Below are 72,089 nucleotides of genomic sequence, written 5' to 3'. Positions count from 1 at the left end.
ACTTTTTTGCATTTTCTCATTTAATCTTAATAACTATGCTATGAGGTAGGTACAATTATTATTTCTATTTTAGAGATAAGGAAACTCAGATATAGTGAGGGCAAGATATTTGCCCAAAGTCACATAGTAAGTGAATGGTAGAACCGAGTTTCCAATACAGGCAGTCTTACTACAGAATTTCTCCTCCATGCCCCTTTACCTAATAAGGAGTTTTCCTGCACTTGCTGAAATTGTAAAAAAAGGTAAAAAAAGGACTTTTGGGGACCAAAAATAGGAAAGAAGTTTAAATACAAATGGAACATGTAGAGAGCATACCAGTTGGAAACAGTTTTTTTTTTTTTAATGTACACAGATAAAGGAAATTGCCAATGCCTGTGGGAGGAAAAAATCTCCCCAACTAGAAATTGTGCCATTCATAAGTTATTTTGCTGGCTTGAATCATGTGCCTCTGGAAAAATGTAAATCCATCCTGGAAGAAATAACCCAGGAAGATTTTTCCCTTAGTTAAATCTCAGTGTACATCCTCTTAATTAGATTTTTACAAAATGTCCATCTTGATAGTGGAGAAAGAGAATGTAGAGAGTATGAGATCACTGTAGAACTGAAAGTGCAGGCTGGACTGAATTCCAACTGCTTTTAAAAGTTGGCTAAAAGCCCACTCTGGATAAAGTGAAGAGGTAGAACCCAGTGCATTATAGTTCAGCTATAAGCGTCAGTCTTTGTTAAAATAGAAAGTTTTCTGAAAGAATAAAAAAACAGGAAGCTAACAAAGGACATTGAGAGAGATTTAGACATATACTAGGTCAATTGTATTTATATAAGGAGAAACAGAGTACCAACTACAGCTGCCCCAAAACCCAAGAGGAGGGGAAGGGAATAAATTCATAGCTATAAAAAGAGAGGGCTATTATAGAAAGACATGTAACCAGATTGCAAGTCTTTTTGGGGCATGTGTCTACATTATTCTATCCTTTATTTTCCTCCCTGAAGAAGAAAATATAGGCCAACACATAAATGGAAAAATCTAGGTTAACTACCAAGTCATTTGCTTGTTCCCCCAAATCCAGGGCAGCAATATTACAGGAAGGCTATCCTAGCCTCATTTGGATCAGCATTCTTGGTTTAGATACATGAATGGTTACTACAGTTGGAACACATAAGTGTTGTCCAAATCAACAATTTTCCATAAGCCAGACAGAAAATAATTTCCAATATTTGTTATGACACATGAAAACTGTAGTCTTAAATCATGCTTAAAATTAAAGTGACTTAAGATGAGAAGAGACGAGAAGAAAAAAATGTCAATGTGTTATACAAGCATAATCACTGCTGTACCACGTTGGAAATGGAATCAGAGAATCATTTTAGATTCATGGGTCACTTGCTGTAAAAGAATATTGGAAAGGCTAATAGGTTTTAAATTAAACCTAAAATTTGGGTTTTGTTTGGAGAGCACATGTCATTATATCTGTTGCTTCACTGCTGCCTGTCCTTCTATTCAGATGCTCACATGCAATGTCAGTGCAATTTCTCTACTCATGGTTGCCCTCTGACAGCTGTGGAAGTCAGCCAAGATTTTGTCAACACTCTTGGTTTTCCTTTCTGGGCTTCTGTTCCTTTTCAACTCTCCCCCATTTGCACTTTCTTCCACCCTACACCACCCAGGCATGGTACTTGTTCCTGTGAAGCATTACATGCTAAATGCATTGATTCATTAGTTATCTGTGCCTTAAAGGAATAAGACTCAGCACCAGGTTCTGAAGAGAGGGAAATAATCAATACCTGGATTCTACCCTTAAGGAGATTATAGCCAATGACATCTGTGTTTCCTTGCATCTATCTCTACATGCTGAAAAGTAAGTATCTATTCCCAGAGGAAAACAAGAAACCATAAATACTACCTCCTGCATCTTCTTCAATTTGTGCAGTCTTTAGAGAATTCTGATCTTTTTTTTAAATGTTTTTGTTATAGAAGTTGTAGGTTTACAGAACAGCTGTATAATTGGTAGTGTTGGTGGTGTGATGGTGTATGGGAATCCTGTATTTTATGCATGAAAGTTCTATTTTGATAGTTATATTAAGACACAAGGTTAATATCTTTTATTAAAATGCACTTTTATTGACATATATTCACACACCATATAATCCATCCAAAATATACAATCAATGGCTCACAGTATCATCACATAGTTGTACATTCATTGCCACAATTTTAGAACATTTTCATTGCTCCAAAATGAAGAAAAAATAAAAATAAAAAAGAACACCCCAAAACATCCCATACCCCTTTTCCCCTCCTATTATTTATTTATTTTTCTTTATTTTATTACTCATCTGCTTATACACTGGATAAAGGGAGTATCAGTCACAAGGCTTTAATAATCACACAGTCATATGATAAAACTATATAATTATACAATCATCATCAAAAAATCAAGTCTACTGGATTACAGTTCAACCAATTCAGGTATTACCTTCTAGATATTTGAAAACACTAGAAACTAAAAATGAATATCTATATCGCAATAAAAATAACCTCTAGCATGACCTCTCATCTCCATTTGAAATCTCTCAGCCACTGAAACTTTACCTCAATCCCATGATATCAGGACCAGGATCATCCCTGGGACTCATATCCCATGTTGCCAGGGAGACTTACACCCCTGAGAGTTATGCCCACATAGGGGGGAAGGTAGTGAGTTTATTTGTAGAGTTGGCTGAAAGAGGTCACATCTGAGCAACAAAGAGTTTCTCTGGGGGTGACTCAGGCATAATTATAAGTAGGCTTAGTTTTTCCCTTTAGGGAGTAAGTTTTATAAGGGCAAGCCCCAAGATCAAGGGCTTGACTTATAAAAATGAGAGTCCTTAATGCTTGCAAGAATATCAGGAATTCCTCAGGTGGGGAAGTTTAATATTTCTACATTTTTCTCCAGTCCCTCAAGGGGAATTTGCAAATATATATATATATGTTTTTTTCTGCCCAAAATACTCTGGGATGTATCAGGGTATTACGTTAAACTGTACAGATTAACAAGATATCATTCCCTATTCTGGGTCCCATGTAATTATTAAAGATTCTTTTAAAAATGCAAAATTTAAATGGACATACTGGAGCTAGGTGTTGGTATGGTCATCTATAATAAGGAATGACTGAATAATTGATGGAAATCTGGTGTTTTTGGTATGATCTCAATGTTTCATCATAATAAATGAACAAGATGGAAATCTAAAAGTCAAACTTAAATGATCCATTCTTTGAACATCTCTTTTCAGATGGAAAAGCAGAAACATCAAATTAGACATTTTAATTTTATGATTTTTCATGTCCTTTTCAAAGATTCACTGAGGTATGATTCTTGAAAGAATGAGGAATGATGTTATCTATTAATTCTTTAATCATCCCCTATGCCATGGCTGATAAATAGGCCATTGATTGCCAGTCCTTATGGCTAGGCTCCATACTATACCCAGCTGTGGTACACAAAAGGGAATTCACTTAGGGAGTGCTTGGGTCTTTCTGCAGCTCAAATAAACTGAATTTGGAAAATTTCCATCTAAGGTAATGGAGAGTTGCCTTCTGTGTGGTTTCTGCAGAAGTAGAGCTGTATGACATGTGGTGGAGTATAATGCTAACAGTAGGTGTTTCAACTTTATCCTTTACAATGTTCTTTTGTGCCTTGTGTTTGTAGAACAAGTTTTCATCTTTAACTTTGCTGACATGGAGAAAAGCCACAAGATGCCAAATTTTAGCATGTCCATTACACTCTTTAATTTTGTCCATATAATCACTCAAACTCATGGAAGCATGCAAACAATTCAAGCAATTATTTGTTTATGATCTGTACCTTGTCAAATAGACTAACTTAAAGCAAAGCAATGACATAACCAATGACTTGTAGTTTTAATAAGGCACAGACAATCATTATAACAAGAATTAGATATTAGATGTCATGTTACAAAATATATTTATTTTTTCTATCTTTAATTATGATGCAATTTGTTGGATATAACTACTTGATTTTCTCTGTGTGTGAAATACTTTCATACTTCAAACTAAAGTGAATTATCTCTCCCAAGTATTGGTGATTTTGTTTTAAAAATAACCCTTCCCATTATACTTAGGGAGAAACGGTGAAATTGTTGCCCAACTTATGAATTTAAAACCCTACAATAACATTTGCACACATTAAGTAAATTTTGATTCAAAGGAAATTTAGATCAGTATGGTAAAAACAAAATATCAGATGAAATGAAGTTAGGAGAAATAAATACATTCTATGGAACAATCAGGATCAAAAATTTCTAGACAGGCAGGACAACTGGGTAAAATCTAATGTGAAAGAATGTAATCAGGTTCAATGTGAAATCCTGCACAGAGGTACAAAGAGCCAACCATACAAGAACAGGATCAAGGAAGGCTTGGCTTAGAAGTCATGGGTATAAAAACAGACTTGATGTCTCAGTGGCTATAAAACCAATATGATTCAACAGGATCTGCCAAAAATAAATAAGTGGAAGCTTAGCCTGCATTAATAAAAGTTTCCACAAATGGAACTTTGTGTTCAATTTCTGCAATCTGCAATTTCTCCTTCCCCCCCCACACACACTCACACACACACACACACTGTGAGGAAACCTGAAAATCCACTGTGATCTTGTTCTACTTTTTCAGTGTTGCTTACTATGTATCCACAAAGACCATTCATTCCAGCCATACTGAACAACTAGCAATTTCTCCAAATATTCCTTGGTTTTCTGCACTTCCAGCCTTGATTTCAGTACTCAGCACATCATCTTTTATGATAAGGCTGGATTGTTGGTTCCTGTCAATACCCTATGCTTACCTTTATCACAGCACTTACTTCACTTTTATTGACTGTTTCCTTGTCTCCATACCAAGAGCTTTTTGAGGTCAGGGATTATGCCTTATTCATCTTAATATTCCCAGCAATCAACAGAGTACCTGATACATAGCAGGTCCTGAACAAACTACTTTAAAATAATAAATAAATTTTATAAATGGATAGCTAAAGAAAATTGAGTTGATTTGTCTGGAGAATGGAAGACTCAGAACCTCAAATGTTTCAGTGCCTGACATGGGAAGAGGAATTGAATTTATTTCATTCATCCTCAGAGGACAAAAGAAGAATCAATATGTAGAGGTTATAAAAATATAGCTTACACCTCCATATAAATATTCCCTCACAAAAATAGAAGGCTTCCTTAGATAGTAAATTTGCCATTCATAGAAGTGATTAAGCAGAGAGTGGACTTTTCAAGGGTATGATAGAAGCTATTCAGGGATTACAGAGAGAGTTAAGAGTTTAAGTTTCTCTAGCTTTTATAACCCTGAATTCTTAGTGTCCTATTATAGGGAGCAAATAAAATGAGTTCTAGTACTGGTTCTGTAACTTACTAGCTGGGCGATCTTGCTAAGATATTTAACCTCTCTGAGTTGCAAATTCTTTGTGAAATGACAACATTGAATTTGGGTTTTTGCTTCCAACTTAAAAGAGTAGATGATAAATAATATTTTACAGTTTTATAGAATGCATACTTTACAAAATGTGTTCCCATTTTCTCTCATTTGATCCTTTAAAAATGGGTTTCCTGGGAAGGTATTTTTCCTCCACTTGCAAATTAGAAAACTGTAGCCCAGAGAAATTTGCCCAAGATGGGATGTGATATTCTTTCCACTACAACACATTGAATTTTAAACTGAGGCTTTATGACTGGTTTAATCATTTTCCTTTTGAAACCCAGGCATCCAGGCTAACATCTGTAGAAGGAAACAAAATCCACCATGGCATGTTTTCATTTACCATTAGCAAAATAACTTTGAAATTCCTGAACAAAATTGGGTATGACTTCTGAAGCCAGTGGAAAAGTTTCACCCAAACCACACAGTCCCAGCTTGTTATATCATCAAGCAAATAGGAACTTGAATAAAAGGAGGTTAAAAACATAAATGAAAGCAAAAAATTTTTAAAATAAGGTTAAGCTTGTAGCCAAAATGAGGTTAATACCTGGCCAAGAATCAATATTAGGACTAGTATTTACAAGTTGCAGTCTAAATCGTACATACACTGACAGAATTCACCATTTTATTGACAACCTATGTAAAAACACTTGGCTACAGAGAATTCTCTGTATTATAATGGAAATACAGATTTCCATTAAACTGGTCATAAAGCCTCAGTTTAAAATTCAATGTGTTGTAGTGGAAAGAATTGTACTACCTCTTAACCATGATGAATTAAAGTCTAATGAGGCTCACCAGTGCACCTATAAAAATTCCCATTGTTTTCAGTGTATTGAGAACTCAGGGTAAAGTATAGTGATAACTGTGAGTACAGAGCAAAGAAAAGCATTATCTCAAGTCATATGTTGTCCAGATGAATAGCTGAATCAATTCATTTTCCTCCAAAATCATCTGAGAAGTTTTTGGTCTTCTTTATTGAAAATCATAGTTGCTATCAAAACCAATGTGGGTCAGGTTCTGGAAGATGGTGGATTAGGAGAGACAGGGCAAAAAAAATGTCTCCATGAAAAATACTAGTTAAAGACAGAAAGTGATCCAGAGCACAAGTTCCAGCAAGTCACCAGCTGGACAAAGTCTGCTAGATCCACAGGGACTGTGCACTTGGTGAAACTGTGACTCTGCATTCTGAAAAGAGTGAGTGAGCCTGATGGAGAACTGGTGACCACACCACAGTCTAGGGAAACTGGGGCTTGGCATTTGGAGTCAGATTAGTTTTAAAAACCCCAAAGCAGCTGTGAATGTGCAGTGAGAGCTGCACAGTGAAGCACAGTGGGAGCTGCTTCCCCACAACCAATGGGCATGCCTCAATATCCAGCATGGATGATAGCTTTTTGGACAGCTAATTGTCTCAGAGATAGGAAGGCAGAGGTCAGCAAAAAAGGGGAAAATAACCATGCCCCATACAGCCATCTTCCCGGAGGGCTGGGAATTCTCCTGCCCAGTGTCGATGCTGCAGCCCAGAGCTGTGCAACACAACCCAGTATGGTGGGAAGTGTTTTCAGCAATACACACACACATCCCAATAGCTGACATGGGCAATAGGCTTTTGAACACCTGCAGCTAATTTTCTCAGAGCTAGGAAGGTGGAGGTGTGCAAAAAGGAGGAAATTAACACAACCCATATAGCCATCATTTCAGTGGGCTGGGAAGGCCACTACATGGCCCTGCAGCCCAGAACTTCACTTGGGGGGCTGCACTCACTTGTGATGTAGCACAGTATTCTCTCAGCAGAGGCCCTAGGAGGGCATGGCTTGGAAGATGGGCCCACTTGGAAGTCCCAGGGATCATACACCAATACCAAGGACTTGTTGGTCAGTGGCAGAGACAAACTGTGGCAAGCATGAAATGAAGGTTTAGATTACTACAATAGCTTTAAATCTCCAGGAACACCTGGGAGATTTGATTATTAAAGCCGACCTCCCTTCCTAACCACTCAGATACACCCCTTGTATTCAGGATGGGGGCAGCACCAACTACAAATGGAAACTTGGTGCACCAATTGGACTACCACAAGATTCAGAGCCCCACTCAGCACAAAGAAAAAGTTGGGCAGAACTGGCTTGAGGGGTATAGGTGGCTCTCAGATGCCACCAGCTGGTTAGTTAGAGAAAGTGCACTCCACCAAGTTGTAGATTTGACAAATTAGAGATAATTGTTCTAATAAGCTTACATATCCTAAAAGAACCCTATCAAGATAATCAGATGCCAAGAGGACAAAAAAAAAAAACAGAAAATTTTAAAGCATATGAAGAAACCAGATGATATGGATAACCCAAACGCAAACACCCAAATCCAAAGATCAGAGAAGACACAGTACTTGGAACAATTAATCAAAGAACTAAAGACAAACAATGAGAGCATGGCCCAGGATATAAAGGACATAAGATGACCCTAGAAGAGCATGAAGAAGAAATTGCAAAAGTAAATAAAAAAATAGATGATCTTATGGGAAAACAGAGACCGTCAACAAAATTAAAAAGATTCTGAATACTTACAGTACTAGATTAGAGGAAGCTGAACAATGAATCAGCAACCTTGAAGAGGAGAGAATGGAAAGGGAAAGAACAAAAAAAAGAATGGAGAAAAATAAAAAATGGACCTCAGGGACAAGTGGACAATACAAAATGACCAAATACAAGAGTCATTGGTGTTCCAGAAGTGGAAGAGAACTGTAAAGGTATAGGAAGAGTATTCAAAAAATTGTCTGGGAAAACTTCCCAAACCTCCTAGAAAACATATATACAAATCGTAAATACCCAGTGAACTCCAAACAGAATGAATCCAAATAAACCCACTCTCAGATATATTCTGATCAGATTGTCAAATACTTAAGAGAAGGAGCAAGTTCTGAAAGCAGCAAGACCAAAGCAATTCACCAGTTACAAAGGAAAGAGCATAAGACCAAGTAGTGACTACTCAGCTGCTACCAAGGAGGTGAGGAGGCAGTGGAATGACAAATTTAAAATTCTGAAGAAGAAAAATTGCCAAACAGGAATTCTTTATCCAGCAAAGCCCTCCTTCAAATTTGAGGGAGAGCTTAAACTTTTCACAGACAAACAAATGCTGAGAGAATAAGCTAACAAGGGACCTGCCCTACTTGAGATACTAAAGGAGACCTACTGACAGAGAAACAAAGAAAGGAGAGAGAGAGATGGAGAAAGGTTCAGTACTAAAGAGATTCAGTATGGGTACATAAAAGGACATTAAGAGAGAGAGGGAAAAAATATATCTGATGAACATATATCAAAGGATAAGATGGCTGATTCAAAACTGCATTCACAGTAATAACATTGAATCTAAATGCATTAAACTCCCCAATTAAAAGATATAAATTGGCAGAATGGATCAAAAAATATGAATCATTATTGTGTTGTGTACAAGAGACTCATCTTAGACACAGGGACACAAAGAAATTGAAAGTGAAAGGATGGAAAAATATTTCATGCAAGCTACAGCCAAAAGAAAGCAGGAGTAGCAATATTAATCTAAACATAAAATAGACTTTGAATGCAAGGATGCTATGAGAGACAAAGAAGGCCACTACATACTAATAAAAGGCACAATTCAAAAATAAGAAATAACAATCATAAATGTTTGTGCACCCAGTCCATGTGCCCCAAAATACATGAGACAAACATTGGCAAAACTAAAGGCAGCAATTGATGTTTCCACAAAAATTGTAGGAGACTTAAACACATCACTCTCTTCTATAGATAGCTCAAGCAGACAGAAGACCAACATGGAAATTGAAAACCGAAGCAATCTTATAAATGAATTTGAATTAACAGACATATATAGAATATTACAACCCAAATCACCAGGATACACATTCTTCTCTAGTGTTCACAGAACTTTCTCAAGAATAGACCATATGCTGGGACATAAAAGAAACCTCAATAAATTTTAAAAAAATGAAATTATTCAAATCCCATTGTCTGATCACAATGGAATACAGTTAGAAATCAATAACCATCAAAGACTTAGAAAATTCAAAAATAACTAGAGGCTAAACAACACACTCCTAAACAGTCAGTGGGCTAAAGAAGAAATAGCAAGAGAAATTGCTAAATATATAGAGATGAATGAAAGTGAGAACACAACATATTAAAACCTGTGGGATGCAGCAAAAGCAGTACTGAGGGGGAAATTCATAGTGCTAAATGCATACATTAAAAAGGAAGAAAGAGCTAAAATCAAAAAACTAATGGAGCAACTGAAGAAACTAGAAAATGAACAGCAAACTAATCCTAAACCAAGTAGAAGAAAAGAAATAACAAGGATTAAAGTAGAAATAAATGACATAGAAAACAAAATAAAAAACAGTAGAGAGAATAAATAACAACAAAAGTTGGTTCTTTGAGAAGATCAACAAGATTGACAAGCCCCTAGCTAGACTGACAAAATCAGGAAGAGAGAAGACCCAAATAAACAAAATAATGAATGAAAGAGGCAAAATTACTGCAGATCTTGAAGAAAATAAAAAACATTATAAGAGACTATTATGAACAACTGTATGGCAACAAACTAGATAATGTAGGAGAAATGGACAATTTCCTGGAAACACACGAACAACCTAGACTGACCAGAGAAGAAACAGAAGACATCAACTAACCAATCACAAGTGAAGAGATCCAATCAGTCATCAAAAAGCTTCCTACAAATAAATGCCCTGGGCCAGATGGCTTCACAGGGGAATTCTACCAAGCTTTCCAAAAAGAACTGACACCAATCTTACTTAAACACTTTCAAAACATCGAAGAAAATGGAACAAAACTTACTTCATTTTATGACACTAACATCACTTTAATACCAAAACCAGGGAAAGATGCTACAAGAAAGGAAAACTGCAGGCAAATGGCCCTAATGAATATAAATGCAAAAATTCTCAACAAAATAATTGCAAATTGAATCCAAAGACACATTAAAAAATCATACAGCATGACCAAGTGGGGTTCGTTCCAGGTATGCCAGGATGGTTCAACATAAGAAAATCAATGTATTACAATACATTAACAAATCAAAAAAGAAAAATCAAAAGATCATCTCAATGGATGCTGAAAAAGGGTTCCACAAAATCCAAAATACTTTCTTGATAAAAACACTTCAAAAGGTAGGAATTGAAGGAAACTTCCCTAATATGATAAAGGGCATACATGAAAAAAACCACACCCAGCATTGTACTCAACGGTGGGAGACTGAAAGCCTTCCCTCTAAGATCAGGAATGAGACAAGGATTCCTGTTGTCACCACTGCTCTTCAACATTGTGCTAGAAGTGCTTGCTAGCCAGGACAATCCAGCAAAACAAAGAAATAAAAGGCATCCAAATTAGAAAGGAAGAAGTAAAACTGTCATTATTTGCAGATGCTATGATCTTACATCTGGAAACCCCTGAGAAATCTATGACACAGCTACTAGAGCTAATACACAAATTTAGCAAAGTAGCAGGATACAAGATTAATGCACAGAGTCAGTAATGTTTCTACACATTAGAAATGACCAAAATGGAGAAACACTCAAGGAAAAGATATGATTTTCAATAGCAACTTAAAAAATCAAGTACCTAGGAATAAACTTAACCAAAGATGTAAAAGACCTATACAAAGAAGACTACATAACTCTACTAAAAGAAATAGGAAGGGAACTTAAAAGATGGAAAAATATTTCATGTTCATGGATAAGAAGGGTAAATGTCGGAGGAACCTAAGATGGCGACTAGGTGAGACAAAGAAAAAAACACCTCCATGGAAAACACTAGATAAAAAACCAGAAAGGACCCAGAACACCACTTCCAAAGTAGCACCAGCTGGACAAGTTCTGCTAAAGCCACAGGGAACGTGCTTTTGGCGAAACCAGGAGTCTGCATTCTGTAACGAGTGAGTGAGTAGGCTGAATCCCTCGGCCACGCTGCATTGGGAGGAAACGGTGGGCTGGACTTTTAAAAAATATATATATATATATATATATATGCAGATAAGACGGGAGTGGTCTGGACTAATGCCTCGGTATCTGGGGTGGAGGGTACCCCTTCCCACACCCACTGCTGATCATCTCGGGTCCAGGGAAACAAAGGGGGGACACGCGGCTTGCAGCAGTCTCCCCAGCGGGCGGGGCTGCTCCTGCCCAGGGCGAGCGCATGGCGTAGAGCCCAGCCGAGAAACCCAGCCTCGCGGCCATCTCCCCGGCGGGCGGGGCTGCTCCTGCCCAGGGCGAGCACACGGCATAGAGCCCAGCCGAGAAGCCCAGCCTCACGGCCGTTGCCCCAGCAGGCAGGGCTGCTCCTGCCCAGGGCGAGCGCACGGCATAGAGCCCAGCCGAGAAACCCAGCCTTGCGGCCGTCTCCCTGGTGGGTGGGGCTGCTCCTGCCTGGGGTGAGCACATGGCACAGTGCCCAGCTGAGAAGCCCACCCTCGCGGCCGTCACCCTGGTGGCTGGGGCTGCTCTTGCCCAGGGCCGAGCACACAGCACAAAGCCCAGCCAAGAAACCCAGCCTCACAGCTGTTGCCCCAGCGGGTGGGGCTGCTCCTGCCTGGCTGAACACACAGCACAGAGCCCAGCCAAGAAACCCAGCCTGGCAGGGAGTCTTTCCTGCAGCATCACTCACACGACACAATATCGGCCATGGACAGTGGCCTTGAATACACCCACGGCTGATTGTCCCGGAGCTGGGAGAGCGGAGTTGTGCGGAAAGGAGGAAGTTAACATGTCCCATTCAACCATCTTTGAAACAGGCTGGGAACGCCCCTACACGGCCCGGTGGCCCAGGGCTTCCCTGGAGGCCGGCACTCACTTGTGACGTGGCATGGCCCGCCCCCCCCCCCCCAACAGAGGTCCTGGAAAAACACAGCAGGGAGGGGGGAACTGCTCGGAAATCACAGGGAACCTACGCCAATACCAAGGACTTTCATGTCAGCGGCAGAGAACAGCCTTAAATCTCCGGGAACACCTGGGAGATTTGATTGTTAAACCCGCCCTTTCTCCCTAACCACTCAGGCACACGCCCCTCATTGGTGGCAGACAGCACCAACAACACACCCAAATTAAGTGCACCAATTGGACCCCAAAAGAATCAGATCCCCACATACCACAAAGTTGCAGAGAACTGACTTGAGGGGAATAAGTGACTCACGGATGCCATCTGCTGGTTAATTAGAGAAAGTGTATGTCATCAAGCTGCAAATCTAACAAATTAAAGACTCACAGATGCCATCTGCTGGTTAGTAAGAGAAAGTGTACGTCACCAAACTGTGTCTCTGAAAAATTAGATCGATATCCCCCCTTTTTTTTTTTGATACAAATTGAAAGAACCCTATCAAGCAAAACAAATGCCAAGAGGCCAAAAACAACAGAAAATCTTAACGCATATGATAAAACCAGATGATATGGAGAATCCAGCTCCAAACACACAAATCAAGATTTCGGAAGAAACGTTATACCTCGCAAAATTAATTAAAGACCTACACTCAAAGAACGAAAACATGGCAAAGGATTTAAAGGACATCAAGAGGACCATGGCCCAGGATATAAGTGCCATAAAGAAGACCCTAGAAGAGCATAAAGAAGACATTGCAAGAGGAAATAAAAAAATAGAAGATCTTATGGAAATAAAAGAAACTGTTGGCCAAATTAAAAAGACTCTGGATATTCACAATACAAGACTAGAGGAAGCTGAACAACATCTCAGTGTCCTAGAAATCCACAGAACAGAAAATGAAAGAACAAAAGAAAGAATGGAGAAAGAAATAAAAAAAATCACAATGTATCTCAGGGATACAATAGATAAAATAAAACATCCAAACTTAAGACTCATTGGTGTCCCAGAAGGGGAAGAGAAGGGTAAAGGTCTAGAAAGAGTATTCAAAGAAATTATTGGGGAAAACTTCCCCAACCTTCTACACAATATAAACACACAAAGCATAAATGCCCAGAGAACTCCAAATAGAATAAATTCAAATAAACCCAAGCCAAGACATATTCTGATCAGACTCTCAAATACTGAAGAGAAGGAGCAAGTTCTGAAAGCAGCAAGAGCAAAGCAATTCACCACATACAAAGGAAACAATATAAGACTAAGTAGTGACTACTCAGCGGCCACTATGGAGGCAAGAAGGCAGTGGCATGACATATTTAAAATTCTGAGAGAGAAAAATTTCCAGCCAAGAATACTTTATCCAGCAAAACTCTCCTTCAAATTTGAGGGAGAGCTTAAATTTTTCACAGACAAACAAATGCTGAGAGACTTTGCCAATAAAAGACCTGCCCTACTTCAGATTCTAAAGGAAGCCCTACCAACAGAGAGACAAATAAAGGAGAAAGAGATATAGAGAATTGTAACAGACATATATAGTACCTTACATCCCAAATCACCAGGACACTCATTTTTCTCTAGTGATCACAGATCTTTCTCCAGAAGGTACCATAAACTGGGACATAAAACAAGCCTCAAGAAATTAAAAAAAAAAATTGAATATACTCAAAGGACATTCTCCAACCACAATGGAATATAAATAGAAGTCAATAATTTTTGAACTGTAACTCCACTATTTACTTCCTACATGATAAAAAATACACAAACTCTAAGGACAAATCAGTGGTTTTGAACTCAATGTAAAATATGTAATTTTAGACAACTATATAAAGGTGGGGGAATGAAGGAGTATAGGAACATAGTTTATGTGCCCTATTGAAGTGAAGGTGGTATCAAAGAAAAATAAGATTGATAGGGATTTAAGAGGTTAATTTTAAGCCCCACAGTAAACACAAAGAAATTATCAGAGAATATAATCATAGAGATGAAAAGTAGAGTATGGGTTAAGAGAAATGGGGGAAGGGGCAATGGGGAGTTAAGAAATGAGTGTAGGGTTGCTGTTTGAGGTGAAGGGAAATTTCTAGTAATGGATGGTGGGAAAGAGCATAACATCATTCTAAATGTGATTAATCCCACTAATGTCTAGGGAGGGGGTGGAATGGGAAGATTTAGGCTGTATATGTTTCCACAATTGAAAAAAGAAAAAAAAAGAAAAAGAAAAGACAGTCTAACTAGATGACAATTGAATGCTAAGGATGAACTTGGATGGGATTGGAGGGTGGAGGACAGGTGGCTCGAAGGGACACAGTTGAGACATAATGAAAAGGAAATATAGAATGTAAGCATTGTATCATTGTTGAATCTCTTATACTTAGCTGTGCTTAATGGAATTACATAAAAGAATATTCTTGTTCATGGGAAGTACATACGTGAATTATAGTGTATGTTCAAGGATGTGTGCAGCTAACTCTCATATGTTCAGAAAACAGAGAAATAGATGATGGATGATAGGGGGGGAAAGAAATAGTGATGTGACAGCATGTTAAAGTTGGTGGATTGAGCTATCGGGGGTGGGGGGTCAGGGTATGATGGAATTCTGTGTATGGGGCTAGTATTGTTTTTGCAACTATTCGTGTAACTTTGAATTTATCTCAAAATAAAAAAAATAAAAAAAGAAGGGTAAATGTCATTAAGATGTCAATTCTACCCACACTCATCTACAGATTCAATGCAATCTCAATCAAAATTCCAACTACCTACTTTGCAGACTAGGAAAAGTTAGTTACCAAATTTATTTGGAAAGGGAAGATGCCTTGAATTGCTAAAAAACTCTAAAAAAGAAAAACAAAGTGAGAGGACTTACACTCCCTGACTTTGAAGCATATTATAAAGCCACAGTAGTCAAAGCAGCATGGTACTGGCACAAAGATAGACATATTGATCAATGGAATTGAACTGAGAATTCAGAGATAGACCCCCAGATCTACAGTTGACTGATCCTCGATAAGGGCCCCAAAGCCACTGAACTGGGGCATAACAGTCTTTTCAACAAATTGGGCTGGGAGAGTTGGATTTCTATGTTGAAAAGAATGAAAAAGGACCACTACCACACACCCTACACAAAAATTAACTCAAAATGGGCTAAAGAACCCAACATAAAAGACAGTACCATAAAACTCCTAGAAGATAATGTAGGGAAACATCTTCAAGATCTTCTATTAGATGGTCACTTTCTAGACCTTACACCAAAAACACATGCAAAAAAAGAAAAAAATAGATAAATGGGGACTCCACAAACTTGGAAGTTTGTATACCTGAAAGGAATTTGTCAAAAAGGTGAAGAGGCAGCCAACTCAATGGGAAAAAATTTTTGGAAACCATGTATCTGACAAAAGACTGATATCTTGCATATGTAAAGAAATCCTACAATTCAATGACAATAGTACAGACAGACCAATTATAAAATGGGCAAAAGATATGAAAAGACAGTTCTCTGAAGAGAAAATACAAATGGCCAAAAAACACATGAAAAAAAAATGTTCAGCTTCTCTAGCTATAAGAGAGATGCAAATTAACACAATGAGATACCATCTCACACCAATTAGAATGGCTGCCATTAGACAAACAGGCAACTACCAATGCTGGAGAGGAGGTGGAGAAATTGGAACTTTTATTCATTGTTGGTGGGACTGTATAATGGTTCAGCCACTCTGGAAGACAGTCTGGCAGCTCCTTAAAAAACTAGATATAGAGTTACCCTTTGATCCAGCAATCGCACTTCTCAATATATATCTGGAAGATCTAAAAGCAGTGACATGAACAGACATCTGCATGCCAATGTTCATAGCAGCAATATTCACAATTGCCAAGAGATGGAAACAACCCAAATGTCCTTCAACAGATGAGTGGATAAATAAAATGTGGTATATACACAATAGAATACTATTTGGCAGTAAGAAGGAATGATGTTGTGAAACATATGACAACATGGATGAGCCTTGAAGACATAATGCTGAGTGAAATAAGCCAGGCACAAAAAGAGAAATATTATATGCTACCACTAATGTGAAGATTGAAAAATGTAAAATAAATGGTTTATAATGTAGAATGTAGGGGACCTAGTGATAGCAATTAGTGAAGGGGGAAATGATAATCTAAGAAGAACAGATAAGTTGCGGTGGGTAAATTTAAGGTTCTGGGAATGCCCAGGAATGACCAAGGTTTGTTCATTTCTGGTGGGTATGGTAGGAACAAGTTCACAGAAATGTTGTTATCTTAGGTTATCTGACTTTCTTATTCCTTTGCTGGGTTATAATCGATATATTTTCTTGGGGTAGAGGAGGAACATGTTGGAAGTAATGTTATTTTAGGTTAGGTGTCTTTTTCTTATTCCCTTGTTTTGGTTTGCTTGAAATGTTCTTTTATTGTATGCTTTTAAAATTTTTTGGTACAGTTAATAGATAATTAAAAAATAATAATAATATGCAGATCCTCCCTGAGGAGCTGGGGGAAAATGCAGAGGTATTGGGCTTCCCCACCTGGATGCTTGCTGATGTGCTCACAAATATTGAGGACTGGCAGTTTGATGTGCAGAACCCTCTATCACAGGACCTGCCCTTGGGAAGCCTGTTTGCCATGAAGGAGAGGCTAGGCCTGCTTATAATTGTGCCTAAGTGTCTCCCCCTGAATGCCTCTTTGTTGATCAGATGTGGCCCTCTCTCTCTAGCTAAGCCAACTTGGCAGGAGAAATCACTGCCCTCCCCGCTACATAGGATCTGACAGCCAGGGGTGTAAATCTCCCTGGTGATGTGGAATATGACTCCAGGGAGGAATCTAGACCTGGCATTGTGTGAAGGAGAACATCTTCTTGACCAAAGGGGGATGTGAAATGAAATGAAATAAAGTTTCAGTGGCTGAGAGATTCCAAAAAGAGTCAAAAGGTCACTCTGGTGGGTACTCTTATGCACAATATAGATAACTCTTTTTAGGTTTTAATGAATTGGAATAGCTAGTAGTAAATACCTGAAACTTTCAGACTACAACCCAGTAGCCTTGAATCTTGAAGACAATTGTATAACAATGGAGCTTACAAGCGGTGACAATGTGATTGTGAAAGCCATGGGTATCACACACCCCTTTATCCAGTGTATGGATGGATGAGTAGAAAAACAGGGGCAAAAAAAAAAAACTACAGGTAAAATAAGGTGTGGGGGGAGAATTTGGGTTTTCTGTTTTTACTCGTAACTTTTTATTCTTTCACTTTTTCCGGTACAAGGAAAATGTTAAAAAAATAGATTGGGGTGATGAATGAACAACATGATGGTAATGGATCAATGGATTTTATACTTTGGATAATTTGTATGGTATGTGAATCAACCTTAAAAAAAACAATGTGGGACATGATGTTTTTTCAATGGTTTTATTTCACAAAGAGTATTGAGTGTGCTGCCAAATTTTCCCTTTGAAGGTCAGTGCAAATTTGTTCTCTTATTGCTTCCTCTGAATATTGAAAAGTAAGCTCCAATGTTATAGGATTTTTCTTGGGTCTATGCTGTTGTGATAAGGGTCTGGGCATTGTCTCATAAGGAATACATTTTATAAGGAAAGCAAAAATGAATTTCTCCTGAAAAAAGAAATAGTATTTGGGGCATGTTGTTAACTGATGATAACAACCCATCTCTGGAAATGCCTTGTTAACATTCTTTTAAAAGTGTAAGGTATCTCCAACGATCTAACAAGTTCTAAAACTTCAGATAGTGTCTGTTTCTTATGACAACTCTTATATCAGAGTCAAAACACAATTGGAACTCATTTTCTGGTCATGTTCCTTATTTTCTGTAGTGAGATTACTTCTATGTAACACTTCAGGTTTACTTTGTTCCTTCTTTGGCAGTGTCATCATTGGGGAAGAGCTACTAGAAAAGAGGAAAGATAATTCACAAACTTATTCAAGTAACTCTTGCTCTGGAAATGCCTCAGATAATGAATCTCCTTCTTCATACATGTCAAATGTAATACAAAAGATGGTTTCCAACAGGGGCCTCTTTAGCTGACTAGCATTGTAGTTTTCATAAACATTTTTGCTTTCATTGAGTACAGAATCTTTTCAAGTCCAAAGAAAGTCCAAAGTTCTAAATTCTGAACTAATTTAGATTAGTAAATCTTTGAAGTTCCACAGCATGAGCTAGAGACAAAGATAAGGTTAAAAAAAAAAAACCCTATTGATTTCATTGCTAAACCCAGCTCAAAACACAAAGTCTGTATTAGGAATTAGGTCATTCCATGTTGCAACTCAATCCCAGATAAATCTGGCATCCACTTGCAAAATTTTACTATCTATTTTTGGCTTTTTACAATCCCCACTCACATGGTTTCATTTTTGTTGGTTTTTTCTTGTGGTGGTGGTGGGTTGTTTTTGTTGGGTTTTTTTTTTTGGCCTACAGTCCTCTTAGAAGTTTTTTAAAACTGCACAAAACAGAAAGAAACAGATTGGAACAAAAGAGATTTTTGCAGATCAAATGAAAAGTTCTTTTCATAAAGAAAAAAGGGAACGTTACTCAGTTTATCCTGAGAAACTGAAATTTGAAGTCTTTTATGTTCTAAGTGTTCACAAAGTCTGCATTTGGTTGTAACCACTTCTTAAATATAAACCACTTGCTGTGTTAGTATTCTTGAACTTGTTGCCATCAAGTAAATTGCCCTTTTTATAAATTTGTTATTCATATTTTCACGAAATATTAAAAAATTGCTTTGCTACAATTACCACTGCCTTCAACTCTGTCCCAATTTTAATTAACAAATGCAGTACTAACAGAATGATGTGCTTTTCATATGCAAGTTGCTCTCCATAACCATGCAGGGATTTTCCTCTGAGTTCATTTTTATGAGAGGCAACTTACTTGATTTGCCTGCAAAGAGCTTCAAAGTTTTATTGCTGAAGAAAGAGCAGCTTGGGCATCCTCTGGCTTTAATGAATGAAAAAGACCTTAGAAGTCATCTAGTCCAACCTCTTCATTGTACACATGAGGAAAATGAAGCCTAAAGAAGGGAACATATTTGCACATAATCACATAATGAGTGGCAGAAACACTATGAATGCTCAAGAAATGTTTTATGAATGAGCAAATGGATAGATGAATTGATTGATGGATGATAGATGAATGGATGGGTCAGTTAGGGAAAGTTAGTTAAACTTGCTGACTTTCATTTTTTCATTTGATAAATGGGGATAATATCACTTATCTTATAGGGTGTTATAAGGTAAAAATGAAATTAAATAAAATATCTGTGTAAAGCACTTAGCAAGTGCATTACACATAGTAGATGATCAATAATGATAGTACCTCTCCTTGCCTGTGACTTTTAAAGTTTAATTTACAGCCTATGAAAATGTTGATGTTATCTCTTCTGATTACGATGGAGCCTCTTCACCATATGTGGCTCTAATCCAATGTTTCTCAAAGTGATTTCCCTCAGACCAGCAATATCAGCAGCACTTGGGAACTTGTTAGAAATGCCAATTCTCAGGCCATACACCAGACCTACAAAGTCATAAAATCTGGGGGTGTGTACAATAAATATCTGTTTTAATAAACCCTTCAGGTGATTCTGAGGGACATGAACATTTGAAAACCACTAATTTATACCATTGGTACCAACTCTAGATTCACTGTTCAGTTGACTTGAGTCAACTAAAGGCTTGAAGACTTTTGTTGGCTTGTTTGTTTTTGTTTTACAGTCTCTAGTTTATTAGGAAAGGATTCTACCATCATGTGCAAAAGAACCAAAAATATCAGTATCTTGGTCCACTCACTGCCAGCCCTGCCCCTAGCCCCACCCCCAAAGTTAATACCAGCAACAGCAGTACTCCTTAGTGTTACCTGGAAAAACTATCTTTCCCCCAGGCAAATGGCTATTTGCAAGATTGCTGAGGTAAGAATATCTTAAGTTTATATATTTTAAGCCAGCATGATAAAGCTAATCCAACAGCAGTCTATTAACTTAAAGTCATATGCCCAAATACCTTCTTTTTCCATGGTTAAGAGAGAATATCAATCATTCTCCACTTTACAGATGAGGATATTAGGACCAAAAACCAAAAAGCCAGGGCTAGAATCCAGGTCAGCAGTCCCTCCACTACACTGGTGATACATAGCAGTTATTGGAGAGGTTCTAAATACTATTCTTGCAGGGACTGCCATGAGTCACAAGGTCATGTGCAACCTGGGCATGTGTGTCTAAGAGATTCCAGGTGACCCTGCTCTGTGACCTAATTTCAAGGAAGTTGAATTTCTCAGATAGCAAAAAGCAAGTGATCAAATCATTCTTTTTCTTCCCATTTTCATGGTTCTTACAACCAGATACATACAAAAACATAGTTTACTCCTTTTTTTTGCTTAAACACTGTGAATTTATTGGCTCACAGCTTTTTTATGAACATTTTCATTACTCCAAGAAATAAAAATGAAAATAAGAATAAAAATTAAAATAAAAGTACAAAAGAACATCCAAAAACATCTCATATCCCCCCCATTATTCATTTAATTTTTTTCCTCTTTTTTCTACTCATCTGTCCATACACTGGATAAAGGGAGTGTGAGCCACAATGCTTTCACAATCATACAGTGACACTGTATAAGCTATAAAGTTATACAATCTTCAAGAATCAATGATACCAGATGGCATTTTAACAGTTTAAGGTATTTCCTTCTAGCTATTCTAATACACTAATAACTAAAAAGATATATCTATAAAATTCATAAGAATCATCTCCAAAATGACCTCTTGACTCCATTTGAAATCTCTCAGCCATTGAAACTTTATATTGTCTCATTTCTCTTCCCCCTTTTGGTCCAACAAGGCTTTCTCAATCCTACAATCAGGGCTAAGCTCATCCCTACAAGGCATGTTGTACTTTGCCAGGGAGATTTACACCCCTGTGAGTCAGGTCCCACATAAGGAGGATGGCAGTGAGTTTACCTGCAGAGTTTGCTTAGAATGAGAGGCCACATCTGTGCAACAAAAGGTTCTCTGGGGGTGACTTTTAGGCAGAATTTTATGTAGGTTTAGCCTCTCCTTTGCGTAACAAATATCACAAGCCAAGATCAATGGCTCAACCTTCTAGAGTGGTAGCCCCTAATGCTTGTGAGAATATCATTAATTCACCAGGTAGGGATGTTTAATATTTCCACATTTCCCCCCTGTCCGTCAAGGGAGCTTTGCAAATACATTTTTACTCTCTGCCCAAGTTAATCTGTGATGTATGGGACTTCATGGTAAGCTGTGCAAACTAACAAGATCTCACCCTGTATTCAAGGTTCCATGTAATTATGGTGTTTGAATAAACTGACCATATAAGTTAAAATATATAGCATACTACAGAAAATATAGACTTTCCACCAAATAAACATCTCTTCCTTTGGTCTCACATAGAAGTTGAAGTTTTAAAACACAGTCAATATCATCCTGTTCCCTTTAGTCTAGTTTATCTTAGTCCTAACCAAGTCCATTTTGTTCATATCTCTAATTAAAGTCTGATCTCATTTTCAGCTTCTTTAACATTTCCTGTAAGGGGTAATGCTGATATTCATAGCAACTGAACTCTGGCTCTGAGTCTCAGGTGTCTCACAGATACTCAAAGTTCCAGGTACTCACCAGGTTATACACAAAGAGCTCATCATCTCAGAATTTAGAAATAACCATTACAGCTCATGAATAGATATGACTACTGTAAGAGCTTATAATCTAGGAACCTACTATAAGCCTTCTCCTGATAACCTATGCTCTCAGATTCAATTCTCAGAGTTTGCACATTATATTAGTCCATATTAGTAAAGTGTTATAATGCTTATCTTTTCAGTTCCTGCTTATTTCACTAAACATACTGTCCTCAAGTTCCATTCACCTAATTGCATATCTCACAACTTAATTTCTTCTTGTCACTGCTCAGTATTCCATTGAATGTATGCATCACAGTTCACCATTCCATTTATTGGTGGAGGTACCCTTAGGTCACCTCCAACCATTGTGAATTATGAATACCACTGCCATAAACACCAGTGTGCAATATCCACTCACATCCCTGATCACAGTTCTTCCAAGAATATACCCAATATATGGTTGCATGATCATATGGCAACCACAAAGATAGCTTCCTCTGGAATGACCACACTGCCCTCCAGATGTGCTGCACCATTCTACTTCCCTACCAACAGGTAATAGGCAATCCCTCTCTCCACATTTTCTCCAGCACTTATAACACTGTTTATTTTTTCAAACAGTTTTATTCAGTCACTATACAATCCATTGTAAGTAAACAATCAATGATTCCAGGTATAGTCACATAGTTATGCATTCAGCTCTACAGCCTATGTGAGAACATTTCCATTTCTTCTGTAAAGAAAAGGGAAAAGGAGAAAAAAATGAAGAGCAAAATTATAAAAGATAAAAGAAAAATAAAAATAAAGTAAAATACAATGAAAAGGTCAGACAACACCATCACCAAGAATCCCATATAACTCCCTTACTTACTCCTCTTATAGACATTTAGCTTTGGTATATTGCCTTTGTTACAATTAATGGATGCAGCTTACAATGCTACCATTAACTATAGACTCCAGTTTGTATTGATTGCATTTTTCCCTTGTACCATCCAATTTTCAACACCTTGCAGTGTTGACATTCATTTGTTCTACCTCTTTTAAAAGCATTCTTATATTTGTGCATTTAATCACCATCATTGACCACTCTAGGCTTCACTAAGTTATACAATCCCAGTCTTTACCTTCTATCTTTTCTTCTGGTGTCATACATGCCCCTAGCCTTCCTCTTTCAACCATACTCTCACTCATCTTTTTTCAGAGTACTTACAATATTTTGCTACTCTCACACAGCATTATGCTATCCATTTCTGGATCTTTACAATCAATTCTATTTACCTTTATGTACCCCTCAGCATCAAATCTTCAATTTCTAACCTCTTTCTCTCTCCTAATAACCTGTGTTTTCAACTTTAACTCTCAAATTTTGCTCATCAATGTTAGTTCATGTTAGTGAGTCCATAGAGCACCCATCCTTTTGTTTCTGGCTAATTTCACTCAATGTAATGTTTATTGTCTATCTACTATTTTGTCTTTTGGAATTTATATGTCATATTTTATTTTATTATACTTTATTTTATTTTATTCTATTTTCCCTTTCTTGTTTTACTCTCAGTGATAGTCTTCATTTCTATACTCTTCTCCAAGCCTCTCTCTCTCCTGTCTTTTCCTACCTGCCTGTAGTGCTCTCTTTACTATTTCTTGTAAAGCAGTCTCTTGTTCACAAACTCTGTCAATGTCTGTTTGTCTGAAGATATTTTAAACTCTGCCCCATTTTTGAAGGAGAATTTTGCTGGATATAGAATTCTTAGTTGGCAGATTTCCTCTTTCAGTATCCTAATTATATCATGCCACTGCCTTCTCACTTCCATGGTTTCTACTGAGAAAACTGCACGTAGACTTATCAATCTTCCTTTTTATGTGATGGATTGCTTTTCTCTTGCTGCTTTCAGGATTCTTTGTCTTTGACATTTGATAATCTGATTATTAAGTGTCTTGGAGTAGATCTATTCAGATCTTTTCTGTTTGGGGTATGCTGCACTTCTTGGATCTGCAATTTTATGTCTTTCATAAGAGATGGGAAGTTTTCAGTGATTATTTCCTCCATTATTGTTTCTGCCCCTTTTTCCTTCTCTTCTCCTTCTGAGACAATCTTGACTCATATATACATGAGCTTCATGTTGTCATTCAATTACCTGAGACCCTGCTCATACTTTTCCATTCTTTTCCCTGTCTGTTCCTTTGTGTAGGATTTCAGATTTCCTGTACTCTAGTTCCTAAATCCTTTTTCATGCCTCTTCATGTCTGCTATTGTGTGTCTCCATTGTGTTTTTGTCTCTTCTATTGTGCCTTTCATTCCCTTAAGTTCTGCCAATTGTTTTTTCAAACTTTCAAGTTCTTCCTAATGTTCCTCCAGTATCTTCTTTATGTCCTTTATCTCTTTTGACATATATTCTCTCAACTCATTGATTTGATTTTTGAATTCATTTAGCATATTCATTTGAAGATCTTTAATTAGTTGTTTCAACTCCTGTATCTCATTTGAAGTGTAAGTTTGTTCTTTTGACTGGGCCATATTTTTTGTTTGTTTTTTTTTTCTAGTATTGTTCATAATTTTTGTTTTCTAGGCATTGACAATTGAAAATCCTGAGGCTTTCTCTAATTAGCTACTTAGAATGAGAGAATAAAAAAAGAAAAAAAGGAAAGAAATCTCCTTTTCAGACCCAGTAGCCACCCCCTCCCCCCAGTTACCAGTCAAGAACAAGAGTTGTTGCTTGGTTCTATGTACCCCTTTTCTTGAAGCCCTTTTTCAGTATTCTGAGCTCAACTGATCCCAAAATCCTCTGTTTTTATTTATTTATGCATTTTTTTCCATCAGCCCCACCTGTTCTCTGCCACCAGAAACCTCCAGGTTCCTTTTCTGCTTGCTCGGGGTTTATCTGTGCTCATAGCTTATATTCAGTAGTCCAAATTCATTAACTAAAACTGCAGTTGTAGCTTGGTTGAGCTACCTTCCCTTCCTCCTAGTAAACTGCTTCTTTTTCCCACAGGAAAGTGTTTCATCTCAGCCTGCCATGCTGGTGGGAGAGTGGCTCCAGCTCAGCAGTTTGGGGAGCTTTACTTACAGTTCTTGTGCTTTGATCTCAGCTGTTCCACCCACTCCAGACTGGTGTATGATGTGTGTCCTGTCAGAGATGCCCCCAACAGTTGTTCCAGACTATTTACTAGTTGTTCCTGGCTATATGCTATTTGTTGCAGAGGACTAACTAAATTCCACACCTTCCAATGCCACTATCTTGCCCCACCTCCATAGTTTACTTTTTAAAATAACTGTACAATACTATAGCTTCAAGGGCCTAACTTTCACTTTAAAACTTCATTCTGGATGCAAACTAAACATGTCAATTTTCCTCCTTTATGCATTAAAATCCCACCCTGGGATTCCTTAATAAAATAAGCAGATTATAAGAAAAACAACTAAACATAATCCCCTTTTGCCATGAGACAGGTAGCTCTGGTCTGCCAGATATTGATAAAGTAAGAGAAGAGAGGGCAGCAAATCAGTGGGCCAAATCTTATGGTATAGATGTCAGGCTGGATCATCCCACAGGAACACTCCCCCCAAGAGGAGAGCTTAGCCCATCTGAATCTCATTACATCTAGATCACCATGGACTGCACTCAGCCAGATATTATAACTGAAAGCATCATTTCACATCCATCATCAGGTCAAAAATCAGTTGGGGGTCAGATGGTGAAAGTTGTTTTTCCTTAAAAAAGAAGAGTGGTAGAGACTATACAAGTTGTCCTGTACTGAGGATAAGTTGAGGAAATGTCAATATCATGAACACAGGACTTAAAGTTATTGATTTTGGTTTCATTGAAGATGGCATAATAGCTGTTCCTCTGGGTTACTGGAAATTACTCTCCTTAAAAATGCATTTAGGGTGTAATAAAATTAAATCAAAGGTCTACTTTTTTTGACAGCTCATCCTACTTTTCCCTGATGGGTTGTATAGAAACCTCATCTCTTTTCAGCTTCACTTGCTTCACTGCTCCCTGGAAGATCTCTTTTGCTCATGTGTATTGTCCTTTATGTATAAAAATTGCAGCTAGATTGCTGAGCACCATGCATAGCTTGGGGTGTTTTACCTGCCTTGCCATGTCCAATGCCCTTTGTACATAACAGCATGCCTCATCTAAGTGACCCTGGGCATCCAGGCTTGTGGCCAAGTCACTCATCAGCATGATGGTCTAGGGCTGTTATTCTCCTTGTATTTCTTCAGAAATCTATAAAGCTTTTTCTTACATCTTTTGTGCCTGTAATGGTCGCTTGGAGAATAGAAGGTAGCAGGCATAGGCATTCAAGCACATGCCCAGGAGGAGGTGGGTATTGGCTTTCTCTTTCACTGACATAATGTTCTGCTAATTCCTTTTCTCTTTCATTTTTTTCCTCTACAGTTGAAATGCAAAATTCATAACCAGCAAGAACAAATTCCTGTCTACTCTGAGCAGCATAGATGCTGGCCAGCTTAAGGGAGATTTCAATGATTGTGTTATCTTCCTGCTTCATGCCCCCTCCAAGTAGGTAACTCATTGTTGCTTTAAAAAGTTTTTCTGCATTTTCAAGCTGACCTTGTATAAATGGTAAGTTGGTCATCAAATCATAAGTGTAGGTGATGGACCTCTTGTTATCGCTCTGATAGGCAAGATGAAGAGCATCATGAATAATCTGCTCAGCCTCTTTGGGCTCATCTTTCATCATGCTCAACTTGGTGTGCTTCAGCAATTGGATGATCTCAGCCTCTGCCTCATCTGCCTGGTCCGGGCATCCTGGTCAGTGGCCCTGCCTGCTCCCTGCTACTGTTGCTGCTCCTCCTCCTCATCTGCAGTGGGCCTGGAGAACCAGGTTAGCACTGTCAGCAGTGGCAGCTGGCCTGAGCCAGGCCTCTGGGGCACAACTCAGGATGGCAGCAGTCCACTGCAGATGGTGGGTCTCCTGCAGGCACTGGGGACACAAGAGCCAAGCAACCCAGGCATCACTGGCCCACAACCCACAGAAGGCCCCCACCCAGACCCTGGCTCAGCACAGGCTACATGCTACCACCATGTCCTCTGCTGCATGAAGACTTTTGATTGTATATTTCCAAAGGTCTCCTCTGAGGTAGGCCATCATATCTACATATCATGTGATATCAATCCATATTCCAGGAGGTGACATTAAGTGACTCTGGAGCTCTGGTGACAGCATCTTAATAAAATATAATAAACTCACCTGGTCAGTGCATTGTGAGGATGCCCTTGGTTTGTAGTGACCCCTTTAAACTGTCTCAATGATTTTGTGAGGAAGCCACTGTACAACTTTGTTAAAACCCAAAACCTTTGTATTTCTTGAAATATTACTTTAAATTACTCAGACTGGTAATTCAGTGAAGAGTACTTTGTTGTTTTCTTGACTTGGTTTGGCTTAGAAATAGCAGACTTCAGCATGGACATATGTACTCTAGGTTGCTTGATTCAGCAGGACATGCTTGGAAAAAAAAGCCTAATAAGTTGGCCTGTAGAGCCCTAGCCAGACAATTCTATGACTTATGGACATAATAACTGAGGAAACATAAATTTTTGATGGGTGGAACTGCCTTTGCAAACTTAAACCTCTGGAGTAATAACAGTGCCATTCTTCCATTTTGTCAAGTTTTACACAGTTGTTAGAGGATCAAAGTATACAGTGATCATTGTAAAAAGAGATGGCTACCCTCTTTGGAGGGTCACATAACATCCTTAGGCCAATTAAAATTTAAAATTTAATCATCTGTACTATAGGCATGAGAGACTCTGAACTTACACTACAGTTTAGGACAATCCCAATGGTACCCTTAGTATTCTAATTTCAGCTGGGATAGCATGCTAAAATCACTGCCATGTACCAGGTCATCTGGGACCTGAAGTTAAACAACTGAAGTTTCATATTAACTTTGAGAAGAAAATTCATTTTGCCCTTCAATGCTATTTTTAGAATGTTTCTATCATACCTCAAATCTAACCTCTTCAAGTACAAAAGGTAAAATCCAATAAATTTCTCAAAGACTTCTTAACTAAGTATAGACTATATGGCTCAGGATTGAAGAAAGTATAAAACTGGCACTACAGGAGATTGGGAGGAATAAGGGTAATGAGGAGACACAAATCCCTACTACATCTGATCTTAGCACCAGTTCTCTCACCCCTCTGTGTATCCTACACATAGTTGTGACACTGGTGAGTGCTGATGGAATTCCTGGCACCTACATTGTAATGAACTTTTGATCCTGAATAAACATAAGTAAAATTTATAGGCAGTTGAGTCAAGATTGAAAAATCATTTCAGAAGGTAGAACGTGTTATTAGATACATATACTACTGGTTATCTCCAGATAATTTTCAGTGGTACATAAATTTTATTTTTTATCTTATTTAGTACATCAAGCACATCATGTCAACATACCTGTTGTTTAGTATAAGGATAAAATGGGTATTTAAGTTTTAAAAGGGAATCATATTTTAAAAACTGTAAGCAATTAATAACAAAAATGATGAACATAGCAGATATTAGGAAAGTGGTATGCAAATGAAGAAAATTTAAGTTTAAGGAAAACTGACTCTAAGTTCCTTCAGTGAAATTCAAGCCTCAAGAGAGAAGAGTATATATTTGTAACTTGAACTCAGTAAATCCTTATAGTGAAATAATGAAATATTGATTATGCTTTACCTTTATTCAATGAATCTGAGTTTTTAAGCTGGCAGGGACTTGGAAAGATTTTAATTTGGAGCAAACTCTGGAGACTTCTTTTAAAGAGAGAGAAAAATAGAAGAGTGAAAGAAGGATGGATGAAAGAAGCGAGAGAGAGGGAGAGAGAATGAGAGGGGAGAGGCACTTGAAATTTTTGCAGTTTCTAAAAGCATTTGCTTTTACTCAGTACAAATGTTTAATTAATTTCACATGTCCCTTTATGTGTCCTAGGTATTAGGTGAGGGTTAGATGCCTAATTAATCTAAGCCTCATTTTATCTGTCCCTATCTCAGAGACATAGAAATATCCAAAGTGAATTTGTACAGTGTGGTTTTATTCACTCACACAAAGAAAATAATGTACTGTTTCCTGGAACAATAGAAATTTGGGGGTCAAGGATCCTGGGGATACAAGGTCTTACTAGAGATTTCCTGCAGCCTACATTCTCTTGGATATGTTTCACTGGGGAGGGAAAAAAGGAGAAAGAAAAAAAGTGCCTTTTACCCTTGTTGAAAAAAAAAAATTCCAACTAGAACCAGATGTACTGTTACATCTTTGACTCTGTGTCCTGACATGATGATGTAATAGATCAAGGGGAGTTTGCATTTCTTCTACTCATCTAATTATAAGAAGTCTAATTATAAGGATTTATAATCAACACTGACAATATTAATTATTTGCACACTGATTCTTCTGCCGGAAACATAGAGAACACACATACACAAACCTCACAGTCCATATGTGTTTTTTTAGTGTATACCTGAAAATTCAGAACAGTTCCAATGATATTTTTAAATTCTTGAGTGCTTTTGATATTTTTTTTCTTTTTCAAATATGTTTTCATGTGTTGGCTCAAATAGATAGTTTATGATTATTCAAAAGAGGGCAAGGGGAGCTGGTGTTTGGAGCCTCACGGGCATTGCAGCCAGGATTTTGGTGATGGCTTCACCTCCTCAGACACTAGGCCTAGAGTTTGCAGGTTTTTGAAAGGAATGGAAGAAAAGAATTCATCCATCAGGTCAATAGCATCTGTGACTCACAAGCAAAATTCAGAAAACATGCTCCTGTTGCAACAAAAATTTGAGAATTTGCTCCTGCCGCAGCAAAAGCATCACTATCAGCTGGTTCCAGCAGAAGATATCCAAACATCAATCTAACAATGCTAAAACTTAGTTCAAAGCAACTCTTCCCCAATCTGTCCACACCCAGCTGGAAGTAGCTAAGAGAATAGTGTGACACCACTATTCCCTACAAAAGTTGCTTTGAGCTAAGTTAAAGTATTAACTCAAAATTCAACCCAAACCCATGCCAATTTTTTATTAAAAATAAAAGGCAGGAATGTCAGATTCCAGAAAAAGAATCTAGTATATAGAAGGAATTTATGACCTAGGGACCCTGCAGCTTATCTCAGAAAAACCAGGTGCACCATAAACTAAAGGATGAAGGCTGTTCAAGGCTGTTCCAGCCATGGTGGTGCCTTGACCCCCAGGGGGTGGATAAGGCAAGATCAGATATGCCCATAAGATGAACAACCAGAAAGGCCTGCTCTCCCTAGATAGATAGCACAGCTACATTTCAAAGAAGAATACTGCATCAGAACCCTAGCAACCAATCAGCCCAGAAATTGATAGGCATGCACCCAATCAAGGCAAAGGACACACTCAGCAGGCACCCTTCCCCCCCAACACCCTCCCATCCCAATGTGGGTTTTTTCTTTAAAAAATGCTGCTCTCAGAGAACTGGAGCCATTTTCTTTCTTTCTTTTTTTCGGCTCCCACCTGCCTTCTTCCTCTAATAAACCTTAAACTCTCTACTTAAACCATGAAAAAGGGGGGGGGGGGAGCAAGGAAGGATCAAGATACAGTTTTGCCTCACTAAGCAGATTAACCTCATTTCATTTTTTGATGGGGTTACTATACTGGCAGATGAATGGAATGGAATAGACCTAATATATCTGGTTTTTAGCAAGTCATTTTACAAACTTTCTCATTATGTCTTGTGCACCAAATAGTGAATTGTGGGATGAATTATAAGACAGTTAGATGCAGAACATGTTGAACAGCTATACCCATGAATTGCTGATGAATGGATTTCTACCAAACAAGGAGAGGCTAGTTCTACATTGTGCACTTGCTAGATCATAGTACTAGGACAGAAATAAGAGGTCACCGAAGCATGTCAGGATGATGAAAGGATTCAAAAGCATATCATATGAGAAATAGCTAAAGAAACTGAGGCTGTTTCACCTGGAGAAGATTTAACAGGAGCATCAGTACAGTCTTCACAAAGTTGAAGGCCCATTGTATTGAAAATTAGAACTTGTTCAGTGTGGCTGCAAAGGGCAGGATAAAGACTAGAAGGTGAAAATTTCAGTGAGATAATTGAACTCAACATAGGGAAGAAATTTCTGTCAATAGTATAATGAACTGTCTGAGGAGATGGTGATTTCTCTGTCCCTGGAAGGACTTGAGCCTGTACTAGATGACTGTCAGTTGTGTTGGAGAGGATGTTGTGGAGGAAGAGACTGAACTAGATGGCTTTAAAGCTTCCCAACTTTAAGTGTCTATGAGTCATTCACTTAGTCATTCACTAACTTCACAAATATTAAGTTCTTAATATATTCTTGGCACCATTTTAGACACTAGAGAGACTGTGGAGAATAAGACAAGTTTCCTGTCCTAATGAGATTACATTCTTTTGGGAAAAAAAACAAACAATAAATACGAAAACAAATGAACATTTAATTTAATGTCAGATAGCAAAAACATTAGAAAGAAATTTCTGATTTGTATTACTTGCTCCTTACAACCACTGGAACTGAGATCTTCTGAAATTAAACTTATTTATCCAAAGATTCCAAACCTGGACTTTTTCATACCAGATTGGGAAAAAGAGACTTAAATTGTGATACCCTCAAAAGTATACTACAGAATTTTCATAAAAAGCTCAATTAACAGTGGGTAAATTATAGTCAAGTGAAAACCATGTTTCTTGATAACTATCCCAACAAATTCCTCACTCTTCCCTCCAGAAGAACCTGGTTTTAGGAATTATAATGTACATAAGGAAAGTGGTGTATGCTACTTCATGCTCTTCAAACACAATTATAAAAGATTGTTTCACTGTCAATGTGCAGAACACAGAACAAAAACAGTCTGCCTAAGCATACAACTGAGTGCTATGACCAAATTAATCATAAGCAAAATCATGAACTAAGAAGTTTTTTTTTTTTTGCTTTAGTGCACAGATAGGAAAGGGGATCATTTCTAAACCCTTCATATCACACCATTAGCTTTCTTATGTGGCATTCTCTGCATTTTAAAACTATGTCTACTTCAGAAACCATGCTCCAGGTCAGCAAATTTCACAATGAAGACAAGGGTATCAAAAGGTGACCTAGAAAACTGGATTTAATAAGTCAGTTATATCTTCTACATCTGATAACCACCTACCCAACTCAATACTCAGTTAAGATAGAGGCATTTGAGACATGAAAGACAAATAAATGGAAGGACTTTCTCAGGGAGGTATATGAGACCAAAAGCAAACTCTAAAATGAATAAGAAATAGCTACCCTACTCTGGCCCAGTCACCAAAATGCAAAGCAGGGCCTAAACACCCTGGTCACCCCCAACTCCAATGGGTGGTGAGTCAAAATGAAACAGCACCTGATGCATAAAACAAAGCCAAGTTTAGTCAAGCCTAGAGAGGAGTTGCCAAAAATCAGGGTAAAACAAAAATCCAGATGAATTTTCAAAAAGGCAAACCACTAAAACAACTAAACAAATACAAAGATAATTTTAAAGGATAATAGCAAATTTCCCAATTCTGTTTGAGATAGAATAGTGGCCACATGGGGAGCATTGCCCTCCCTGGCAAACTCTAGTGCTCTTGTAAATCACCCTGAGACCGAGACACTTACAAGTGATGATTTCTGATGAGGGGAAAGACAGCAGTTTTCATGTCTCCGGAGTGTGGAAATTGTTTTCAACTCATGGTTCCTGAGAACTTAGCTAGGCAACAGCTGCTCATTATTCAATCCATTTTGGTATAGGACAGAAAGCTGGCCTGAGTGGGGTCATTGAAGGAATCTTTGGAGATTACCCTCCACAGGGCTGGTCCTTGATTGTGCAATCAGCAAAATGTGGCTTTCTTTCCTCTTCTCTCCCTTCTTCCCACGTCTTTTACCCCTTCTAGTGACTCCTACCCCTCAACCTAGTGTTATCCCACTGAAGTGTTGGTGACTTCATAGAATGCCCCACCCAAAAGTCTCTCTTGAGGACTTAGTAAAAGAGGCAATGTTTAATGAACATGAATAAAATATTTCTATTAGTGGAAAAGGGATGTTAAATGCAAAGTGGCAAATTTTCAGAAATGGAACTGGGGTAAAAGAGACAGTTTGTGGGGGGAAGATAGCCATTTCTTGGCCCTCAGATCCCTTCCCAAGCAGGCAAATATATACCTGAGTTGAATTTTGGGTTGGAAATAAAACTGCAAACTGTATGTTTTAGTTACTCTGTAAATGTTAGGATTTTGGATATATGAGAATCATGTCATGCATCTTCATTTGTACCTTAGTGTACATCTAAGGGTCTGGTACCCCAAGAGGACAGGCCCTGCTCTTAAGCATGTTAGTATTATGTATATACATGGAGTGATATCAAGGCCTGGGTGTTTAGGTCCCATTTTTTAAATGTAATTTTATTGAGATATAATCACACACCGTACAATCCATCCAAAGTATAAAATCAATGATTCAGAGTAACACTACATAGCTGTGCAATTATCAACATGATCAATTTTAGAACATTTGCTTTACTCCAGAAAAATAAATAAATAAAAAGAGAAAACCCCAAATATCCCATGCCCCTTATCCTCTGCCCCTCCTTTATTGACACCTAGTATTGCACTATACCCAATTTTAAGACTTACAATAAAGGTAAGTTAACTAAGACAATGTAGTATTGTCAGAGGTAGATATATAGATCAGTGGAATGGAATAAAACTTCCAGAAGTAGATCCATAAAGCCACAGGCAACCAACTTTTTTGCCATATAGCTATACAATCATTATCAAAAATCAGTGTTACTGGATTACAGCTCAACAATTTCCAGTATTTCCTTCTAGCTATTCAAATACACTAGAAGCTAAAAATAAACATCTATGTAATGAGTCCATAGTCATAATCATTTGCTAAATCCTAATTTCTCAGTTACACCTCCTCCCTCTTATTTAATCATTCTATCAATCATCAGGGGTATTTGGGCAAAGACCATTCTAACTCCTTCATGCTGGAAAGGGGTGTTGATATTATGGGGTAAAGGATGGAAACTGGTTGATATTCTTGGAGAGGCTGTTACCTCTGGGTTTCAGGGTTTACCTGTCATAGGAACAATCTGGAGGCCTTAAGTTTCTGAGAAAAATAAACTTAATAGGTAAAACTTTTATAGAGTCTTAGACAGAGCCCAGGGGATTTGTCAGGGTTTCAAGGAATACTGCTGGTTGGGGCTTGGCATACTGTGGCAACTTGTAATATCTGACTGAAGCTTGCATAAGATTAACCTCCAGAATAGCCTCTTGATGCTATTTCAAATATCTTAGCCACTGAAACTTTATTTTGTTCCATTTCTTTTGCTTAAGAAGGCATTCTCAATCCCAAGATGCCAAGGCCAGGTCATAGCTGGCAGTCAAGTCTCATATTGCCAGGGAGACTTAAACCTTGGCAGTCATGTCCCAAATACTGGGGAGGGTAATGAGTTTGTTTGCCAAGTTGTGCTTAGAGAGAGAGAGAGACCACATCTGAGCAACAAAAGAAGTTCTCTGGAAGTGACTCTTTTTTTTTTTTTTTTTTTTTTTTTGAACTTGCTCCTACTATATCCATCAGAAATTTGGAAGTGACTCTTAAGCATAATTATAGGTAGGCTTAGCTTCCCCATTAGAGAAATAAGTTCCATAATAGCAAGCCTCATGATCAAGGGCTTGACTTATTAAATTAGAGGACCCCAATGCTTGAGAAAGTATCAGGAATTTCCCAGGTTGGGAAGTTTAAAAGTTTCATCTTTTTTCTCCAGCCCCTGAAGGGACTTTGCAAGTAATTTTTATTATCTGCCCAACATACTCTAGAATGTCCCAGGGTATTACATTAAGTGATACAGAATTACAAGGTCCCATTCCCTATTCTAGCATCCATGTGTTTAGGTTGTTTAAATGAATGGGTTACACAGGGTAAATTAGATTGTGTGCTACAGAAAACTTAAATATTGGACAAAATAAATAGCTCTTCCTTTGGTCTCACACAAAAGGTGAAGTTTTAAAACATACAGTATCATCCTTTACCTTGTATTCTGATTTACCTTAGTTCCAACCAGATCAGCTCTGTTTTTATTTCTAGTTGAAGTCTGATCTCTTTTTTGGCTTCTTTAACAGTTACTCTATGGAACAATGATGGCTTTCAGAGCTGCAAAACTCTATCTCTGAGTCTCAAGTCATCACACAGAAAGTCAAAGTTCCAGGGACCTACAAGGTTATACACAAAAAGCACAGCATCTCAGAATTTAGAAATAACAGTTAAAACACAGAAACAGATGTGACTGCTTTAAGAGCTTACGATCTAGGAAGCATTACAATGAGCCCTTATTGAACATTCTGTACTCCTTAATCTTTGATTGACCAATCTCTGCCCACTTTCTATCACCTGATACCTATGCTCTCGAATTCAATTCTCAGAGTTTGCTCATAATAATTAGTTTATATCAGTGAGACCATATTGTATTTGTCCTTTGGTTTCTGGCTTATTTCACTCAACATAATGTCCTCAAGATTTGTTCACCTAATTGCATGCCATACAACTTCATTCCTTCTGCAGTCACTCAACATTCCATCGCATGTATACATCACAGTGTGCCCTTCCATTTATCAGTCAATGTACCCTTAGGCCACCTCCACCCTTTGCAAATCTTGAATACTGCTACCATAAACACCAGTGTGCAAATGCCAATTCATGTCCCTGCTTTCAGTTTTTCCAAGTACATACCAAATAACAGGGTTGCAGGATCATATTACAACCCTATACTTAGCCTCCTGTGGAACCAACACATGCTCTCCAGAGGAGCTGTGCCATTCTACTTCCCTACCAACAGTGAATAGTTATATTTATCTCTCCACATCTTCTCCAGCACTTGTATCTTTCTATTATTTTTAAGCAGTTGTATTCACACACCATACAATCCATCCTAAGTGAACAATCAATAGCTCTGGGTATAATCACATAGTTATGCATTCATCACCACAATCTATATGAGAACATTTCTATTTCTTCCACAAAGAAATAATAATAAGAAAATTTGAAAAGTGGAACAACAGCAACAACAAAAGAATCCAATACTCCTCCCTTATATCCCCCTCTTATTAAAATTTAGTTTGGTATATTGCCTTTGCTACAATTAATGAAAGATGAATACAATGATATTGTTAACCATAGACCCTAGTTTGCAGTAAATATATTTATTTAATATACCATCACATTTTTAACACCTTGCAATGGTGACATTGATTTGTTCTCCCTCATGTAAAAACTATCTTATATTTGTACATTTAATCACCATCATTGGCCATTCTAGGTTTTTTTTAAGTTTTACAGTCCCATTTTTATCCCCTATCTTTCCTTCTGGCATCATTCATGCCCCTAGCCATCCTCTTTCAACCAAACTCTCGCTCAGCATTGTTCAGTTTACTTAAATTTTGTGCTACCATCAGATAATATTGTGCTATCTATTTCTGGATCTTTACAATTAATTCTGCTGAACATTCTGTACTCCTTCAGCATTAAATGCCCAATTTCTACCTTTTTCTATCTCCTTATAACCTGTGTTCTCAACTTTAGTTCTCAGTTTTATCTTTATAGCTAGTTCATGTTAGTGAGACCATACAGTCTTTGTCCTTATTTTTCTCACTTGTTTCACTCAACATAATGTCCTCAAGGTTCATTCACATTTTTGCATGCATCATGACTTTATTCCATCTTAAAGCTTCATAAAATTCCATTATATGTTTATACCAGAATTTGTATATACACTTGTCCTTTGATGGACATTCGGGCTGTTTCCATTTCTTGGCAATCATGAATAATGCCACTATAAACACTGGTGTGGAATGTCTGCTTGTGTCTCTGCTTTCAGTTCTTCTGAGTACATATATACCTAGTCATTGGATTGCTTGATCATAAAGTAATTCTATACTTAGCTTCCTGAGAAAGTGCCAAACTCACTTCCAGAGTGACTGCATCATTCTACATTCCCACCAACAGTGAATAAGTGTACCCATTTCTCCACATCCTTTTCAGCACTTGTAGTTTTCTGTTTTTTTTTTTGATAATGGCTCTTCCAGTAGTTGTGAGATGAAGTGTCATCATGGTTTTGATTTCATTTCCCTAATAAATACTGAATTTGAGTATCTTTTCATATGCTTTTGAGCCATTTGTATTTCACTTTGGAAAAGGGTCTATCCATGTCTTTTGTCCATTTTTTAAATTGGGTTGTCTTTTTGTTGCTGAGTTGTAGGATCTCTTTATATATTCTGGATATTAAACCCCTTATATGAGATGTGGTTTCCGTATATTGTCTCCCATTGTGTAGGCAGCCTTTTGACTTTACTGACAAAGTCCTTTGATATGCAGAATTATTCAATTTTGAGAAGATCCCCTTTATTTACTTCTTCTTTAGTTGCTCATGCTTTGGGTATAAGGTCTAGGATAACACCTCCTACAACAAGATCTTTAAGATATTTCCCTACATTTTCTTCTAAAAGTTTTATGATCTTAGCTCTAATGATTAGGTCTTTGGCTCATTTTGAGTTAATTTTTGCATAAAGTGTGAGACAGAGGTCCTGTTTCATTCTTTTGGATATGGATATCTTATTCTCCAAGCACCATTTCTTGAATAGGCTGCTCTGTCCCAGTTGAGTCGACTTGACTGCTTCATCAAAAATCAATTTTCTGTAGATGAGGAGGTCCACTTTTGAACACTCAGCTTGATACTATTGGTCAGTATACCTATCTTTATGCCAGTACCATGATGTTTTGACCACTGTAGCTTTGTAATATGTTTTAAAGTCAGTTAGTGTTGAGACACCCCCCCACTTCATTTTTCTTTCTCAATATATTATTTAGCTATTCAGGGCACCCTGCCCTTCCAAATACATTTGATTTTTTTTTTTTTTTTGTATTTCTGCAAAGTAAGTTGGGATTTTAATTGGTATTGCATTGAATCTATATATCAATTTTGGTAGAATTGACATCTTAACTATATTTAATTTTCCAATCCATGAACATGGAAAACCTTCTATTTATGTAGGTCATTTATTTAGGTCTTCCTTGATTCCTTTTAGCAATGGTTTATAGTTTTCTGTGTATAGGTCTTTTATGTCCTAAGTTAAATTTGTTCCTAAATATTTTATTTGTTGGATTGCTAATGTAAATGGAAATTATTTTATTTCCTCTTCAGATAGCTCAATATTAATATATATAAATACTACTGACTCTTGTGTGTTGATCTTGTATCCTGCCACTTTGCTGTACTCATTTATCAGCTCTAGTAACTTTGCTGTAGATTTTTTTGGGATTTTCTGCATGTAGGATCATGTCATCTGCAAACAGTGCAAGTTTTACTTCTTCCTTTCCAAACTGGATGCCATTTATTTCTTTTTCTTGCCTAATTGCTAACTTCCAGCACAATGTTGAATAACAGTGGTGATAGTGGGCACCCTTTTATTTTTCTTTTATTTCCTTAGAGGAAAAGCTTTCAGTCTTTCACCATTGACTATGATGTTAACTGTGAGTTTTTCATATATTTCCTTCCTCATGTTGACAACATTTCCTTCTATTCTTATCCTTTGAAGTGTTTTCATCTAGAAAGGATTTTGAATTTTGTCAGATGACTTTTCTGCACCAATTGAGATGATCATGTGGTTTTTCCCTTTGATTTATTGATGTGGTGTATTACATTCATTGATTTTCTTGTGTTGAACCAGCCTTGCATACCAGGAATAAAACCCATGTTGTCATGGTGTAAAATTCTTTTAATGTGCTGCTGGAATCAATTTGAATGTATTTTGTGAGGATTTTTGCATCTATATTCATTACAGAGTTTGGTGTATAATTTTCTTTTCTTGTAGCATCTTTGTCTGGCTTTGGTATAAGGGTGATGTTGACTTCATAGAGTGAGTTAGGTAACTTTCCCTCTTACTCATTTTTTTGATTAATTTGAGCAGGATTGGTACTAACTCTTTCTTGAACACTTGGTAGAAGTCACAGATAGAGCTCTCTGTTCCTGGAATTTTCTGTCTTCAGAGGATTCTCATGACTGATTCAATCTTTCTTGTGATTGGCTTGTTGATGTCTTCTATTTCTTCTTGAGTCAAAGTTGGCTGCTCATGCTTTTCTAGGAAGCTTTCCATTTCATCTAAGTTGTCTAGTTTGTTAGCATATAGTGATGTTCCAGTTTGTTAGAGCTGTCATTATGCAAAATACCAGAAATGGATTTGCTTTTATAGAGGGGATTTATTTGGTTACAAATTTACAGTTCTAAGGCCATAAAAGTATCCAAACTAAGGTATCAACAAGAGGATACTTTCACTGAAGGAAAGCCAATGGGGTTTGGAACACCTCTATCATTTTGTAAGGCATGTGGCTGGCATCTACTTGTACTTTGCTCCCAGGTTGTGTTTAAAAATGACTTTCTCCAAAATGTCTCTGAGCTCCCCTCTCTCAGCTCCTATATGTCCTTTGTTCTTTCTCCCATGGCATTTCTCTGTTAGTGACTGGGGGTCTTCTCTTGGCTTCTCTGGGGCAAATTCTGGGCTTCATCTCTTGGCTTAATAGCCAAATGTCTCCAAGCATCAGCAAGCATCTGTGTTGGTTCTTGAGTTGTCTTAAGTACTCCAGTGAACCATCAAGACCCACCCTGAATTGTTGTGGTTCTCACCTCCATGGAAATAATTGAAACAAAAGTTTCTACCATAATCAAAAGACTAATAAGTCTGCCACCACAAGATTACATTAAAGAACATGGCTTTTCTGGGGGACATAATATATCCAAACCAGCATAAGTGGATCATAGTATCCTCTCATTACCTTCTTTATTTCTATGGGATCAGTAGTTATAACTCAACTTTCATTTCTGATTTTATTTATTTGAATTCTCTCATTTTTATTCCTTGCCAGCCTACCTAAAGGTTCATCAATTTTATTGGTTTTCTGAAAGAACCAACTTCTGGTTTCATTGATTCTCTATATTGTTTCATGTTCTCAATTTCAGTTATTCTGCCCTAATCTTGTTTTTTTATTTCCTTCTGTTTGGCTTGAGGTTAGGTTTTTTTGCTTTGTTTCTTTTTTTTTTTTTAGGCTCTTATTTCTCTACCTCCTCCAGGTGAGTAATTAATTCCTCAATTTTTGCTGTTTATTTTTTAATATACATGTTTAGGGCAATATATTTCCCTCTTAGCACCGACTTATCTGCATTCATGTTTTTTTATTGCAATTTTATTGAGTTATATTCACATACCATACAATCATCCAAAGTGTACAATCAACTGTTCTCAGTATATCATATAGTTGTGCATTCATCCCACAATCAATTTTTGAACATTTTCATTACTCCAAAAAATAAGAATAAAAATAAAAGTAAAAAAGAACACTCTAAACATCTCATACCCCACCATCCCCCTATTATTCATTTACTTTTTGTCACCATCTTTTTACTCATCTGTCCATAAACTGGATAAATTGTGTGTGAACCACAAGGTTTACACAACCACAAGGTAACACCATGTAAGCTATATAGTTATATGATCATCTCCAAGAATCAAGGATAATGGTTTGCAGTTCAACAGTTTCAGGTATTTCTTTCCAGCTATTTGAATACACTAAAAACTAAAAAGGTATATCTACATAATGCAAAAGAATAACCTCCAAAATGAAGTCTTGACTCCATTTGTAATTTCTCAGCACTGAAACTTTATGTTGTTTCATTTCTCTTCCCCTATTTGTTCTAGAAGATTTTCTCAATCCTGAGATACCAGGTCCAGGCTCATGCCCAGGAGTCATGTCTGACATTTGCCAGTGAGATTTGCATCCCCTGGAGTCATGTCCCACACAGAGGGGAGGGCAGTGAGTTTTACCTGCAAAGTTGGCTTATAGAGAAGCCAAACCCAGGCATCAGAAGAGGTTCTCTGTGGATGGCTGTTAGTCACAATTATAAATAGGCTCAGCCTCTCCTTTGAAATAAGAAGTTTCATAAGGGCAAGCCCCATGATCAAGGGCTCAGCCTATTAAACTGGTAGTCACCAATGCTTGTGAGAATGTCAAGAATTCTCCAGGTGGGGATGTTTAATATTTCCACTTTTTCCCAGTCCCTCAAGGGGGCTTTGCAAATACATTTTATTCTCTGCCCAAATTACTCTGGGATATATCAGAGCTTCATGCTAACCTGTACAAACCAGATCTCACCCTCTTTTCAAGGTTCCATGTAAATATGGTGTTTGAACAAACTGACAATAAAAGTTAAATAATATAGCGTTCTACAGAAAATACGTATTTCCCACCAAATAAACATCTCTTCCTTTGGTCTCACATAGAAGTTGAAGTTTTAAAACACGGATTATATAATCCTTTACCCTTTAGTCTGATTTACCTTAGTCCCAATCAAGTTCATTTTGTTTATTTCTCTAATTGAAGTCTGATCTCTTTTTCAGCTTTTTTAACATTTGCTGTATTGGGTAATGCTGACATTCATAGCTGCCAAACTTTGGCTCTGAGTATCATGCCACACAAATACCTGAAGTTCCAGGGACTCACCAGGTTATACACAAACAGCTCAGCATCTGAGAATTTAGAAATAACTGTTACAACTCATGAATGGATGTTGACTTCTGTAAGAGCTTACAGTCTAGGAAACTTTTCAATAAGCCTTACCCTAATAAACTATGCTCACAGATTCAACTCTCAGGGCTTGCACATTATAGTCAATCCATATAAGTGAGGCATTATAATGTTTGTCTTTTCATTTCTGGCTTAACTCAACATACTCTCCTCAAGTCCATTCATCTGGTTGCATAACTCACAACTTCATTCCTTGCAGCTACTCAATAATCAATTGTATGTATACACCACAGTTCACATTACATTTATTAGTCAATGTACCCTTTGGCCACCTCCAACCATTGAAAATCATGAATACTGCTTCCACAAGCACCACCACGCAAATGTCCATTCTTATCACTGTTCTCACTTCTTCCAAGTATACACTGAATAACAGGATTGCAGGAATATATGGCAACCACATTCATAGCTTCCTCTGGCACCACCATACTTCTTTCCATATGGGCTGCACCATTCTACTTCCCCACCAACAGGGAAAAAGTACAAAACTCCCTCCACATTTTCTCCAGCACTTGTATCCGTTTATTTTTTAAACAGTTTTACTTATGCACCATAAAATCCATCCTAAGTATCAATCAATGATTCCCAGTAAAATCACATAGTTATGCATTCACCACCACAATCTATATGAGGATATTTCTATTTCTTCTGCAAAGAAAGAGGAAGAGGAGAAACAATGAAGAATAAATAAAATGAAAGATAGAAGGAAAATAAAACTAAACTAAAATAAAATGAAAATGTCAGACAACAACACCAAGAATCCCATACCACTTCCTTATAGCCCCCTTGTATGCACATTTAGCTTTCGTATATTGCCTTAGTTACAATTAATGGAAGCATATTACAATGTTACTGTTAATGATAGACTTTAGTTTGCATGGATTACACTTTTCCCCTATACTGTCCAATTTTCAACACCTTGCAATGGTGACATTCATTTCATCTCTCTTGTGTAAAACCATTCTTATATTTCTACATTTAATCAGCATCAGTGATCAATTTAGGTTTTTCTAAGTTATACAATCCCAGTCTTTATTGTCTATCTTTCTTTCTGGTGTCATACATGCCCCTATATTTCCTGTTTCAACCATACTCCTGTTCAGAGCACTAACGATATTGTGCTAACATCAAACAATATTGTGCTATCCATTTCTGGATCTATAAAATCAGTCCTGTTGAAACTTATGTACTCCTTCAGTATCAAATGACTGATCTGTAACCTCTTTCTATCTCCTTGTACCTGTGTTCTCAATTTTAACTGTCAAAGATTGCTCATCAATGTTAGTTCATATTAGTGAGAACATACAGTATCTGTCCTTCTGTTCTGGCTAATTTCACACAACAAAATGTCTACTGTCTACCATTTTGTCTTCTGGATTTTATATGTCATTTTTTTTCCTCCCTCTCTCATTCTACCCTTATAATAGTCTTGTGTTCTGTACTCCTCTCCAAACCTCTCTCCTTGCTTTTCCTATGTGCCTCTAGTGCTCCCTTTAGTTTTTCTTTCAGAGAAGGTATCTTCTTCACAAACTCTCTCAGTGTCTCTTTGTCTGAAAATATTTTAAACTCTCTCTCATTTTTGAAGGGCAGTTTTATTGGATATAGAATTCCTGGTTGGCAGTTTTTCTCTTTCAGTGTTTTATATATATCCTACCACTGCTTTCTCAACTCCATGATTTCTATTGAGAAATCTGGACATAGTCTTATTAAGCTTCCCTTGAATGTGATGGATCACTTTTCTCTTGCTGCTTTCAGAATTCTCTTTGTCTTTGACATTTGATAATCTGATTAAGTGTCTTGGTGTAGGTGTATTCAGATCCATTCTTTTGGGGTATGCTGCACTTCTTGGATCTGTAACTTTATTTCTTTCATAAGAGATGGGAAATTTTCATTATTTCCTCCATTATCCTTTCTGTCTCCTTTCCCTTCTCTTCTCCTTCTGGGACACCCATGACACATATATTCTTGCCCTTCATGTTGTCCTTAAATTCCCTGATACCCTACTCATATGTTAAGATTCTTTTCCCTTTCTGTTTCTTTATGTGTAGGATTTTAGAGGTTCTGTCCTGTAATTCATGAATCCTTTCTTCTGCCTCTTCAAATCTGCTGTTGTATGCCTGCATTTTGTTTTTCATCTCTTTTATTGTGCCTTTCATTTCCAAAGTTCTGCCAACTGCTTTTTCAAACTTTTGAGTTCTTCTTCATGTTTGCCTAATATCTTCTTTATATCCTTCACCTCTTTTTCCATATCTTCCCTCAATTCATTGATTTGATTTTTGAATTGATTTAGCATGTTTGACCATATTTAATTAGTTGTTTCAACTTCTGTATCTCATTTGAAGTGTTAGGTTGCTCCTTTGACTGGGCCATATCTTTGCTTTTCCTACTGTGAAACATAATCTTTTGTTGTCTAGGCATCTGGTTTCCTTAATTATCCCAATCAGATTTTCCCAGACCAGAGGGGCCTAGGTCTCAGGATGAGGGTGTATTTAGTTTCAAAGTCCCTGAGTGTGAGACACAGAAGATCATCAGACATTCTTGTGAGGACTCTAGACTCTGTTATTTTCCTATCCTTCCCAGCAAGTGCACTTATCATCCCACAGCTCCCCACTGGCATAAAGATTTCCAGTACCTTTAATTCTCAGCAGGCCCTGTATGTGCCAGGGGGCATGGATGAGTCAGAAGCCTAGATTAACCTGTTTCTGATTTTTTCCCAGGCTCAGAGGTCTTAAATCTCTGAAGGAGGGCAACCACTTGAACTGGGCCCTGCCCCCCATTTCATAGAGAAGATAAGACCTTTATCCTTTGTCTATCTAACTATCTTAATTCACCCTTCCCTGGGTTAGCACTGACAATTTAAAATGCCTGAAGCTTTCTCTAATGAGCTACTTTAATAGGAGAAAAAACAATAAAAAGAAATAATTCCCCTTTTCAGAGCCACTACCAAGACCCCAATTTCACCAGTCAGCTGGAGTTGGTACCAGGTTCTTTGTGCCTCTTTGCTTTAGACACAGCCCTTTTCCAGTATTTTCAGCTCAGCTGACTCCAAAAGCATTTGTTTCTATTTATTTATTCATTTTTTTCCATCAGCCCTGCCACCTCTCTTTTGGTAGAGACCTCAGGGTTTCTTTCCTGCTTGCTTTGTGTTTATCTGTGCTGATAAATTGTATTCAATAGTCCAAATTCATTAATTAAAACTGCAGTTGGTAGCTTGCTTGACCTACTTTCCCTTGCTCCCAGCAGAGATCACTTCTTTTCCCACAAGGGAGTGTTCCAACTCAGCCTGCCATGCCAGTGGGGGAGGGGTGCCAGCTCCTCAGTTTGGGGAGCTTTACTTGCAGTTGTATGCTGCCTTCTCAGCCTTTCCACCCATTCCAGATGGAGTATGATGTGCTTCTTGTCACAGCTGTCCCCCAAAATGTTGTTCCAGAGTATTTACTAGTTATTCCTGGCTATTTACCTTTTGCTCTAGGGGATTAATTAAATTCCACACCTCCCTAAGCCACCATCTTGCCCTGTCTCAATTCCATAAGTTTTGATTTGTTGTGTTCTCATTTTCATGTGCCTCAAGATATTTACTGGTTTCTCTTGTAATTCCTTCCTTGACCCAATGGTTGTTTAAGAGTGTGTTGTTTAGCCTCCATATAGTTGTGAATTTCCCAGCCTTTCACCTGTTATTGATTTCCAGCTTCATTCCATTGTGATCCAAGAAAGTGTTTTGTATAATTCCAATCTTTTTAAATTCATTGAGCCCTGATTTGTGACCCAACACGTGGTCTATCCTGGATAATGATCTATGAGCACTTGAGAAAAATGTATATCCTGCTGTTGTAGGATGCAATGTTCTATAAATATCTGTCAAATCTAGTTCCTTTATCCTTTTATTCAAGATCTCTGCTTCCTTATTGTGCTTCTGTCTAGATGTTCTATCCATTGATGAGAGTGCTGTATTGAAGTCTCCATCTATTATTGTAGTGATGTCTACTTCTCCTTTCATTGTTATTTGTGTTTGCCTTATGTATTTTGGGGCACTTTTTCTAGGTACTAAATATTTATGATTGTTAACTCTTGATGAATTGTTCTTTCTATTAATACATAGTGTCCTTCTTTGTCACTTTTATTGTTTTTTACAGTTGAAATCTAATTGGTCTGACATTAGTATAGCTACCCCAGCTCTTTTCTAGTCTTTCCATGAAATATCTTTCTCCAACCTTTCACTTTCAACCTATTTTTGTCCATGGGTCTAATGTGAGTGTCTTGAATACAGCATATAGTTGGATACTGTTTTTTAAATCTATTATGTCAGTCTATGTCTTTTTACTGGGGAGTGTGCTGGTTTGAAACTCATATGTGCTCCATAAAGACTATGTTTTTCTAATCCATTCTTGTGGGGAAAGACTTATCATAGGTGAGATATTTTGACTAGATTTTATACATGGAGATGTGTCCCACCCAACTGTGGTCATAACAGTTTGATTATATTATCCCCATGGAGATATGATCCTGCTCATTCAAGGTGGGACTTAATCTGTTTACTGGAGACCTTAAGGGAGCTCAGGGATAGAGAGAGAGAGAGATCTCAGAGCTGACACAGACCCAAATGCTTGAAGTTGCAGATACAAAGACATTTGGAGATGCTAAGCTAAGAGATGAAGCCCAGTGTTTCCACAGAGAAGCTAAGTGAGAACCCACAAATGCTTACAGTGAAAGCCACTGGAATAAGAAGCTGAAAGCAAAGCAACCAGGAGCAAAGGACTGGCAGACACCAGCCACATGCTACCCAGCTGACAGAGGTGATCTGGAAATCATCATTCTTTCTTCACTGTAGGTATCTTTTTGTCAATGCCTTAGTTTGAACACTCTTATGGCCTTAGAACTGTAAATTTGTAACCTAATAAACCACCTTTATAAAAGCCAATCTATTTTTTGTATTTTGCATTCTGGCAGCTCTAGCAAGCCAAAACAGGGATTTTAATTCATTAACATTTAATGTTATTACTGTAAAGGCAGTAATTTCTTTTAACCATTTTGTCTTTTGGATTTTATATGTCATTACTTATTTTTCCTTGGTTTTTGCCCTTACTAATACTCTTCATTTCTACACTCTTCTCCATACCTCTCTCTCCTGTATTTTCCTATCTGCCTGTAGCCCTCCCTTTAAAATTTCTTGTAGAACATGTCTCTTGTTCACAAACTCAGTGTCTATTTATCTGTAAACATTTTAAGCTCTCATATTTAAGGGCAGTTTTGTTGGCTATAGAATTCTTGGTTGGCTGTTTTAACTTTCAGTTTCATAAATATATCTTTGCAGGTTTGAATATGTTATGTACCCCAGAAAAGCCTTTGCTTTTTTATTCCATTCTTGTGAAATGAAAGAATTGGTTGTTTTATGTGGTTCTTTGCTGGTTTTAGGCATCTAATTTTCTTGATTAGTTTATTTTGGAGGGCATTTTCTCTCATTTGCACAGGGTTTTCTTGTTGGTTGGCTTTGTCCTCTATCTGTTCTTTGCCATTCAGTCCAATTTATTCTATACCTCTAGCATAGTTTTGTTCAATTTATCAGAATTGATAAACAAGAACAGCTCTTGTTTTTCTGGATCTTTTATCTGGAGGTATGTCTCTGGGAGGAGGGTCTTCTCAACTAGGATTGACCCCAATCAGATATTCTCACACAGGGCAGGCCTAGTATTCATGAAGAGGGTTTAATATGTATCAGGGTTCCCTGGGGGATGAGACCTGGCAGGGTGCCAGTCTTTCCTTTGAAGCCTCTTAATTTTGTGCTTTTCATGTGCTGCCCAGCAGATGGTGCTTGTCAGCATGCTGCTCAGAAGCAATATAAAGTGTTACAGTACCTTTAATTCTCAGAAGACCTTGTCCCTTTCAGGGGGAGACAGAGGGTGAGCCTGAAGGAAGGTTTAAACTGTTTCTGTTTTCCAGCTCCTGATATCTGAATTCTCTAAATAACAGTCACTGCCTGTGCTGGGCTTTGCCCCCAACTCTTTTTATTTGGGGGTGGGAGTTGCTCTTTAGCCTCCTGTTCCCTGCAGGCTGGAAAGGTTGTGGGTTTCTTAAGTGCTCCTCCTTTAACCATTGCCAGGGATGTATTTGAGACAGTCTGGGTTCCACTTTTTGTAGGCTGAAACTGTTGTGTGTTTGAGACATGCTTGTCTCCACTTTTGGTAGGGTTAAACTGCTGCTGATATTCCAGTCCCTGGGGTCTTAATTCTCTGAATGATAACCACCACTTGTGCTGGGCCATAACCCCATTTTTCTTGGGGATAATATGCCATTTAGGGAATTATCTCCTTCACCTGATGAGTTACTTTGTCTCTCAGGCATTCCTTAGGTCTACCCTTGCCTCAGACATGGGTGAAAACTGAGAATGCCTCCTGATTTCTTTAATGGGATGCTAAAAATTTAATAAAAAGAAGAACAAGAGAAAAAAACCCGTTTTGAGATCCAACAGTGTCCCCTGAGTTCACCAATCAAGAGCCAAAATTGGTACCCAGCTCTATGTTCTCCTTTTCTTGGGGCACAGCCTTTTTCCAGTATTCTGAGCTCAGCCAACTCCAAAAGCCTATGATTTTTTTTTCATCAGACATACTTCCTTGTTGCTGGGGAGAGAGCTTCCTGGTTTCCCTTGTGTTTGCCCTGTAGATTAATCTGTGCTCAGGGTTTGTATTCAGCCATCCAAATTTGTTAATCACATCTACAATTGGAAATTTGTTGAGCTCAACTTCTCTTGCTGCTAGTAGAGAGGTCTTATGTTTCCCATTTGGGAGAGACTCTGATATAGGCTGTTGTGCCCATGGGGAATGGCACCAGCCTCCACAGTGTGAAAGAATATAACCATTCTGCTGTGATCTTGACCCTTCCACCCATTCTAGGCTGGTGCACAGTGTGTGTATGGTCATGAAAATCTCCCAAAAAACTGTTGCTCCAGAGAGTTCCTGGCTATTTACCTGCTGCTATAGAGGAAAAACTAAATCCTACACCTGCTTATGCTATCATCTTGCCCCACCTCCTGTAGGTTCCATTTATGCCACTATTAGTGGGTCCTTGTGCAACCCAGTAACTTCCCAGGACATCAGTTTCTTCATCTGTAAACTAGATTTCATAAGAGTATGTTCCTCATAAATTTGTTGTGAAGATTAAATGAAATAATTCATGTAAAGCACCCAGTGCCTAACACAAAATCAACACTCAACAAAAGGTAAGTGCTGCCATTATTACTAATTCATTGTTATTCTTACTTTAGGAGTTGGAACAAGGTACAAAATAATCTAAATATAGACATAAATCTCTCTCTTAAAACACAACTGATAGTAAGCACTCCTTAATTAAATATTTACCTTATTTTAAACTACCAGAACAATCTTTAACTTCCTAATACTCACAGGAGTTCTTCTGGTCTTTTTCTCAGTTTTATATCCTCTGTTGCATCTCAAAGTCCAGGTTAAGAACACAAGATCTTAGACTACCTGGGCTCAAGTCCTAGTTCCCCAATTCCAAACTATGCAACTTTGAACACATTATTACATTCTCTGATCCTCAATTCCCACAACTGCAAAAATGAATTTAGTAATATATATCTCATAGATATGTTGTTATTATTAAATGAAATAATGAATGTGAATGACTGAGCACAGTGCCTGGCTTATAGTGAGTTCTTAATGAATTGTTACATCATTGCTCTAATTAACATAACAATTAACCTTCTACCATCAAGCTCCATGATTTTACTTTTAGTATTCTAAGTAAGGTACCTTTATAATGATTTAACTTAATCCTAAAAACAATCCATGTGATAGGTATCATTATCCCCATTTTACATAGAAGTAAACCAAGGCTTAGGGCAAAAAAGAAACTGTTCAAAGTGATACAGCTAGTAAATGGTGGATCCAGACTTAGGAAAAAACCCCACCTGAACTTCAAAACTAAGGTGTTTATATCCTTCTCCACCCCCTTCTAAAAATGGTCCTTGTGGGATAGTGCTATTAATTACACTTTATAATTATAGATGCTTATGGTTAGAGTCTAGAAAAGATAACTTCAAAGTAATGTGGCTACTACCAAAGTTTGAACTCAGATCTGTTAACATATCTGGGGCTTTTTCCCCTGCTAAGTCCCTCACTTTGTTTACTTCGCCCAAAAGAAAGAATTGATGTTTTAGAAAAGATGTTCTGCTTGAGACCTGCTTGCAAAATATTTTAGAGCTCTATTGAACAAAACACAACAATTTTAAGGGCTCAACAAGGAAAATTTCTTCCTTGCATTTTTTTTTGACTTGAAATCCCTGTGAGCCATCAGGGAATGCCCATAGTACCCCTAACAATCAGGTAATCATCCTTTGGTAGCAGCTTTACCATTTTAAAAGCATACATAGAAAGGCAGGGTAACAAAAGTAATGATAGTGGCTACCAAGGGCCTCTTATGTTCCAGTCACTGTGCTAAGTGTTGTATATACATTAGCTCATATAATGACTACTATAGGGTACTAAATATAAAATAGGTTTTTTTTATTATCCCCATTTTACAGATGGGAAAACTAAGGCTCAGATAATGAAGTCATTTAACCAAGAAAACAAAGCTAACTGATACTGGAATGCTGTGGTCTCTGACAATCTGGCCATGGGTTCATTTTTTTAAATTAGATTCAGTTTTATTGAGATATATTCACATACCATACAATCATCCATGGTTTACAATCAACTGTTAATAGTACCATCATATAGTTATGCATTCATCACCCCAATCTATTTTTGAACATCCTCCTCATACCAGAAAAAATAAGAAAAAGAATAAAAAATAAAAGCAAAAAGGAACACTGAAATAATCCCCCATCCCACCCTATTTTTCATTTCATTTTTGTCCCCATTTTTCTACTCATCCATCCATACAGTGGTTAAAGGAAGTGTGATCCACAAGGTTTTCACAATCACACTGTCGCCCACTGTAAGCTATGTTGTTATACAATCATCTTCAAGAGTCAAGGCTACTGGGTTGGAGTTTGATAGCTTCAGGTATTTACTTTTAGCCATTTAAATACATTAAAACCTAAAAAGGGTTATCTATATAGTGTGTATGAATGTCCACCAGAGTGACCTCTTGACTCCATTTGAAATCTCTCAGCCAGTGAAACTTTATTTCACTTCATTTCACATCCCCCTTTTTTTCAATAGGATGCTCTCAATCCCATGATACCAGGTCCAGATTCATCCCTGGGAGTCATATTTTGCACTGCCATGGAGATTTACACCCCTGGGAGTCAGATCCCACATAGGGGGCTGGGCAGTTAGTTCACCTGCTGAGTTTGGCCATGGGTTCTTAACTACTAAGTTATACTGCCTCCTGTGATGGAAAAGCTTACCTGGCTTTGAATCCCACCAGCACTATGGCTGATACATGGTAGACATTCAAATAATATGACTGCTATAACTTTTATATATTATCAAAGAAAAAAGTGGAGGGAAGAGGCAAGATACTTCATCTATTCTAACTTGAATTAATCCAGCAGGTATGTTTTGAGTTAATTCAACTGCTGAAATGAGATACAAGAAGAGAGGGTTCAAGTGTTAATTTCTCCATTTCCATTCTGGGCACAGGTGTTCCCATAGAGTAAAGCTTAACTGCTTCACCAAAGAGAACTAGTTTTATATCAAATTCTCTCTCTTGCCGACCTGCAGCTACTGTACTGAAGCATCACCATCCAGGATTCTCCTTGGGGTTAAACATTGAACATTGTTTTCAAAGCATCCTTTTAAATATAAATTCTCCTTGGAAGAGAAGCAGAGAAAGTTACTCATTTACAGTAGTAAGGATGAGTTTATGCTAGGACAAATGCCAGGGGTTGAGTTTACCATGTAGAGGAAACTTATCCTAAGGCAGACAAGGAGAGTAAAGACAATTTACCATTGTGCTGAGGGAAGACCCTGCAACCAAGCTTTTGATTATCTGTCCGCACCCTACTGGATTTCTAATAATCTAGCTAATTTGATGGCATATTTTCTGATCTTCTTGAGCACACTTGTAAAAGATTAGAATTACTATATCCTTAATACCACCATTCTCACACCAACAAACCCCATATCAAACCCTCATGCACACACACACACACAAACATAAACACAAACTTCCACATCAACCAGAAGCATACTTATAAGAAAGCCATGAAAGAAACCTTAACTTAGAATGGTTTTGTAAGTTTGAGTTCCTTCTCCTGTCCTCATCCTAACTGCACACCAACAAATTAATTCATCTCAGAACTGTATTTAGAACTGCCAGATAGAAATGGAGCTAATTCCCCAAACCTGGCTCCTTTCTAAAATTCTCAGTACTTATTAGAAAATATAGATTCACAGGCCACACCTCTGGAGATTCTTTTTCTGGGTCTTTTCTGGGTCCTGGGAAACTGCTTTAAAGAAATAACTTAAGAAGAGTTGTCATCAGCATGGTGATGTAAGACATCCCCTGGAAAATCTCCCCTCATAATCAACTAATAAAAGGACAAATCCAACTTGCTTGGAAATCTGGAGTGAGATAGAGACTGCAGAAGGACTCCTCAAATGCTGAATCAAATAAAAAAGTAAAACAAACACCAAAATAAGGTAGGAGATCTATGTCCCAGACCCAGCAGTCCAGACCCCTCTACCTCACTTGGTCCCACACAGCTTAGGACTTTCACAGAAGTGGCACAGGTCAGACACCTCCTTTTAGAGATGTAGACTATAAAGCTAATCACAGCAGTGAGTTAGAAACCCATGCCTATGCATGCATAGGGACACATTTACACAGACACCCAGGGAAGAACACAAGAGGCTGAGGAATGTCATATTTAAAAGTGCATGGAAGGAAAAAAGAGACCATGGAAGAACTGTTGGAAAGTTGTGCATGCACTTAATCCAGTTTGTTGGATGACCTAACACAAAACAGACCTTTCTGAATTGATACCAGCTGGATCCCCAGGGTGGGATAGCATAATAGGGAAAAAAACAGGCAGAAATTCCTCAAGGAAAAAGGGGGAAATAATTGAAGCCCTGTAAGACAGGGCAAGTCCCAGCACTGAAAAATATACTGAAAATTGGGCCCTGAGTAAGGGACAGAATTTAAACAAATCATAGGATCTGGGGAGAAAATCTGCAGAGAAACAAACAGGACAGATCAAGATTCCTGAAGAAAGAACAGTGGAAAAGAAGTTTTCCTTTGTAGGTGAACCCACTGCATAAAAGGTACACTCTTAAAGAGTGTACCAAGTATCCAGTGCAAGAATCAGGTGAAGAAGAGCTGGGATAATCTGAACAGTTAAACAAGGGCTACTCTAAAGGTTCAGAATAAGTTGGAACAAGAAACAAGGAAGAGCCTTAACACAAAGCTAATCAACAATAAAACTCTAGGCAAAAGGAGAAACTGACATTCAGAGTTAACACATCAGGCATCAGCGAAAAACTGAAAGCCATAATAAGAAACATGAAATTATGGTTTAGTCAAGGGAACAAACTAAAACTTCAGAAGAAACAAATAATTTGGAACATCTCATCAAGGAAGTTTAAAAAATCTTCCCAATCAGTTCAAGGAGATGAAGGATATACGAGTAGAAGTAAACTAATGGTGAATCTATAGCTAAGGGATATTAAGAAGACATTGTGTGAGCATAAAGAAGAATTAAAAAGTTTAAAAAGAAACATAAGAGAAATTATGGGGAAGAAAGGCACAATAATGTAGATTAAAAATACTCTAGAGCCATACAATAGCAGATCTTAACAGGCAGAAGTATCCGCAAACTAGAAGACATGACAATCAAAATCATACAGCCAGAAGAACAAATAAAAAAAAGAATATAAAAAATTGATCAGTGTCTGAGGGACCTGAGTGACAGTATAATGCATACAAACATATGCATCTTGGGAGTCCCAGAAGGAGAAGAAAAGGGAAAAGGGACAGAAAGAATAACTGAAGAATTAATGGCTGAGAATTTCACAAATCTTACGACAGGCATAAATATATATGTCCAAGAAGTGCAACATACTCCAAACCATATAAACCCTAATAGTCCTATGCTGAGACACATACAAATCAGAATTTCAAATGCCAAATATAAAGAGAAAATCTGAAAGCAGCAAAAGAAAAATGATTCATCACATTCAAGAAATCCTCAATAAGAATAAGATCCAATTTCTCATCAGAAACCATGGAGGTTAGAAAGCAGTCATATGATATATTTAAGGAACTGACAGAGAACAACTGCCAGTCCAAAATTTTTTATCCACCACAACTGTCCTTCAAAAATGAGATTTTAAAACATTTACAGATAAACAGAAACTGAAAGAAGACCTGCCCTACAAGAATTGCTAAAGAGAGTTCTTCAGTTTAAAAGGAAAAGACAGGAGGGAGTAATTTGGAGCAGTGTGAGGAAGTGAAGATTGTCAGTAAAGGTGAATAAATGGGTAAATGCAAAACCCACTACTACTGTATCCTCAGTATATAACTCTACTCTTATTCCTATGAGTAAGAATATGATTGAACAAGAAAAAGTCACATTTCCTGATAATGGGCATGCAAAATATATACAATTAATTTGCGTCAAAAACAACATAAAGAGGGGAAACAGGGATATGGGAGCAGTGAACATTGAAACTATTGTAGTTAAGTTAGTATCTTCAAATTAGTAGGTTATGCACTTAGGTTTGAATAACCCAAAGGCAACAATAAAATAGTTTTTTCAATTTATACAAACAGAAATGAGAAAAGGATCAGATACATTACAAAGGATCAACTATACAGAAAGGAGGCTGCTAGTAAAAGAAAAGAGAGGTACAAAAGATATGACATATAAACATGGCAATCTTTATTTCCTTGTATCTGTTTTTCTGGTCCTGCATGACTTCCACCTTCTGGTTCTCTGGCTGCATCCAAATTCCTCTATTAATAAGTTCTCCAGTCATATGCATTAAGGTCTCTCCTTATTCAGTTTGGCTATACCTAACAGGATCTTAGAAGATCCTATTCACAAATGAGTCCAACTTTTACCTGATAAATCTTCAGAATCCCTTTACAAAAAAGTTCATTCACATCCACAGGAACATGAATTAAAATTAAGAACATGTCTTTTGTTGAGGTACATAACTCAATCTATCACAGTGAGCAATTGCACAAATAGTATCAGGTGTCACAAGGATGGTTTAGTAAATTAAGTGAAGAGATATATTATACTATGAAAATTAATTTAATAGGGGTATAGTAGGTTTTTAATTTGGACTGATACCTGAATGAAATGAGGTTGGGAGCCAAGGAGGCTTCTGAGGATGAGTGATCAAGGTGTTGAGTTCAGTAATTTAAAAATGGTGATATTTGCCTTTTTTTCATATATGAGAAACAGCAAATAGGCATGGATGGCTGAAGTGGAATGAGTGAATAGGTGGTATAGTAAAAAATTTGCATGTCATAAGTGAATAATAGATGAGCTTAATTACTCTATTACATTCAATAGATATATTAATACTATCCAGCATTAAATGAGGACATCTTTTGAATACTCTTTTAGAATTTCTTTAAAAAAAAAAGTACCAGTATACATGAATGTTATCTACATTAGAATTTGAAGAACATTTAAAAAAAAGATATGACGTAAAAACTAAGGGATAAAATGGCTGTAGTAAGTACTCATTTACATAACACTGAATCCTAAAGGATTAAACTCCCCAATCAAAAGTTACAGATTGGCAGAATCAATAAAAAAGCATGATCCAACTATATGTTGTTTACAAGAAAATCGCCTTAGAATCTTAAGACACAAATAGGTTGAAAGCGAAAGGATGGAATAAAGTAATCCATGAAAATAGTAACCAAAAGAAAGCTGGGGAAGCTATTGGACAAAAAGATACATTAGACAAAATAGACCTTAAGTCAAAAGCTATTATAAGAGATGTACCAGTTTGTATATATTATGTCCCCCAGAAAAAGCCATGTTCTTTGATGCAGTCTTGTGGGGGCAGACATATTAGTTTTGATTAGGTTGGAACCTAATTGAATGTTCTGATTGAACATTCTGATTGAATGTTTCCATGGAGATGTGACCCACCCAACTCTGAGTGACACCTTTGATTAGAGTGTGACCTCTTGATTTTATGTTCCCATGGAAATGTGGCCCTGCCCATTCAGGGTGGGTCTTGATTAGATCACTGGAGTCCTATAAAGGAGTTCACAGACAGAAGGACCTGAGAGGAACTGAGAGTGACATTTGGAAGAGCAGCTGCAGTTAAGAGAGGACGAACACCCCAAGAGCAACAATTTGGAGAGTGCCATTTTGAAATGCCACCTGGGAGCAAGTGGGCACCAGCCACATGCCTTCTGAGCTAACAGAGGTTTTCCAGATGCCAATGACCATCCTTCAGTGAAGGTACCTGGTTGTTGATGCCTTACCTTGGACATTATGGCCTTCATACTGTAATTTTGTTACCAAATAAACCCCCTTTATAAAAGCCAATCCATTTCTGGTGTTTTGCCAAATGCAGCATTAGCAAGCCAGAACACGAGACAAAGAAGGACACCATACATTAATAAAAAGGTCAATTCACCAAGAAGAAATAACAACCATAAATATTTATACATATAATCATGGTGCTCCAAAATACATGAGGCAAACAATGGCAAAAATGAAGGGAGAAATAGACACTTATACAATAATGGTTGAAGATTCAACACACCACTCTCACCAATAGATAGAATACCTGGACAGAAGATCAGTAGTGAAACACAGAACTTGAATAATATGATAAATGTACTGGACCTAACAAATATATATAGACCATTGGACCCCAAATCAGCCAGGTATACATTCTTCTCAAGTACACATATATCATTCTCCAGGATAGACCACATGTTGGATCACAAAACAAGTCTCAATAAATTTTAACATTTTGAAATTATACAAAGCATCTTCACTGACCACAATGGAATGAAGCTTGAAATAATAACAGGCATTGTATTGGAAAATCCACAAATATATGGAAGTTAAATTACACACACTTAAACAATCAGTGGGTCAAAAAAGAAATCACAAGGTATCCTGGTTTGCTAATGGTGTTAGAATGCAAAATACCAAAAATGGACTGGCTTTTACAAAGGGGGTTTATTTGGTTACACAGTTACAGTCTTAAGGTCATAAAGTGTCCAAGGTGAGGCATCAAAAATAGGGTACCTTCACTAGAGAAAGGCCATTGGCATCTGGAAAACCTCTGTTAGCTAGGAAGGCAAGTGGCTGGTGTCTGCTTGCTCCCAGGTTGTGTTTCAAAGTGGTGTTCTCCAAAATGTCTCTGTGTCAGCTTCTTGGGGCAAACTCTAGGCTAGTACTTCCAAAGCATCAGCAGAACTCTGCTTTCAATGGCCATCTTGAAAATGTCTCCGTAAGTTGCAACACTAAGCTCCAGTAAACTAATCAAGGCCCATGATGAATGGGTGAGGCCATACCTCCATGGAAATCATCTAGTCAGAGTTATCACCTACAGTTGGGTGGGTCACATCTCCATGGAAACAACCTAATCCAAAGGTTCCAACTTAATCAACACTAATATGTCTGCTCCCACAAGGTTTCATCAAAGAACATGGCTTTTTCTGGGGGACATAATATATACAAACCAGTAAACAACAGAAATCAGGAAATATCTTGTGGTGAGTGATAACAAAAATGTAATATATCAAAACTTATAGGATGCAATGAAAGCAGTGCTGGAGGGAAATTTATTGCCCTAAACTCCTACATTAAAAAAGAAAAAGCTACCTAAAATCAAAGACCTAACTGCACAACTGGAGGAACTAAAAAAAGAACAGAAAGCCATCCCCAAAGCCAGCAGAAGGGAATAAATTACAAAGTTTAGGGCAGAAATAAATAAAATAGAGAATAAAAAACAGTAGACAGAATTAAACAAGGATGTAAAATAATTGTATAAAGAAAACTACAAACCATTGCTAAGAGATAAAAAAAAGATCCAAATATATGGAAGGACATTCCCTGTTCATGGATTGGAGACTAAATATCATTAAGATCCCAGTTCTACCCAATTTGATTTACAGATTCAATACAATCCCAATCAAAATTCCAACAATCTATTTGCAGAAATGGAAAAGCCAAGTATCAAACTTATTTGGAAGGATAAGGGGATCCAAATAGCCAAAAACTTCTTGAAAAGGAAGAAGGAAGTTGAAGGACCCACACTTCCTGACTTTAAAGCATATTACAAAGCTACAATGGTCAAAAAAGCATGGTACTGGCATAAGATAGACATATTGACCAATGGAATCAAATAGAGAATCAGAAATAGACCCCCACATCTATGGCCAATTAATTTTTGACAAAGTTGCCAAAACCACTCAAATGGGACAGAATATTTTCTTGAACCAATGTTGCTGGGAGAACTGGATGTCCATATCCAAAAGAATGAAAGAGGACTTCTGTCTCACAATGTATACAAAATTTAACTCAAAATGGATCAGAGATATAAATATAGGAGCCAGGACCATAAAACTCCTTAAAAAATGTAGGGAAGCACCTTCAATATCTTGTGGTAGGCAATGGTTTCATAGACTTTACATGCAAGGCACAAGCAATGAAAGAAGAAATAGACAATTTGAGCCTCCTCAAAATTGAATACTTTTTTGCTTCAAGGGATTTTGTTAAGAAAGTGTAAAGGCAACCTACTCAATGAGAGAAAATATTTGGAACCCACATATCTGATAAGGGGTTAATATCAATATATAAAGAAATCCTACAACTCAACAATAAGGAGACAAACAACCCAATTTAAAAATGGGCAAAATCTTGAATAGACATTTCTCCAAAGAAGAAATAAAAATTGTCAAAAGTCACATGAAAAGATGACCAAAATCACTATCTATTAGGGAAAGTGCAAATCAAAATCCCATTGAGATATAATTTCACACCTTCTGGATGGCCACTACTAAAAAATCAGAAAACACCAAGTGTTGGAGAGGATGTGGGAAAATAGGAACACTTATTCTTTGTTGGTGGGGATGTAAAATGGTGCAGATGCTGTGAGAGACAGTTTGGCTTTTCCTCAGGAAGCTAATTATGGAATTGACATATGATCCAGAAATCCCACAACTAGGCATATACCCAAAAGAACTGAAAGCAGGGAATCAAACATACATTGACACACTGATGTTCATAGCAGCATTATTCACTATTGCCAAAAGATGGAAGCAGCACAAGTGTATATCAACCAATGATTGGATAAACAAAATATGGTACACATGTATGATGGAATCTTAATTAGCTGTGAGAAAGAATGAAGTCTGGATGCATGTGATAATGTTGACAAAACTTGAGGACATTATGTTGAGTGAAATAAGCTTGACATAAAAGAACAAATATTGTATGATCTCACTGTTAAGAACTGATTAAAATAAGCAAGCCCATGGAGTTAGAATCTAGAATATAAGTTACCAGGAGATAGTTTGAAGTTAGAAAATGAGAAGTCTATGTAAACAAAGAACTGTACAGCACAGTGAACCCTATTGTTGACAAGGGACTATAGTTAATAATACAAGCATAAGAATGTTCTTTCATGGGTTATAACAAATGTAAGATACTAATACAATGTGGTAATAGAGTGGTATATGAAAAAACATATATCTAATGTAAGTGATGTATGATAGAACTATTTTAATAATCTTTCATCACTTGTCATAAAGGTAATTATTATTAAATAAATAATGCAATTATTTAAAAAGTGTATCAATAATAGTAACAAATTTTCTACTTCAATGCAAGTGTTGGTGGTGTGGTGATGTATAGCAATCCTGTATTTTATGCACAATTGTTTTGTAAACTCACAATTTCTTTAAGAAACAAAAAAAAAAGTTGGTTCTTTGGAAAGATCAATAAAATTCACACACCCTTAGCTAGAGTGACAAAAAATAAGAATGCAAATAAATAAAATCAGAAATGAGAGGGGTGACAATACTACTAACTCCACACAAACAAAAAAGATCAAGAGAAAATACTATAAAAATCATAGTAGCACATTATTGTGAGTGCAATCAACAGCACTGAACTATTTAGGTGAATGTGGTTTGCCAACAAATTAGATAAGCTAGATGAAATGGACAAATGTCTAGTAACACACAGGCAATCTATATTGACTCTAGGAGAAACTGAAGAGCTCAACAGACCAATTATAAGTAAGCAGATTGAATCAGTCATCCAAAACTTCCAAAGAAAGAACAGCCCTGTGAAGATGGCTTTACAGGGAATACTACCAAGCATTCCAAGAAAACTTGACTCCAATTCTGCTCAGTCTCTTTCAAAAAATTGAAGAGGGAAGACTCCCTAATTCATTCTATGACACCAACATCACCCTCACAGCAAAGCCAGATAGAGAAAATACAAGAAAAGAAAACTACAGACCACTTTCACTTATGAATATAGATTCAAATATCTTCATCAAAATACAAGCAAACTGAATCCAATAGCATATTAAAAGAGTTATACAACATGATCAAGTGGGATTTATCCCTAATATACAAGGTTGGTTAAACATAAGAAAATCAATTAATGCAATGCAACACATTAACATAATGATGGAGAAAGATCCACATGAACATACCAATTCATGGAGAAAAGGCATTTGACAAAATCCAGCATCCATGATACAACACTTAGAACACTTGGAGTAGAAGGAACTTTCCTCAACATGAAAAAAGGCCTCAGCTAATGTCCTACTTAATGGTGAAAGACTGGAATCCTTCCCTCTGAGATCAAGAATACAGCAAGTATGCTCACTGTCAACACTGTTATTCAACATTTTACTGGAAGCTCTTGCTACAGCAACTAGAAAAAAAAGAAAGGAAGGAAGGAAGGAAGGAAGGAAGGAAGGGAGGAAGAAAGAAAGAAAGAAATTGCATCCAAATTGGAAAGAAAGAAATAAAACTTTCCCTATTTGCAGATGATATGATCTTATATACAGAAAATCATGAAAAATCCAACACAAATCTCCAACAGCTGATAAATGTATTCAGTAAAATGGCAGGGTACAAGATCAACACCCAAAAATCAGTAGTGTTTCTATACACAAGAAATGAACAATCAGAAGAAGAAATCAAGAGAAGAATTTATTCAGAATATAAACTAAAAGAATAAAATATCCAGCAACAAATCTAAACAAGAATGTAAAGACTTCTACACAGAAAAGTACAAAATGAAGCTAAAAGAAATGAAAGAAGACTTGAATAAATGGAAGAATATTCCATGTTCATGGATTGAAAGACTATCATTAAGATGTCAATACTACCCAAAACACTTTATAGATTCAACATAATCCCAATAAAAGTTCCAAGAACCTTCTTTGCAGAAATGAAAAAGTTAATTATCAAATTTTTATGGAAGAGAAAGGGGCTTCAAATAGTTAAAATCATCTTGAAAAAGAAGAATGAGGTTGGAGGACTCACACTTCCTGATCTTAAAACTTATTACAAAGCCACAGTAATAAAAACAACATGGTAATGCCACAAGAACAGATGTGTAGACCAATGGAATAGAATTGAGAGCTCAGAAATCACCCCTCACATTTATGGTTAACATTTTTGACAAGGTAACAAAGACAACTCAATTGGGAAAAGATAGTCTCTTCAACAAACGGTGCTGGGAAAACTGCATCTCCATTTGCATAAAAAGGAGGACCCCTACCTCACCCCAAATACAAAAGTTAACTCAAAATTGATCAAAGACCTTACTATAAGAGTGAGAACTATCAAATTCCTTGAAGAAAAGTTAGGGAAATATCTTCAGGGCCATGTACTATGCAAGGGTTTCTTAGACTTTATGCCCAAAGCACAGGTAACAAATGAAAAAATAGATAAGTAGTACCTCATCAAAATTAAAAACTCTGTCCCTCAAAGGACTATATCACAAAGTCAAATGACAATCTACACAATGGGAGAAAATATTTGGAAACCACATATTGATAAAGAATATCCAAAATATATAAAGAAATCCTTCAACTAAACAACAAAAGACAAACCCAATTAACAAATGGGCAAAAAACATGAACAGATATCTGTACAAAGAAGATATGCAAATGTCCAGAAAGCACATTAAAAAATGCACAATATCAGTAGTCATCAGGGAAACACAGATCTAAATCATAATAAGATACCATTTCACATACTTTAGAATGGCTGCCATTAATAAAACAGAAAATAGCAAGTATTGGAGAGGATGTGGAGAAATAATAATACTTATTCATTGCCTGTGGCAATGTAAAATGTTGCAGTCACTGTTAAAAGCAGTTTGGCAGCTCCTCAGAAAGCTAAAAATAGAACTACCATATGACATGGTAATCCCACTACTAGGTATATACACAAAAGTATTGAAAGCAGGGACTCAAAGATATTTGCACACTGATGTACATAACAGCATTATTCACAATTACCCAAAGATGGAAGCAACCCACATGTCCATCAACCAATGAATGGATAACTAAAATGTTCTTTATAGATATGGAATATTATTCAGCCATAAAAGGAGTAAAATCCTGATACAGGTAAATACATGGATGAACCTTGAAGACATCATGTTGAGTGAAATAAGCCAGACACAAAAGGACAAATATTGTATAATCTCAGTTTTAAAACAATTGGAATAAACAAACTCATAGAGTCAGACTCTAGACTATAGGTTACAAGGTAGGGTGGGGATAATAACTGGGAAATTTAGGAATGATGGCAATGTTTTGGTGATGGATGGTGATGATGGTAGCACTGCATTGTGAATGCAATTAACAGCACTGAAATATATATCTGTATATAATTAAAAGGGGAAATATTAGATTATATACTTGTTAACAGAATAAAAATTAAAAAAACATTCATGGGCCTGCACTACGCAGTAAAACCTAAGTTAGACTATGGACTTTAATTAATAGAACAATTATAGAAATGTGTTATCATTTGTAAGAAATGTTCTACACCAGTACAAGTTGTTGGTTGTGTGGTGTATGAAAATCCTGCATCTTATGCATGATTTTTCTGTACACCAACAATTTCTCCAATTATATATATATGTATATATATACGAAAACACACATTAATTTTGGTAATGGAAGGTGGTGTTGTGGTGATGGTTGCACATTTTGAATATAACTAACAGCACTGATTATATATTTGAATGTGGTTAACAAAGGACATATGTTATATATATATGTTACTACAATGAAAATTAAAAAAAAACATAGGACTATACATCACAAATGAGGAAGCACAATGTGAACCATGGACTATAAGTAATAGTAAAATTATAATAATATTCTTTCACCAATTGTAACAAATGAACCACATTAATGAAAGTTATTAATAATAGAAGGGGTTTATGGGAACTCTGTATTTTCTGCATGATTTTCCCATAAACCTACAGCTTTCTAATAAAAACACATTAGAAACTCTTGAAAAATATTAATACACAGGATCAGTTGATAAAGCATATCCAAAATTTACCAGGTACTGAGGGAGGAGTGCTAATGAATGTTGGTAGTTTTGTAAAATAAGAAAATTTATAGGGCAGTTAGAAGTTGCCAGGATCATATATATCTTGACCATGTATATATCAAACTTTTGCTTTTTATTGTCATTTATCTGCTAAATCTCAAATATCTCTTTGTGTAGCTATGTGTAATGTTCTATGTCTATGAAATTATACACTTCCTTTACATATCCTAGATGTCATCAAACTGAACTGATGCTTCCCCATTCACATACTGCATTTCCAACCTCTCTGCTTTTAAATTTGCTGTTTCCTCCATTAGTAATGCCCTTTGTTTCATCTATTCTAACTTCACCCCCTCACTGGGATGATCCAATATGACCTTTCATTCTAAAACCAAGTCTAAAGCCCAGCTCAAAAACAACCTATTCTATTAAGCTTACTCATATTCTACCCCTTACTCTTCTCCACCGCATGCTGCCATACATACAAACTGAAAGTTCCCTTTGTTTTATACCTTCAGAGGACTTTATCTTTATTATTCATGTGACATTTAGCAATTGGAGATTCATGCATTATTAATACTAAAGTACATGTTTTGTCTGCTCTACTAGCCTGTAAATTTTTTGAGGCAAACTCCAAGTGGAATTCTTCTTTGCATTCCTCACCCAGAATACACACTACACACACACACTACACACACACACTACACACACACACACACACACACATTTATATACAACTGCAGCACAGTGCTTTTAACTGCTGGATACCCAATAAATACGTGTAAAAATAGAGAGGGAAAGAAGAAATGTGGATTTAAGTTATGGAAAGCAAAATATATTGGAACAATTGCATTAATTATGTTAGGTGTATATACAAAATTTGAAAGGCATTTTGCTTGGATGCATTAGATAATTTGATGTAAAAAATCAATGACAGAACAGAGGAGGGGCAAGATGGCAGACTGGTGACTGTATGTTTTAGTTACTCCTCCAGGAAAGTAGGTAGAAAGCCAGGAACCGCGTGGACTGGACACCAAAGAGCAATTTGACTTTGGGCATACTTCATGCAACACTCATGAACACGTTGAACTGCTGAGATAAGCAAAATCTGTAAGTTTTTGTGGCCAGGGGACCCGCACCACTCCCTGCCAGGCTCAGTCCCGTGGGAGGAAGGGCCATCAGCGCTGGGAGGGAGAAGGGAGAACTGCAGTGGCAGCTCTTATCGGAAACTCATTGTACTGATCCAAACTCCAAACATAGACTGAGACCAGACACCAGAGAATCTGAGAGCAGCCAGGCCAGCAGAGAGGAGACAGGCATAGCAAAAACCAGTGAAGAAAAACTCCAAAATAAAAGGGGAGGACTTTTGGAGTTCTGGTGAACATAGAAAGGGGAAGGGAAGAGCTCAGGCCCTGAGGCTCATATGCAAATCCCGAAGAACAGCTGATCTCTCTGCCCCCTGGATCTTTCCTTAATGGCCCTAATTGTTTTACCTCTTAGCATTTCAATAACCCATTAGATCTCTGAGGAGGGCTTTTTTTTTTACTTTTTTTTTTCTGTTTCTAAAACAATTACTCTAAGAAGCCCAATACAGAAAACCTCAAAGACTTGCAATTTGGGCAGGTCAAGACAAGAGCAAACTAAGAGAGCTCTGAGACAAAAGGCAATAATCCAGTGGCTGAGAAAATTCACTAAACAACACAACTTCCCAAGAAAAGGGGGGTGTCCGCTCACAGCCATCATCCTGGTGGACAGTAAACACTCCTGCCCGTCGCCAGCCCCATAGCCCAGAGCTGCCCCAGACAACCGAGTGTGACAGAAGTGCTTCAAATAACATGCACACACCACAAAATTGGGCATGGACATTAGCCTTCCCTGCAACCTCAGCTGGTTGTCCTAGAGTTGGGAAGGTGGAGCAGTGGGAACTAACAAAGCCCCATTCAGCCATCATTTTAGCAGACTGGGAGCCTCCCTACACAGCCCAGCAGCCCAGAACTGCCCTGGGGGGATGGCTCTCACTGGTGACATAGCACAGTCATCCCTCAACAGAGGACCAGTGGGTGCACAGCCTGGAAGAGGGACCCACTCGCAAGTCTCAGGAGCCATACGCCAAAACCAAGGACTTGTGGGTCAGTAGCAGAGACAAACTGTGGCAGGACTGAACTGAAGGATTAGACTATTGCAGCAGCTTTAAAACTCCAGGAACACCAGGGAGCTTTGATTGTTAGAGCCACTCCCCCTCCCTGACGACCCAGACACACGCCCCATATACAGGGCGGGCAACACCAACTACACACGCAAGCTTCGGACATGAATTGGACCCCACAAGACTCACTCCCCCACTCACCACAAAGGCAAAGCAGGGGAGAACTGGCCTGTGGAGAACAGGTGGCTCGTGGACGCCACCTGCTGGTTAGTTAGAGAAAGTGTACTCCACGAAGCTGTAGATCTGATAAATTAGAGATAAGGACTTCAATTGGTCTACAAATCCTAAAAGAACCCTATCAAGTTAAGCAAATTCCAAGAGGCCAAAAACAACAGAAAATTATAAAGCATATGAAAAAACCAGATGATATGGATAACCCAAGCCCAAGCACCCAAATCAAAAGATCAGAAGAGAAAAAGTACATAGAGCAACTAATAAAAGAACTAAAGATGAACAATGAGACCATAGTACGGGATACAAAGGATCTCAAGAAAACCCTAGAAGAGCATAAAGAAGACATTGCAAGACTAAATAAAAAATAGATTATCTTATGGAAATTAAAGAAACTGTTGACCAAATTAAAAAGACTCTGGATACTCATAGTACAAGACTAGAGGAACTTGAACAATGAATCAGTGACCAGGAAGATGACAGAATGGAAAATGAAAGCACAAAAGAAAGAATGGGGAAAAAATCAAAAAAATCAAAATGGACCTCAGGGATATGATAGGTAATATAAAACATTTGAATATAAGACTCATTGGTGCTCCAGAAGGGGAAGAAAAGGGTAAAGGTCTAGGAGGAGTATTAAAAGAAATTGTTGGGGAAAACTTCCCAAATCTTCTAAACACCATAAATACACAAATCATAAATGCCCAGTGAACTCCAAATAGAATAAATCCAAATAAACCAACTCCAAGACATATTCTGATCACACTGTCAAACACAGAAGAGAAGGAGCAAGTTCTGAAAGCAGCAAGAGAAAAGAAATTCACCACATACAAAGGAAACAGCATAAGACTAAGTAGTGACTACTCAGCAGCCACCACGGAGGCGAGAAGGCAGTGGCACGATATATTTAAAATTCTGAGTGAGAAAAATTTCCAACCAAGAATACTTTATCCAGCAAAGCTCTCCTTCAAATTTGAGGGAGAGCTTAAATTTTTCAAAGACAAACAAATGCTGAGAGAATTTGCTAACAAGAGACCTGCCCTACTGGAGATACTAAAGGGAGCCCTACAGACAGAGAAACAAAGAAAGGAGAGAGAGACATGGAGAAAGGTTCAGTACTAAAGAGATTTGGTATGGGTACATTAAAGGATATTAATAGAGACAGGGGAAAAATATATATGACAAACATAAACCAAAGGATAAGATGGCTGATTCAAGAAATGCCTTCACAGTTGTAACGTTAAATGTAAAAGAATTAAACTCCCCACATAAAAGATATAGATTCACAGGATGGATTTAAAAAAATGAACCATCAATATGCTGCATACAAGAGACTCATCTTAGACACAGGGACACAAAGAAATTGAAAGTGAAAGGATGGAGAAAAATATTTCATGCCAGCTACAGCCAAAAGAAAGCAGGTGTAGCAATATTAATCTCAGATAAAATGGACTTTAGATGCAGGGAAGTTTTGAGAGAAAAAGAAGTCACTACATACTAATAAAAGGGGCAGTTCCACAAGAAGAAATAACAATCATAAATGTTTATGCACCCAACCAAGAAGCCACAAAATTCATGAGAGAAACACTGGCAAAACTAAAGGAAGCAATTGATGTTTCCACAATAATTGTGGGAGACTTCAACACATCACTCTCTCCTATAGATAGATCAACCAGACAGAAGACCAATAAGGAAATTGAAAACCTAAACCATCTGATAAATGAATTGGATTTAACAGACATATAAAGAACATTACATACCAAATCACCAGGATGCACATTCTTCTCTAGTGCTCATGGAACTTTCTCCAGAATAGATCATATGCTGGGACATAAAACAAGCCTCAATAAATTTAAAAAGATTGAGATTATTCAAAGAACATTATCCGACCAAAATGGAATACAATTAGAAGTCAATAACCATCAGAAACTTGGAAAATTCACAAATACCTGGAGGTTAAACAACACACTCCTAAACAATCAGTGGGTTAAAGAAGAAATAGCAAGAGAAATTGCTAAATATACAGAGACGAATGAAAATGAGAACACAACATACCAAAACCTATGGGATGCAGCAAAAGCAGTACTGAGGGGGAAATTTATAGCACTAAATGCATATATTAAAAAGGAAGAAAGAGCCAAAATCAAAGAACTAATGGATCAACTGAAGAAGCTAGAAAATGAACAGCAAACCAATCCTAAATCAAGTAGAAGAAAAGAAATAACAAGGATTAAAGCAGAAATAAATGACATAGAGAACAAAAAAACAATAGGGAGGATAAATATAACCAAAAGTTGGCTCTTTGAGAAGATCAAGAAGATTGACAAACCCCTAGCTAGACAGACAAAATCAAAACAAGAGAAGACCCATATAAACAAAATAATGAATGAAAAAGGTGACATAACTGCAGATTCCGAAGAAATTAAAAAAATTTATAAGAGGATACTATGAACAAGTGTATGGCAACAAAGTGGATAATGTAGAGGAAATGGACAATTTCCTGGAAACATATGAACAACCTAGACTGACCAGAGAAGAAATAGAAGACCTCAACCAACCCCTCACAAGCAAAGAGATCCAATCAGTTATCAAAAATCTTCCCACAAACAAATGCCCAGGGCCAGATGGCTTCACAGGGGAATTCTACCAAACTTTCCAGAAAGAACTGACACCAATCTTACTCAAACTCTTTCAAAACATTGAAGAAAACGGAACACTACCTAACTCATTTTATGAAGCTAACATCAATCTAATACCAAAACCAGGCAAAGATGCTACAAAAAAGGAAAACTACCGGCCAATCTCCCTACTGAATATAAATGCAAAAATCCTCAACAAAATACTTGCAAATCGAATCCAAAGACATATTAAAAAAATCATACACCATGACCAAGTGGGGTTCATTCCAGGCATGCAAGGATGGTTCAACATAAGAAAATCAATCAATGCATAAAACACATTAACAATTCAAAAGGGAAAAATCAATTGATCATCTCAATAGATGCTGAAAAAGCATTTGACAAAATCCAACATCCGTTTTTGATAAAAACACTTCAAATGTAGGAATTGAAGGAAACTTCCTCAATATGATAAAGAGCGTATATGAAAAACCCACAGCCAGTGTAGTACTCAATGGTGAGAGACTGAAAGCCTTCCCTCTAAGATCAGGAACAAGACAAGGATGCCCGCAATAAACAGTGTGCTGGAAGTGCTAGCCAGGGCAATCTGGCAAGATGAAGAAATAAAAGGCATCCAAATTGGAAAAGAAGAAGTAAAACTGTCATTGTTTTCAGATGATATGATCTTATATCTGGAAAACCCTGAGAAATCGACGATACAGCTACTAGAGCTAATAAACAAATTTAGCAAAGTAGCAGGATACAAGGTTAATGCACATAAGTCAGTAATGTTTCTATATGCTAGAAATGAACAAACTGAAGAGACACTCAAGAAAAAGATACCATTTTCAATAGCAACTAAAAAAATCAAGTACCTAGGAATAAACTTAACCAAAGATGTAAAAGACCTATACAAAGAAAACTACATAACTCTACTAAAAGAAATAGAAGGGGACCTTAAAAGATGGAAAAATATTCCATGTTCATGGATAGGAAGGCTAAATGTCATTAAGATGTCAATTCTACCCAAACTCATCTACAGATTCAATGCAATCCCAATCAAAATTCCAACAATCTACTTTGCAGACTTGGAAAAGCTAGTTATCAAATTTATTTGGAAAGGGAAGATGCCTTGAATTGCTAAAGACACACTAGAAAAGAAAAACAAAGTGGGAGGACTTACACTCCCTGACTTTGAAGCTTATTATAAAGCCACAGTTGTCAGAACAGCATGGCAATGGCACAAAGATAGACATATAGATCAATGGAATCGAATTGAGAATTCGGAGATAGACCCCCAGATCTATGGCCGACTGATCTTTGATAAGTCCCTCAAAGTCACTGAACTGAGTCATAAAGGTCTTTTCAACAAATGGGGCTGGGAGAGTTGGATATCCATATCCAAAAGAATGGAAGAGGACCCCTACCTCACACCCTACACAAAAATTAACTCAAAATGGACCAAAGATCTCTATATAAAGGAAAGTACCATAAAACTCCTAGAAGATAATGTAGGAAAACATCTTTAAGACCTTGTATTAAGGGACACTTCCTAGACTTTACACCCAAAACACAAGCAACAAAAGAAAAAATAGATAAATGGGAACTCCTCAAGCTTAGAAGTTTCTGTACCTCAAAGGAATTTATCAAAAAGGTAAAGAGGCAGCCAACTAAATGGGAAAAATTTTTGGAAACCATGTATCTGACAAAAGACTGATATCTTGCATATATAAAGAAATCCTACAACTCAATGACAATAGTACAGACAGCCCAATTATAAAATGGCAAAAGATATGAAAAGACAGTTCTCTGAAGAGGAAATACAAATGGCCAAGAAACACATGAAAAAATGTTCAGCTTCACTAGCTATTAGAGAGATGCAAATTAAGACCACAATGAGATACCATCTCACACCTATTAGAATGGCTGCCATTAAACAAACAGGAAACTACAAATGCTGGAGGGGATGTGGAGAAATTGGAACTCTTATTCATTGTTCAGCCACTCTGGAAGTCAGTCTGGCAGTTCCTTAGAAAACTAGATATAGAGTTACAATTTGACCCAGCAATTGCACTTCTCGGTATACACCCGGAAGATCGGAAAGCAGTGACACGAACAGATATCTGCATGCCAATGTTCATAGCAGCATTATTCACAATTGCCAAGAGATGGAAACAACCCAAATGTCCTTTGACAGATGAGTGGATAAATCAAATATGTCATATACGCATGAAGGAATTCTATGTGTTAGTGAGAAGGAACAATGTCATGAAACATATGACAACATGGATGAACCTTGAAGACATAATGCTGAGCGAAATAAGCCAGGCACAAAAAGAGAAATACTATATGCTAACACTAATGTGAACTTTGAAAAATGTAAAACAAATGGTTTATAATGTTAAATGTAGGGGAACTAGCAATAGAGAGCAATTAAGGAAGGGGGAACAATAATCCAAGAAGAACAGATAAGCTATCATGGGTAAATTTAACGTTCTGGGAATGCCCAGGAATGACTGTGGTCTGTTAATTTCTGATGGTTATAGTAGGAACAAGTTTACAGAAATGTTGCTATATTAGGTAACTTTCTTGGGGTAGAGTAGGAACATGTTGAAAGTAAAGTAGTTAGGTTAGTTGTTTTTTTCTTACTCCCTTGTTATGGTCTCTTTGAAATGTTCTTTTATTGCATTTTTTTAAATTTTTTTTAAATTTTTTTATTTTTCATACAGTTGATTTAAAAAAAAAAGTTAAAAAAAAAAACAAGGAAAAAATATGTGGAGCCCCCTTGAGGAGCCTGTGGAGAATGCAGGGGTGTTGGCCTACCCCACCTCGATGGTTGCTAACATGACCACAGACATAGGGGACTGGTGGTTTGATGGGTTGTGCCCTCTACCACAGGATTTGCCCTTGGGAGGACTGTTGCTGCAGAGGAGAGGCTGGGCCTCCCTGTGGTTGTGCCTAAGAGCCTCCTCCCGAATGCCTCTTTGTTGCTCAGATGTGGCCCTCTCTCTCTACCTAAGCCAACTTGAAAGGTGAAATCACCGCCCTCCCCACTACGTGGGATCAGACACCCAAGGGAGTGAATCTCCCTGGCAATGTGGAATATGACTCCCGGGGAGGAATGTAGACCCGGCATCGTGGGATGGAGAACATCTTCTTGACCAAAAGGAGGATGTGAAAGGAAATGAAATAAGCTTCAGTGGCAGAGAGATTCCAAAAGGAGCCGAGAGGTCACTCTGGTGGGCACTCTTATGCTCAATTTAGACAACCCTTTTTAGGTTCTAAAGAATTGAGGTAGCTAGTGGTAGATACCTGAAACTATCAAACTACAACCCAGAACCCATGAATCTCGAAGACAATTGTATAAAAATATAGCTTATGAGGGGTGAGAATGGGATTGGGAAAGCCATATGGACCACACTCCCCTTTGTCTAGTTTATGGATGGATGAGTAGAAAAATAGGGGAAGGAAACAAACAAACAAACAGACAAAGGTACCCAGTGTTCTTTTCTACTTTAATTGCTCTTTTTCATTTTAATTATTATTCTTGTTATTTTTGTGTGTGTGCTAATGAAGGTGTCAGGGATTGATTTAGGTGATGAATGTACAACTATGTAATGGTACTGTGAACAATCGAATGTACAATTTGTTTTGTATGACTGCGTGGTATGTGAATATATGTCAATAAAATGAAGATTAAAAAAACAAAAAAACAAACAAACAAACCAAAAAAAACACACAACAGAATAACTCAAGAATGACCTTCAAGAGGAGTACCTACTAGAACAGGTTTTTAGTGGTTGGGTAAGGTTTGTTTTGGAAAAATGCATGCTTTCCAGAATGTTTATTTACCAATTTAATTACACATATATATAAAAATGCCATTTTTATGGCTTTTTGCCAACCTCTTATTTTCTATTTGATTTTGATCTTTCAATTTTGCAGTTCAG

The 72,089-nt window shown here is 37.3% G+C and overlaps 1 pseudogene; it reads right to left on the bottom strand.

Annotated features, from left to right (window-relative positions):
• Positions 1-25,909: 25,909 nt before the first annotated feature.
• On the bottom strand, positions 25,910-56,076 carry LOC119522237 (annotated as a pseudogene).
• Between the last annotated feature and the right edge of the window lie 16,013 nt (positions 56,077-72,089).

Source organism: Choloepus didactylus, chromosome X (genome assembly GCF_015220235.1).
Source record: "Choloepus didactylus isolate mChoDid1 chromosome X, mChoDid1.pri, whole genome shotgun sequence".
In the NCBI taxonomy this organism is placed as follows: domain Eukaryota; kingdom Metazoa; phylum Chordata; class Mammalia; order Pilosa; family Megalonychidae; genus Choloepus; species Choloepus didactylus.
This window is presented reverse-complemented; position numbering and strand designations above follow the sequence as displayed.